General features: G+C 41.7%; 2 protein-coding genes across 2 annotated transcripts; one reads left to right on the top strand and one right to left on the bottom strand.

Annotated features, from left to right (window-relative positions):
• Positions 1–2,408: 2,408 nt before the first annotated feature.
• LOC133887072 (probable protein phosphatase 2C 74) lies at positions 2,409–5,534 on the top strand. The gene is made up of 3 exons (XM_062326982.1): positions 2,409–3,070; positions 4,151–4,366; positions 4,853–5,534. Exons 1-3 carry the CDS (start codon positions 2,531–2,533, stop codon positions 5,351–5,353), a joined length of 1,257 nt encoding a protein of 418 aa, XP_062182966.1. The 5' UTR covers positions 2,409–2,530; the 3' UTR covers positions 5,354–5,534.
• Positions 5,535–8,682: 3,148 nt separating this feature from the next.
• On the bottom strand, positions 8,683–12,302 carry LOC133887550 (uncharacterized). Its single transcript, XM_062327536.1, has 3 exons — positions 9,472–12,302; positions 9,275–9,395; positions 8,683–9,196 (listed from the first exon to the last, which is right to left on the bottom strand). The coding sequence occupies exon 1, from the start codon at positions 12,024–12,026 to the stop codon at positions 9,969–9,971; it is 2,058 nt and encodes a 685-aa protein (XP_062183520.1). The 5' UTR covers positions 12,027–12,302; the 3' UTR covers positions 8,683–9,196; positions 9,275–9,395; positions 9,472–9,968.
• Positions 12,303–60,948: the final 48,646 nt, after the last annotated feature.

The raw sequence follows: 60,948 nt of genomic DNA, 5'->3' as shown, positions 1-60,948 counted from the left end.
CGATTTTTCTAACACCTACAATACTGTTCACTTCGTCTCTCCTTCCAGTCTCCAACAAATTAATAGGAGGATCATGCAATGCTATGTATAGTTTTAAACACGATATTTTTTCCATACGACTTGTGAATTTGCAATGCTACTTAGTTGGAATCCTTGTTAGCTTTCGGAGTAATTGGAAAACACACTAAAAAACAGTGAAAGCAAACGTTGTGTTGCATATGGTTTCTTAGGACCCATTACAGACAAGGTACTCAGAGCTGGTTGCTAAAACAGACGTGTCTATAAAATAATCAGTCATCTCGATGTGCTAGAAGTCGCATACGGTTTTAGATATAAACTATCTATAATAAGACATAGATGAACATTAAGAAAAACTGTATGTGATGTGTCCTAAGACACAGACGGATATTAAGAAAATCCATCTTTGATGTGTCATAGAATACAAATGAACATTAAAAAACCGCATGTGATGTGAAGACATGGACAAATATTAAAAAAAATTATCTATGATGTGAAGATATAGATGGATATTAAGAAAACCATCTGTGATATGCAGACACATACAGACATGAAGAAAAACCTTCTCTGTCTACAGGATAAATATTTCATAAATTTTTAATTGCATCAAATAAAGAAAATTTATATAAAATTGTAGCTCTCAATGGGGATACAACTTTGTAGTTTATAATATTTTCATTTGAAGTCATTCAGATACCCAAATAATTGTGCAAATCTTTGGACAAAAAGGATCAAATGATAAAATATTCTATTGTTGTCATCAATGATGCAAAGGTGAGATAGTTAGAAAGCTACGCGTGAGACTAGAGGTTGTAGTTTCGATGCCCACAAATCACATTCATGCATATTTCTTGTGAAAAATCACATGACGTGTGTGATGGCATAGCATGGCATGGGTCACGTGATTAATGACGACTTGGCCTCTGCAATTTTTTTAATTTCTCATATGTCCAAAATCTTATTTTTTTCTAAAAATAGTATCATATATAGGCGGACATTAAGAAAAAATATCTGTGATGTGTCATAAGACATAGATGGATAAGTCACTCTTGTAATCGTAAGAAAGGAAAACCATTACAATAATTTAAAGGAGAAAATTTAATATTCTTAATTTCCAATATTGAAAGTAAATAGGGAAATGTGCTATTTTCATCTCCATATATAGGCAGTCTCAACATATATAACCTACACATTGCTTAAAACGCACTATATATATTTCTTCAGCTATTATATACCCTGGTGTTTCTAAAGTAATACATAATCATTTCAAAACAACTAGCAACAACACACGTATTTTATACATATAAAATCAATTTAGGATAAAAAAGTTTGAAGAAGTAAAAGGAATATAGCATAATAAAAGAAGGATTTGCATACACGATGATTGAATCCAAGTGGTTGTGCAACGTACAGATGGATGGTTTTGAGGAGATGATCATCATCAATCAACGAAGGTGGCTAACATTGATGAGGTGGGTGCGAGCCAATGAGTAGAGGTAGTCGATACCCATCTGCGAAGGTGGCTGACGTTTATGCTATAAAAAGAATATAGCATAAAAAAAGGGGTTGCATGCACGATGATTGAATTCTAAGTGGCCGTGCAATGTGCAGATAGATGGTTTTGAGGAGATGGTTGTCACCGATCAACGAAGGTGGCGGACGTTGATGAGGTGGGTGCGAGCCAATGAGCGAAGGTAGCCGACGCCCATCGCAGAGGTGATCAGCGCGTGACTAGAGTTTAGGTTGTTGCCTGTCGATTCGTGTTGGCAGTAGTAGGGACTAGAGATTGTCGCTGAATTTTGAAAATAGACTAAGAGATAGAAATAAAACACAATTATTGGAGATCTTCATCTTTCATTATATTATGATCATTTATCTTGATTTAACTTTTGAAAATAGAGTGATAGAGAAAGAGAGTATGTTGTAATCGAGGAAGGTGATCGAGGACGATATGCGGGGAATATGTTGATTGTTAATCTGCTAGTTGATTGGGATTTTCCATAGTATAGGAGATTGGGGACCAACTTAATTTAATTGTGGATTATGGGAATTGCTTAAATCTGTTTAGTCTAAAAAATTACACTTTTATAGGTTAATTAATACACTTTTATAAAATAGACGAGTTATGATTTATCAGACTAACCGAACCCAGAACAATACCGCAGGATGCGCCGTCCGGATTAAGTAAGTAAATTAAACCAGGATCCCATTCATTCACCATATCAAACACCCAGCCGTGACGATCTGGTCACTGCAATGACCTGTCAACATCACTGACCCAGCCCAGCTTCTTCCCTTCCATCTCTTCTCCCCGTTGTCACCTTCCTCTCCCACATATATATATATATATAAACCTTGCCCTCCTCGAGCTACCGCTACCGGCCCCGACCTCATCCTCTCTCCCCAGCATCAGCAAACCGATCGATCAGTTGACCAGCTAGCCTTGCTAGCTAGCAAGCTAGCTAGATAGCTGTCGTCTCGCTCGCTCTCTTGCCGGCGCCCGGCCGGCGATATGATGCTGCGCACCTTCCAGTTCCTCTGCTCCGTCGCCGCCGCCTTCGCGCGCCTGGTCCGCGAGCTCCGCAAGGCCGTCGTCATGGCTGCGTCGGCGCGCTCCCCGCTATTGTCCGTATCTCCTGCGGCGTTGGCGTCGACCGTTGGCCTCATCGCCGCCACGCCCCTCGCGCTGCGGAGGAAGGCGGCGGTGGCCATCCAGGAGCAGCTGCTGGTTGCACCGCCTCCCGCGGTTGTCCCGGCGAAGGCGTGCGATGCCGGCAGTAGCGATGTTGTAAACCAGCAGGCTGAGAACGACGTCATGAAAAAAAAGGCGGCGTGGGCGGCGAGGAGGAGGCCGTCGAGGCTCCTCATACCGGCGGCGGATGACGCTGGCGAGGTGGCTGCTAGCTGGGGCGCGGCTGCGGGGCCGGAGAAGCAGGCCGAGATGGAGGTGGAGGGGGAAGGGTTTTGGCTAGCGAGCAGGGCCGGACCGAGGCATGCAATGGAGGACGGCTACGCCGTGATCACTGACCAAAATGGTGGAGATTCCCAACTGGTAATTTTCTCTCAGCGAGAAAAAAAATGAAAAACTATGTTGTTTGATTTTCTTTCAGGAAAAATTCGATCAATTAAATTGATCATTTCCCGTCGTAATGGCATCTCGATTTGTGGGCTTTGATTTGGACTAAAATTTAAGGATGCCTTTTCTAATTTCTGTGTAAGATAAACTCATATATATATATATATATATATATATATATATATATATATATATATATATATATATATATACACACACTAGTCTGTAATACCTGAGTACATACTATCTACTATGATATATCATATAAAAAATTAGATATACTCCTTTATCACTATTAGTATACTTATATACTTATTCTAAGATACTTCGATATGAACTATATTAAAAAATTAAAAAAAAGTCTATCAATTTTAATAGATTTGAATAATATCTTTATATTTGTATATAAAATGTAATATACTAAAAACATTTGTGCAAACCACTTAAAAAAAGTATACATACTATTTGGATGATCTTATATACTCATATGCTCCATATACATACTATTTATCACATGAGATACTGTCTATGTTATGAGGTACGTATATAGTAGTACATACTCCCGAGAGTACCAAACATGCTTCCTATATATACATGCATACATATATATATATATATATATATATATATATATATATATATTAAAGAGAATCATTTTCCCTTGGAATACATGATAAGGTTTTAACTCAAAAGCCATATGTAGTACTACACATTTTTTTGAGCTAAATATGTAAGTGGAACATATTTAAGTATATTACAGCTAGTTTGTAAAATAACAATCAAAATATGGAGTTGTTTGAACTAATATCACGAATAGGGGAAACTACGTGTATTTATCCCACAATGTAAATAAATCAGATACCAGACGCTTTTTGACAAAAGAAAATCACGATGAAGAAATGCACGAGATTACTTAATTACTGAGCCACTGACTGAAACAAGCGACGTAAATAATTTATTAATTTCGATGTTGTTTGACTTTGACAAAGTAAGACGTCCGCCCAACGCCGAAGCAACGCAACGACGTCTTCTTAATCTCTCGACGTCTTTTGGCAGGCATTCTACGGTGTGTACGACGGACACGGCGGCCGGGCGGCCGTGGACTTCGTCTCCGAGGGCCTCGGCCGGAACGTCGTCTCCGCGGTGCTCGCCGCTGCGGGAGCTGAGACGACGCGGGTAGAGGAGGAAGCATCGCCGGAGGACGACGCCGTGTCGGCGGCGATCAGAGGCGCCTACTTGAAGACCGACACCGAGCTCCTCACCCAACAGCAGGTGCGTGTGTGCTATATATGAAAATGACACTACGTACGCACGTACCTTCCTTCGTTTGTTTACCGGGTCTACGCACTTTCCGATTGAACTTGTCAAAAGCTTCTTTTGTTGTTGCGATAAATTTTGGTTGTCGATGATGGCGATGTGATGGCGATTAGGGCTTGTTCGTCGTTACGATTGCGATAGCGAAAGGCGATAACGTACACTGCCGTGTCCCTGGCGTCTACGACGGGAAAAAATTGGTGATTTGAAATGCATTTGAATCCACGTACGGTTGTGTTGAGTATGCACGGCATGATTAATTCGTTTGAAACTGCCGCTGAAATGGCAATAATCAAACTTAAAACTTTGGTCGTATGATTAACAATCTGTATTCTCGCTTCCGATCGATTAGTGGCGTTCATGGAAAAAAAAAAGAAAACGAGAATTTATATATGTGAGAATGATGTCCCATTTAATTTTTCCACTACATGAACACTACTGCAGGGTGCAAGCGGCGGTGCATGCGCCGCGACGGCGTTGGTGAAGGGTGGCGACCTCTACGTGGCGCACCTGGGCGACTGCCGCGCGGTGCTGAGCCGCGGCGGCGCCGCGGCCGCGCTGACCGCGGACCACACCTGCGCGAGGGAGGACGAGAGGGCCCGCATCGAGCGGGAGGGCGGCTACGTGAGCCGCAGCAGCAGCGGCGTGTGGCGGGTGCATGGCAGCCTCGCCGTGTCGCGCGCGTTCGGCGACGGGGAGCTCAAGCGGTGGGTCGTTGCTGAGCCCGGGATCACCAGGTTGCCCCTGAGGGCCGGCTGCGAGTTCCTCGTCATCGCGTCCGACGGGCTCTGGGACAAGGTGAGCAACCAGGAGGCCGTGGATGCCGTCGCCAGGAGCAGGAGCAGGGCGGCGTCGTGCAGGGAGCTGGTGGACATGGCGCGGCGCAGGGGGAGCAGGGACGACGTCACCGTCATGGTCGTCGACCTCGAGAGGTTCGTACGGTAGAAGTGACGAAGATGGAGCTGAGGTACTGACTGAGCACTGACAGTAAGAGATCGAGCTTTAAGCTTGGAGCAGAAAGTTAACTTGAATTTTGATTGGAGAGAGGTGGAAGTGGAAAAGCAGAAGATGAACAGAAGACAGCTCACTACCAGAAATGTGGATTTCTCCGTGTGTCAGCACCAAACGGGAAAAATTTAAATGCACACGGAGAAACTGTTCCCCGGGTGTTAATCCTCCCAACACACGAAAATGAGTACACGAGGGCCTTTACACGGGGAAGGAGGAAATCCCCGTGTGCAAAAAACAATACACACGGGGAATTTTACATTCCCTTGTGCTAATTCAAAACACACGGGGTTAATAACACTTGGGAAAGCTCACCATGGAGCAGTTTTTTACAACGGTAACGTCAAACTTCCCCATGTGCCATAAGAAAACTAACACACGGTAAAATCTATCACGTGAATGAAACCAACATCATCTTTAGGAAAAGTTTCCCGTGTGCAATTGAGTACAGACGCATAGGGTTTTTTTGTCAACATAATTTTTTTTACACCATTTCATGCAAAATAGCTAATTTCATTCCAATACAAATATCTGTTGCAATCACACATATATACACAGATTCAATAGACAAAACCCATGATGGTCATAGATGCAAATATTCAGTAGGCAAAGCAACATCTATTATGATCATAGATACGAATATTCATGGAACAATTAGCATGCAACATCCAGTTTGCACAAAAATTATAAGATCATCAGGTTTCAGCATACATCCAGCAAGTGCATTTTGTAAATGCTAAATAGGGTCAAACTAAGTTATGGTTCCTGAATATGTGCTTGTTCACAAAATGATCAGTTTCACCAAAACGAATATGGGACTGATGCAAACTCTTCTCTCACGAGCAGCCAAAAGGATTATCATGAATCTGGGATTCATGATATCACAGGACTGGTCTCGCCAATCTGATCTTCACTTGGACTACCATGGCTCTGCAGAACATCATTGGCAGAATCATTTTGATTATGAGCCGCCTCAGACTCGAACGTTTCCTAAATTGCCAAAAGGGAACAAGTAAATGGTTCTAATAAGTTGACATGTAACCAAATTGTTAAAATACAAGCAGTTCAGGTAGTGCTAACCAAATGTGGTGCAGGCACCAAATTACGATAAGCATTGAACTTAGCTCGGAGTGACTAGAATTGCCAAAAAAATCATGTTAGATACATCTGTACTAAGACAATGCAATAATATGGCTGTAATACAATCACCCAAGCTGATTCAAACCTGAATCTCTGAATTGTAGAACTCCCAATCCTCTTGTCTCCCTTGACGTACTTCCTGTAGCTTCTGCCTGAGCTGCTGAACTATAGAACTTTCAGGAGCAGTCCATGGTTGTCTTATAGGGCATTCAGCATCCGTCGAGTCGTTGCATGATGAGCGCACCTCAGAGAGGACCAGCTCCGTGTTGATAAAGCCATCACCAAACCATGTTTCTTACCCCCACCAGCTTTGTGGACAACAACTCCATCTATGGGCTCTTCGATCCATTTAAACTCAGGGCCATGCCTCTCTAAGGCAGCAATGCTATACGCCTCCTGTGCAAGTATTTTTCATTACTACACATCTAAATATGCAGCAGCAGAATTACGACAAGGGATGCACAAAGAGCGAAAAAACTTACAAGCTTTTCCTTTGTTTTTGGGTTGCAATTACTGCCCCTTTTGTCAACCCTCTTCCCAATCGAGTAAGCTTCAATATTAGATATTGGCCTCTTCTCTTGCTTTTTCTGCATCAAACAATTGACAATGCTATATTTTTTCCTTGTAGACTCCTTTTCAGGTACTAAGAAACTAATGGATCTAAAAAGACATTTTCCATTTTAATGCAACTCACTCACCAATTTTCTCTTATAATGAGGCATTGAAGCACTGCCCTGGTAGTGGGTAGGTGCTGGCATCTGCTCCTTTCTCTTTCTACCCGCACAAGACAAAGCTTTCCACTCATTTTTACACCACTTCAATTCTGCAATTTTCCTCCATGCCTGTGGGCACTTCATTGCCCACCAAGCTTTTGCCTACATGCAGAAGAAAGCATTGTAAATAGCATAAAACTGGAATATAGATAACTGCATGTCATAACTATATTGGAACATGACAACTTACCTGCATATATTGTTCCACTATAAGATATGTCCTACATGCCTCTGACCTGCCTATTTTTTGTTTCAATATATTTTTGTGGTAGGTGATCACAGACTGGATGCGCCCTTCGTAGAACATTCGTGGGATGAGGTCCTGTGTCACATTGTGAACATTTCTTCTAGCATGATGCTCTTTATTTTCTGCCCATCTAAAGTAGAGCTACAAATAGGAAAACACTTCGAATAATGAGTTAGTGCACAAAAATGATTACTCATTTGCAGGTTTGTATATATTTTACTTACCCAGAAATCCTCCTCTACTCGCTCAAGAAGGTTGTTTAATTGTCTCTCTGGATCAGTGATGGGGTCAGGCACCAGCAAGTAGTGCTTCCATGAAAATGCAGGCTCCTCCTTGCCTTCATATGTGACTAGTCCAGCGAACTTATCTCGAACAATCAAGCCAAGTATACCATTTGGAAGCCTTCCTTCCGTGGTTTCTTCAATCCAGTGCCTGTGTACATGTCAAGTGAACCTCAATAGAAGCTTAACACATAAACAATTACAGTGCAAAGTTATTCTCTAAATTTTGTGTCAAATATACATACGTATCTCCTTGCGGAGTGATGACAGGCTTTTCCTCTTCCCTTGCAGGGGCCTATGGGAGTCGTGAGGGACCCCGTGAGAACAATTCCTCCTCAACTTCCTCATCCTCCATCTCTACCTTCTCTGATTGATTGTTATCAGCAACAGGTTGTGCAACTATCTGCATCATAGATGAACTTGATCCAGCCCTGGATCCAGTTCTTCCTTGGCTGGAGGAAGAAGACCCCTTAGATCCTGTGCTTAAGCGCATCATCCTGAAATAAAGAGTTATATCAGTTATAACAATTAGAAAAAATAAAACAGCTATGAAACAGTACAAAACAAATCGAAAGGCATAGCCAACAAAATGTCAAAACACACACTTAGAAGTACTCATCAAAGTTAGCCCCCTCATCAGCTGTGACTTCAATCAAGTTAACATCATCTTCAACTTCTTCAAGAGGTTGTGCATCAAAGGCATTAGTATCAGCACCATTAACACCTGCATTTGAAACCTCCTCAACTTCCCTTTCTTCATTATCCCTACTATGCAACCCTTCAGAAAGATTAATAACAAAAGTGCCCTGAAGACCATCTTCTTAATATCATAGTCCTGCTCAGAAGGGGAGGGTAGTTTACCCGGTGCATTAACCTTATATACCACCCACCAGTTCGCAAGAATTGGTATAGATTTGCATGGGTAAGGGATGTAGTACACCTGGGTGGCTTGTTGAGCTACAACAAATGGCTCAAAACCTGGATTTATAGTCCCATGTGCAACCTCTACCAACCCATACTGCGACATTCGTATAACTCCATTTCTTGGATGGAACCAATGACAATCGAACAAGACAAGAGACAAGGATATACGGCCTTCAAAACTGAGTTCAATGATATCTTTGATAAATCCATAGTACTCAATTGTTGTACCATCGTTGTCTTGACCAATAGTCACCAAGCCACTATTTATGGTAGTTGCATTAGGCCTTTCCTTCTCATGTTTGTCTGTTCGAAACCGGTAACCATTTACATCATAGGTACTATATGTTTTCACCCATTGGTGGTATCCTTTTGCTACTTGCTTCAAGTCAGCACTCATGGACATGTCCCTCAAGCTCTACAAAGTTAATTGGTGTTAGACTCACATTTCACAGGGAAATAATGTCAAGGGGAGAGAATAGGACAATGATCTTACTAGCTGATAGAACCAAGAAACAAAATTAGGACGGCCACGCCCAGCACCATTCCTTAGTAAATTCTCAAGTTGTCTCCTAGTTGGATCACCATGTCTCTTCCATTGTTCATCCTTGAATTGCCTACAAGTGATAAAATCACAAGGCTAATTCAGGAAAGTCAATAACTTGTAACTTCAACCAAAATAAAATTGCTTACCCAACATAGTCATCAACCTCATGAAGATTGGTGAGGACATATAGCATAGCAGTCTGCCACTCTTTCTCTGTCAATTCCCGTCTTCCTGCCTTACAAGTGGTGTCACCCCTTGATTTGAAGAGGCTGAGTTCACAATCAGACTCGACATCCACATTGTATCTTGGGATTAGATTATGAACCGTGGGGACATGGTCAGTGAAGTAGATGGATGAGAAGTTTGAGATTTCTTCAAGAGTTTCTGCCTCTACAATACCCGCTTCAACATGAGATTTGTTTTTTACTTTGCTTCTAAGGTCTTTTTGACAATTCTCAATTCGATACATCCAACGATATTGTACTGGTCCACCCATCCTTGCTTCATATGGGAGATGAAGAATTAGGTGCTGCATTGGATTAAAGAACCCTGGAGGAAAGATCTTCTCTAACTTACAAAGTAAAATAGGTGCTTCACGCTCCATGCTTTCCAACACAATGGGGTCTAGCTCTTTCGCACATAGCTAACGATAGAAGAGGCTCAACTCTGCCATCACTTCCCAAACATTATCCGTAACATACCCTCGAAACATGACAGGTAATAGGCATTCCATCATTGTGTGATAGTCATGACTCTTTAACCCATTGATGCGCATGGTACTCAGGTTCACTCCTCTCCTCAAATTTGCTGCATACCCATCAGGAAACTTTAGGGTCTGAAACCACTCTAGTATTTCCTTCCGTTGGGGTCTACTCAAGCAAAAATCTGCTTGTGGCTTCTCCCATTTTCCGGTAGAGGGTTTGTAAATCATGTTGAGATGTGGTCTATTGCAAAGTTCAGCTTGATCAATATGAGCCTTAACATTGTCCTTGGTCTTGTCAGGAAGGTCAAAGAATGTGTTAAATATGGCCTCCATGACATTCTTCTCATTGTGCATTACATCTATGTTGTGCGGAAGAAGAAGCTTATCAAAGTATGATAACTGCCATAGGCCTACAATGTGGGTCCAATTGTGTTGATCGCCATATTCCTTGAACCCATTACCATCAGCAAGGGGGTCAAGGGCTTCAAATTGTGCACGTTTTTCCTCTCCTGTTAGGCGAGGAGATGCTTCGTTGTGGACAGAAACATTTGCCCGAAAGCCCTCCGTATCAGACCTAAACTCATGATCCAATGGAAGAAACTGTCGATGGGAATCAAAGAAGGACCACTTGTGACCAGACTTCAACCATATGCATTTTACACTATCCATGAAAACTGGACAGGGCATTTCTCCATGCACGCACCACCCACAAAAAATGCCATAGCCGGGAAAATCATGGAGGGAGTATAGATATGTTGCACGCATTGTGAAATTTTGCTTTGATGCCCGATCATATGTAAGTACGCCTTGCTCGGAAGCTACATTCAAGTCATTTACTAGGGGCTGCATAAATACATTAATGTTCTTTCCAGGGTATTTGGGTCCAGGGATTACTAAACTGAGGAAAATGTTGTGCTTTTGCATGATAACACCAGGTGGGAGGTTGAGTGGGATTACAAACACAAGCCAGCAAGAGTAAGGTGATGCACCCATACCAAATGGGTTGAATCCATCTGTTGCAATTGCAAGCTGAACATTTCTAGGGTCAGCAGCAAACTCTGGAAAATGCCGGTCATATTTCTTCCATGCTTCACCGTCAGATGGGTGGACTAGCTTATCTGGATGGTAGCGATGGCCATACTTGTGCCATGTCATTTGTTTGGCTAAACCTTCTGACATGTACAGACGTTGAAGCCGTGATATGACTGGTAGATAGCGCAGCACTTTCCTGGCCACAGTGAGCTGCCTCTTTAGACCATCACTTCCTTGAACTTCAATATACCTAGACTCACCACATTTATCACAATAATTCTTGTTCTCATTCTCCTTCCTAAACAGCATACAGTTATTGGGGCAAGCATCTATCTTCTCAGATGGCATACTAAGGGCACTTAGTAATTTCTTTGCCTCATATAAGTTACGGGGAAGTCTATGGCCATGTGGGAGAAGGGTGAAGATAACACTCAAGAAAGCATCAAAGCATGCAATGCTTGTGCTGAATTGAGACTTGACTGCAAGTAGACGGGTGATAGCATCAAGTAGGTAGACTTGTGTGTGTTCATGGAGAGGCTGGCTTGCTGCAGATAACATTTGAAAGAAATCACGGGCTACAGGCTCAGGTTCTTCCTCTATAGATGGTCCATGTGCATCACGGACATCGTTGACCATGTCATCTATTCGATCATTATCAAACTCATGATCATCGATGCGCTGCCTCAGCACCTCAGATCTAGTTGGGTGCTCTTCACCATGGTAGACCCACACTGTATAGTCTAGTCTAAATCCAAACTTGCACAAGTGTTTAATCATTGTCATCCTTATTTGTGGCCGTGTGTTACCACAAAAATTGCATGGGCATGGGACATCCTCACCACTTGCTCTACCAAACACATAATCTACAAACTGTTCAGTTTTCTCTATCCATTCAGTAGTATAATCTCCTCGCCCTCTATGCCCCGTGTACATCCAACTATGATCTTCCATTATCCTAGTGGTCATAAAATTACAAAATAATTCAGATACACTATATCAACATTTTATCTACCATAAATTATATGCAACCACACATATTCATGTTTGTATATGAAGTGTAAATTAGAATCTCACATGTGGACATGTTAATATATTCTCTTGAAAGATCAAATGATAGACTCCCCATAAAATTAACATGATTTATTCTCACCCCTCAAATCCAGCACGATATCATTCACCAAATCAAACATGCCATCACAATCACATAAACAGGCTTAGAAAAGATAAGAAGGTAGATGAGTGTGCCTTACCTGCCTACCACCGTTCTGAGGCGTGCAACAGCTAGTAGCCTAGATGTGTTCTCGAATACGTCTATCCTAAAAGCAGCAAGATTGTTGTAATCTGCAAGCAATTGGCCCCCCAGACAGACACAGCTTCGGGCCAATGCAAGTTGAACTCTTATTAGCATGGATTAAATTATATTATTCCAAGAACAAACACAAAGTGAAGTTAAAAAGAGTATTGCATACACCACAATACGTTGGCTTTACTATTGAATTAATTAATTTTGGCTATTGCAAGAACAGGACACATCTATCCAACTTTACAATATTTAGACTCACATTTGTGCATCAAAGGGATAAGAAATACAAAGTGCATATGAGCAGCCATCACTATGGTACATACAATGTTCTATTTTTTATTAAAGCATTTTGCTCTTATTAGACTACATGCATTGGAAATTCAGAGAAGATAGAGACTAATGAAAAGTGCAGAGTGGCACCAACTAACTAAATGAAACCATCTTGTGAAACATTCCTCCACATAATATATTTCAGATTCACAAATCTACACCAAGAAAAAAACACAAAAAAGGATAGGGCTAATCTGGGTTGCAAATTTCAGGCAATCACTACACATGCAGCTGTCCCTCAAGCTACTACCAGATTTTTCTTTCTAAAAGAATAAAGAAAGCTGTTCTCAGCTCCCAGAAAATAAAACTGCACACACGAGGGCAACCTACCATTAGAAAATAGGGCTAATCCCTTGAGCAAAATTTGGTTAATCAAGTGGGGAAGCCAACACAACCACCATCATCAATAGGATTTAATGTAGTAGAGGGAGGGTGCAGCTCCTTGAAGATTCTGAAGTGGTAGCAGCCAGGGAGGTGAGGGAGAAGGAGCAGAGATCAGCAGCAGCCGTCAGCAGGGAGGTCCAGTGGGGGTGCCATGGTGAAGCAAGCTCGCTAGGGTGGGAAGCAGCAAGAGGAAAGGTGGAGTGGAAATTTTGTTGGATGAGTGAGAGCAGCAGGCGTGAAGGGTCAAGAGACAGGAAAGGGGAAATTTTTGGTGGAGGGAAAGGAGCCCGCCCGTGTCTTTGATGGAGGGAAAAGAAGACGTCAGAACAGATCGGCAATTTTCTCTGTTACTCGGCACGGCTTCTATAGCTTTCGGTGGACGTCCCCGTGCGCCAACGAATCACCCGTGTGCAGTACCGTGACACAAGGAAAAATTTCATGTTTCCCTTGTGCTTTAGAAACCTCCCGAGTGTCACTCGTGGCACAGGGGAAGAGCTTGGATTTCCCCGTGTGCAGACCGAAAAACATGGGGAACACATTTAGCACACGAGGAAATTGACAATTTTGGTAGTGGCTCTTTGATTGATTTCCTGTAGAAATGTAGATATACACAGCATCCAGTTTGTTCCACTGCTGCTGGGAGGAGCAATTTTAACCCTCAAATTATTGTCTGTTCCTCGCTGTATGTAGAAGCCACATATGCAGTAGCACTAATGACCAGCAACATTTCTGTCCTTCTAAGCCCCCTGTTGTCTATTTACATCAACCGGTCAATCTTATCTATGTGCTAAGCCCAGAAATCAATATTAATATATAGTAATTTTATAGATGATAATCTTTACAATATCTAAGTTAATTATATTTAAATATCTTATAAAAGTGACGAAAAGGGTTAAGATCTAAATAAACTACAATAGAACTACGTAGACTCTATCCTTCGTGATGATTCCGTAGGCAAACCAACATAGAAAACATCTTAAAACGATTCATTCTCCGTGAACTTTCTAATGTCTTCTCCAATTGAGGTTATTTGGTGATAGCATTTGTGAGCACGGATCGTACTCAACAAGTTGTGAGAAAATAATATGCATATGAAGGCTTAAACAATAATATGGCAATATTGACACTTTTGCATAAACAACATTTACATTAAAACATTTTAAAAGTAAGTAAATGATTACGTGAATAACAATAAATAAACTATCACCTTAAGATTTCAACCATCTTGACTTAACCAACCTTCCAATACCTCCACTATGGTTCCCACCACAAAGGTTAAACAACATCTCAATCACAATACCACCACCATGATTGACCAAACCATTCAAACTGGTAAGTTCTGATCATGTGAGGTTTTCTTGACACTCATAACCGTGAGTACGGCTGATTAATCAGTTTTACACTCTGCAGATGTTGTACACTTCACCCATAAGTCATGATAAATTATTTTAGCAATACCTATTAGTACCCTACACACTTCTAAGGTATGCATCAAGAGACCACTGTAAAGCCTTTACAAGACCACTCTCAACATGTGCAAACCCACTAAGGTTTCACTGCCGTATGAATACACCTCAACAACTGAGCCCCCTCTTACGCCTTATGAAAACCCTAGAAGTACACCTTTCTATTTCATACAACCAAATGATCTACACAATGCTAAAAGTAAAATAAATTAATCAGCTAGGTCCGTCTCATATCAGGCTTGTGGTTGTAGTGTTAACTTGAAAATATCACTCCACAAACCAGTTCTTAGATTTGAACAAGACTACTATAAACCCAACCGTACAACCTATACCGGTCTCATTCAACCACTTACTCAAATTCTAATTCCATGTTGTTATAAAAATTAGATCATCATCTTTTATCATAGTTATATAGGACCATTATCATATTTCATAGAGCCATTATTATGATCAATATCTCAAAGCAAGGCTAAGAATCATCTACCCATCCATAACCAAAACCATGGCAACAAGGTTGATAAAGGAAAACTAGAGTAAAGCCTAACTTTTGAGATTCCCGGTAATATTATTTGCATGCATGCTTGTAAAACAAAATATTTTAAAAACTGAGATCAATACGGTCAAGAACACAACTTGCCTTCACAATACTCAGTTAGTTTTCGAAGTCTTGGTCCTGAAGTCCTTCTAGCTTATATGGAACGTTGGCGTCTACTCACAAGCATAAGCGAAAATGGCAACAAATAAATACCAAGATTTAAAAATAATGAAATATCACACAAAAAACATCATCACATGCAAGATTACATTTTTTTTGACAATTTTGGTGAAAGAATGGATCAAATTAGAGCTACGATTAACAAGTTACAACTTCAAAAGATTAAAACAGGATAAAAAGATTAACTACATGTGAAACTATGTGAATAGGGATTTTTCTAGGATTTTCCAAAGTAATCTATGATTTTTTAGTTTTTTAGTATTTATTTGAATTATTAAACTATATAAAACATTAAACAATTAAATAACATTATTAAAACTATTGCCCAAATTAATTCTATTTTTCAAAATTATTTTTTATACTAGAAAAGTATTTATTGCACATTATATAAGATTTATGAATTATGATGCCATCATAGAATTAAAACAATTAAAACAAAATTAATTGCTGAATAGGGCTACTGACTCAGCACCCTATGCTGACGTGGTCCAACACGGCAGCGATTTGGTTGATGTGGCCCATCGATGTGGCACTAAAGATGTTAGATGCTATTAGACGATGGTGTTAAGTCTCCTAAAATCCAGCACGTCCAAATGAGATCTAACGGCTACGATCTATCCTATCAAACCGGTGTGTTACCATTTAACCGCTATCGTATACGATAGATCCGATGGCACACCTTGTTCTGTGGCAGCGACTCATTGAAAGATGGTTGAAACCTCATTGCGGTGGTCAAAGAAATTTGACAAGCGGCGGAATAGCACTAGGAGCTCACGACGATTCTGTTTTGGTCACACATTGGTGTCAGGGAGCGGCGCAGAGAGCCGGCGATGGTGAGGTGCAACTACAGTTCTCGGAGCTCAGCAAGAAGGCTTCCTAGTGGCGAATTCGCTCGGCTTCTATGGGGAAAAAGCGGCGGATGCTCTAGGAGAGGTCTAGGTGTCAACATTTATTTATACCCAGGCTGAGAGGGAAGAGGTCTCGTATTTTATTAGGCTATGGTTTCAGTGAAGTTCATCTTGTGCACGTCTCGGTCTCCCTCTTTTCAGCTCCAACCGAATAGAGATAGGGTTTAATTCAGCCGCAATTTTGATCCTCCTTCCAGATGGTTTCCTTCACGCGTATGTGTCATATTTGCCAAGGATTTCATTGGAGTTTCGGATTAGGAGCGGATTGGAGCGAGGTAGGAGACAACGACGTGGGTTGGCTTCGGTGTTGTGTGGTCGAGCGAAGTAGGGAAAACGGTTGACACGCGTGGCCCAACAGGAAAGAGAGAGCATGAGGGAGGAGGAAGTTGGGCTGGGTTGAGATCGTCAGTCGGAGAGGTTTTATCTTTATCCTTTTCCCTTTCCATTTTCCTATTCTATTTCCTTTTATACTTGTAGATGCACATAAATGTATATGATACATTCTCACATACATTATGCACACTTATATGTAAATACATAGATATATTCATCCAACTACAACAATTATATATGCATATTCAAACAATTCAAACAAGACTATATATTTATATATATTCATATCAATAGCATATAAATCTAAAAGAGTTAAACCCATTGCTTATGTATATCCATATATACATACCTATTTATATATATATACATACATACAACACTCTTTAATTTTATTTACTTTGATATTTATTTTCTTTATATAAAAATAAATTTATTCATGTTTAGAAATTTGGGATGTTACAAAACCTACTCATTAAGTGGGTCTCATCCTCGAGATTCAGACTAATGTCCAAATAGATGAGAAAACTCTTGCTTCAATTCTTCTTCTTGTTCCCATGTCGCTTCATCCTCTATGTGGTGACTCCACTATATTTTACACATTCGAATAACCTTCCTTTGAGTCACACATTATACAATTTCCAAAATTTTGAATGGATATTCTGAATAAGTGAAGTTTTCTTATGGATCCACTTCTTTCAATGGTAATTGTTCCTCTAGCACCTGTAAGCACCTTTTCAACTGTGATATGTGAAAAACATCATGCACATCTACAAGCTTAGGTGGTAATTCAAACTGATAGGCACTTTTCCACGTCTAGCAACCACTTTAAAATGTCCAATGTACCAGATTGATATTTTACCTCTAACTTTGAAATGACGAAGTTTTCTCAAAGGCAAAACCTTGAGATACACATAATCTCCTATTTCAAAGGTTAACCGTCGACAATGATTATATGCGTAACTCTTCTATTGGGATTGAGCTATCTTTATCTTCTCTCATATTGCTCGTACTTATTCTTCCTCTTCTTTAAGAATCTTAGGTCCAAACACTTGGTCTTTTCTAATTTCACTCAAGTGCAAAGGCGTCCTACACTTTCTTCCATACAATGTCTCAAATAGAGTCATTTACAAATTGGACTGGTAACTGTTGTTATATGAGAATTATGCATATGGTAGATTCTTATCCTATACAATTGTGTAGAGCACATGCTCTCAACATATCCTCAAGTATCTAATCCACTTTTTCTGTTTGATCATCTGTTTGTGGGTGATATGTCGAGCTAAAATTCAGCTTTGTATGGAGAGACTCATGTAAATTCTACAAAAATGTTGATGTAAATTGGGTACCTCCATCTGACACTATCATCTATGGAACTCCATGTAGACACACAATCCTTGACATGTATAGTTCTACCAACTTAGCTCCACTATAGGTAGTCTTTGTTACCTTGACTGAAATTATGGAGATAAGAGCATGTCCTTCCAATAGATTTGATGACAATATATAGAGCCGATCCTTATGGCCAGAACTAGTCCTCATGGGCTAGAATAATATGTTACCATATATACTTAAACCTCCCCCCCTCAAACTCAAGGTGATATAGGAGGCTAAGAAACACTGAGTTTGAGTAAATGAAGCCGATGATGTGCTTGAGTTTGTGTTTTGGTGAAAAAGTCTACAACTTGCAACTCTAATGGCACATACTAAAGAGTGATAGTTTTCTGATGATAATGAGACCGAGTAAAAGAAGCATCAATACCAATATGCTTTGTGAGTTCATGCTTCAAATGATCATTTGCAATTTGTATAGCACTAGTATTATCACATAGAAGAGGTGTGGGTGCTTCACAAGAGACACAAAAATAAGCCAACAACCAACGAAGCCACACAATCTCTGAAGTGGTAGTGGAAGGAGCTCGAAGTTCTACCTCTATACTGGATCGTTATGCAGCAACCTATTTCTTATACTTCCATGTAAGAGGAGAAGTATGAAGAAAAATACAATAACTAGTGACAAAACATCAATCCATCAGATCACTCTCTCAAGTGGAGTCCGAGTAAGCATAAAGCTGAAGCACACTAGAACAGGCTTAGAACAAGCAATGTGATGATGTCCCGTTCAAGTAAACTAATACCCGAAGCAAATGACCAAAATACACAGAATTAGGAGCCCTCACAAATTGACTCAAAATACGAAATGTGTGCGCATCAAGTCTGTTAACAGTGAGATAAACAAGACCACCCACAATACGATGATATCGAAAGGGATCCTCAAGGGGTGTACCACCAGTAGGATAAAGTTGCAAATGAAGCTCCATAGGTGTAGCAACTCTCCGAGTATTAGTAGTGCTAGAGTTAGCCATGAGATCCTAAATGTATATATATTGAGAAAGATAGAAACCTTTTTTATAAGTCATAACTTCAATCCCCAAGAAGTAGCTAATAGGGCCTAAATCAGATATTTGAAACTGCTCACTAAGTTGCTTCTTCACATGAGCAACATGATCAATATCATCTCTTGTAATCAACATATAAAGGAGAAGCAAATTACATCCTTTTGGAGATAGATGAATAAATAAGGTGGGAAAAAACCAGCAGCCTGTATAATAGAAACAAAATACTCACACCAAGCATGATGAGCTTGTTTGATGCCATATAAAGCTTGACGAAGATGACTAACATATCTTGTAGGAGCATCAACACCTAGCTACATATAAACTTCCTCATGCAAATCATCATGAAGAAAAACATTCTTAACATCCATTTGAGAAATAGTCCATGAACAAGTAGCTGCTGCTGCAATAAAGGTGCAAACTATGGTCATGTGAGCAACATGAGCAAATATCTCATCATAATCATGACCCTTTGTCTGCTGAAAACCTCTGGCAATAATGAGCTTTGTATCTCTCGATAGAACCATCTGACATTATCTTAATCTTAAACACCCACTTACATGTGATAAGAGTAGCATGAGATGGCAAGGGAACAGGATCCCAAGTACCTGTAAGATCAAGTGCAACAGGCTCCTCAAACATAGAAGACTGCCACTCAGGAATACCAGATACCTCCTGATAAGTAGATGGCTCTATAGCTACAACTGCACTCACATGAGGAAAAACCCAACCCGTCAAGAGCCATAATAGTAGCACAATCACATAAATTATAATGAGTACTAGTAGGCAACTCATCAATAATAGCAGAATCAGTAAAGATAGGAACATCAGGATTGGCCAAAGAGGCGGGATTGGACAGATGATCAGAAGCGACTGTGGCCTGATGAATATAGACATGGATGATAGGCAGAACATATGGTGGAGGAGCTGAATCCGAAGTAGGGATGGGTGGAGTAGAGGAGACCGAATCAGAGGTGGGTGGAGATGGAATAGGGGCATGATCATCAGATGAAGGAGAAGGAAGATATAGGAAAGAAGTGGACTCTGTGGGAGAGGATGTGGGATAAGTGGAAGAATTATGGAAGAAGGGATGGTTCTCAACAAAAGTCACATTACAAGAAATACACATGTGACGAGAGGAAGGATCATAGCAATGATAGCCCTTATGCTCAGGACTATATCCATGAAAGACACTCAATCGACTGGGCAAACAACTTAGTCCACTCACGCGGTGCAAGCATGATATAGAAAGTACAACCAAAAATCCGAAGATGATCATAGTTAGGAGGAGTACCAAAAAGAACCTCACCCGGGTATTTGCTGGCCAGCTTCGAAGACTAGTGTTGATTGATAAGATATACAACTGCTGTAGTGAAAATGACACTATTAGGCTGTGATTATGATTTTGGTGATTAATGACAATATAGTCAATGGGACTAACATGTTTGTCAAGAGGAAGAAACACCACGAGTATATTGATGGTAGGAAAAATGGATCGATCTAGGGGGAGAATCACAGGTTTGCTGTGATGTGTGTTCTATGTCTGTCACCAACGTTTTTGTTCGTCTTCTCCCTTTTTTTCTCTCCCCAGATGACCATGGACCCCTATTTATAGGGTCATGTGTAGCTTGTGGTACAAGTTATCATAATGTACGAATATTTGGGACCCGACCGAGTTACTGGACCTTATCCCGGATAACTACTTTCTATCCTATCGGGGAGATAAATATCCACCATGGTAACTATCGTGGTGCCTGCCCCTGGAGTGCGGCGAGCCTGTCTCAAATTGTGGCCCGGTGCTGCACTGTCAGGGGTGTCAGGATAGCCTCCATTACGCTAGGGTGTCAGAGTAGCACCCATCAGCCTAGGCCTTTAATGCCGGTCACTTCTTAGTAGGTAAAGCACGACTGGTGCTCCCCTTTTGGTAGATCTTCCCAGGGACTGCTGACTCACCTTGCTGCCTTCGGGAAGGTGGCCCGATCATCTCTAGGCGGGGGCCTCGGGAGGCATGGATCCGGGAGGTGAACACTTTGGGAGCAGGACTTCGGAAGACCAGGGCTTCGGGAGGCTGAAGCTTCGGGAGACCGAGGCTTCGGGAGACTGAGCCTTCGGGAGGCCAAGCCGGCTAAGCCAAGGGAAGGCTTCACAGGTACGAAGAGGTACCGTGAAGGGACCTGATGACTTTGGAGGTCGAGCCTTTAGCTGAGGATCCAGAGATCAAGGCTCCAAGGGACCCGGATAGTAATCTTTAACTATTATCCTCAGGATTGCTTATTTTCCCCCCAAATATATGTTAGTATGTCTCATGGATACAATATATCAAGAAGCCACCACGGTCGGGACAAGGTTTGATTGAATTGGAGAAGTCCATGGGAAATTGACCTCACTGGATAGTCTGGTGATAGCATAAGAATACACACCAGAGTATTTTCCAGGGAGATGGAAAAATGAGATTACACTCACCGGAAGGTTCATTGCTCAGAATCAGTGTACACCAGAGTATGTTCCTCAGAAGAAGAAAATGAAGACCTCAAAGTGCATCTAGGTCCCCTAAGTGGGTTATGGCTTATTGATGACAAAACAATTAAGGATCTAATATGTTTATCTAAGTTATGAACAGGTCTAAGTCTAAATTGAGAAGACATATGACGTTTGACGCCCATCGAAAAGAAAGGAGAAGCAACTAGGAGTACTCAATAGGATTTAAATTCTTTTATTTTTCAAATTGAGTCTAGGATAGTCGCTCTATTAAGAGGGTTGCATTTGATTACTTGATTAGTGTCTCAATGCTCAAGATATCCTTTAGAACCAATAAGTTGAGAGACACACTCAGCCATGGACACCGGGTTAGTTTTGCAAAGTTCACTGAGTTTCGAGTCTCCGGTGTTCACCGGATACTCCGGTACTCAGTATTTAGTCCGGAGTCTCCGAGGTAGACTCCGGCAGAGGGTGCTCAGTTCCGATTTATTTTTGTTGAAAAAGACCGGAGTCTACGGTGTTCACCGGATACTCCAGTAGTTTGTGAGTTTTAAGGCCGGAGTCTCCGAGGGAGACTCCGCTAGAGGTCAATCGGTTAAGTCTTTATTTTTATTGAAAAAGACCGGAGTCTCCGGTGTTCACCGGATACTCTGGTAGGAGAAATTGTTTTAACCGGAGTTTCCGAGGGAGACTCCGGCAGGGGTGTCTCAGTTAACATTTATTCTTTTTGATAAAAAGACCGGAGTCTCCAGTGTTCACCGGATACTCAGGTACTTGGAGAGGCCAGAGGGTCCAGTAAGTCTCCGGACTTAGTATATTCGATAGCCCTGTCAGGACCGGAGACTCCGGTGTTCATCGGAGACTCCGGTAACTTAACAGAATTTGTAACGGCTAGTTCTTACACATTCTGTGACCGTTCTGATGCCATTTTTGGATTTGGGACCGGATACTCTGGTCAGGTTTGACAGAACAGTAACGGCTAGTTTTTGAGGGAGGGCTATATATACTCCCACACCCCTTGGCATTAAATTCTTGCTGTTGTTGGTGAACTCTAACTCCTTGAGCTTTCTAAGAGCATTCAAAGTCCCTCTAACCACCTCTAGTGCTAAGGTTTGCAAAATTTAGTGAGTTTGGGTTTGGAGTGAGATTAAGCCACTTGAGCATTGAGTTCTTCCTCGAGCATTCGCTGTGATCTTTACTCTTGACGCTTTGTGCTTCTAGACGGCAAGGCGTCGCCCGTAGAGCACCCAATCTTTGTGGAGTGTCACGGGAAGTTTGTAATCGACTTCAAATTGAGTAAGGAAATTCTAGCTTGATCTTTGTGGTCGCTAGAAGAGGATAGGGTTGGAAAAGACCCGGCTCTTTGTGAGCTCCTCAACGGAGACGTAGGTACTTCTTTGTGAGGTGGCCGAACTCTGAGATAATCTTTCGCGTTCTTATTTGTGCAATTTACTTAATCGTGAGAATTTGTGAATTTACATATAAGTTGCCTTAGTGATCATCTTGCTAGTATTAACTGTTGTTTTAGCTCTGTGATAACTAGTAGACATAGCTACACCTTTAGATTCTAGCTGCTCGTTTTAATTCATAGTTGTTCTTGATTTCCTGTATAGACCGGAGACTCCGGACTAGACCGGAGTATCCGACCTTCACCGGAGTATCCGGCAGTTTTAATCCGCTGTTTTAGTTTTAATTTTCAGAGAAGCCTATTCACCTCCCCTCTAGGTACTTTCAATTAGTATCAGAGCCTAACCTCCTACAAAGCTTCACCGCTTGGAGGGAATTATTATGTCGACATCCGGAAGTCCGAGGGGTTTTAAAGATGATCCATCGAAGAATGATGACGGTAATGGTAAAGGAAAGGGAAGTGAAATTCCTTTCAATTATGATCATTTAAATTCTTCAAACAACTATATCTCCGTGCCTTCCGGGGGCGTGCACCATTTTTCGATGGTACACATTATACCGCTTGGAGGCACAAAATAAAAATGCATTTAATCTCTCTTCATCCTAGTATTTGGAAGATTGTTTGCACAGGATTTGAGTTGCCAGAGGAAGGTCAAGAGCTCACCTCAAGTGAAGAACAAAATATGCACCGCAATGCTCAAGCCACAAGTGTATTGCTTAGTGCCTTGAGTCCGGAAGAATTCAATAAAGTGGATGGACTTGAAGAAGCCAAGCAAATTTGGGATACTCTTCAAGTTGCTCATGAAGGGACAAGTGTAAGAGAATCTAAGGTAGAGCTACTTGAGGGCAAGCTAGGAAGATTTGTGATGGAAGATCATGAAACTCCTCAAGCCATGTATGATCGGATGATGGTGCTTGTGAACAAGCTAAGAGGGCTCGGGAGTGAGGACATTGATGATCACAAAGTGTTAAAGAGATTGCTTAGAGCATTTGCTCCTAGAAACCCCACTTTGGTGACACTCCTCCGAGAGAGAAGAGATTACAAGAGGCTTACACCAAGCGATGTGCTTAGAAGGATCCTTGCTCATGAGCTCATGGAAGAAGAAGCAAATGAAGTGAAGATTCATGCCAAACAAAGCTCAACCTCCAAGAACAAGGAGGTTGCATTCAAGGCAAGCAAAAGCAAGCAAGCTCAAGAATCAAGTACAAGTGAAGAGGAAAGCTCCGAAGATGAAGAAATGGCCTTCTTTGTGAAAAGATTCAAGAAGTTCATGAGAAAGGGAGGCTACTCAAAATACAAGCGAGACATGCCCAAGAAGAGAACATCAAGAAGGGCATGCTATGAATGTGGCGAAGTTGGTCACTTCATAGTCAATTGTCCAAACAAGAACAAAAGAAAGGACAAAGAAGACAATAAGATCAAGCCATACAAGAAGGACAAGAACAAGATATACAAGAAGAAATATTCGGGCCAAGCACACATTGGAGAAGAGTGGGATTCAAACTCCGACTCTGACTCCGATGATGAAGGAGTCGCCACCATTGCCATCCATGAGCCAACACCAAGAAAATCACTCTTAATGAGTGATGATGATGACGACTCCCCAAAGTGCTTCATGGCTAAAAGCCGCAAGGTAAAATCTCAATCCATGCTTTTAGATAGCGATAGTGAATATGATAGTGATCGTGATAGCTTGTTTAAAGGTTTGAATAAAAATGTTATGGCTAAAATAAAGGAGCTAATGGATACAATAGATAGTCATGAGGAGACCCTCGAGAGACAAGAGGACTTGCTCATCCTTGAAAAGGAGAGAAACCTTGAACTCGAGGAGCTCTTTGCTAAAGAGAAGGAGAAAGTTGAGAAATTATCAAATGATTATGATTTGGCCAATTCCTCAATTGCCGACCTTAAGAGTAACAATTTCTTGCTTCAAGAGAAATTATCTTGTTTGGATAAAAATTATAAAACTCTTGAAACACAAATTGATATCCTTAAGAAAGGCTCATCCAACTCTAATGAAGCTAATTTACTATCTAGTGCATCTACTAGCAATGGATGCTCTCGTTGTTTCAACTATGATATAAATGCTTATACCACTAATGTTGAATCCTTGCAAGCATTACAAAAGGAGAATGAGAGGCTAAATGCCTTGGTCAAATATGGATGCATCAAAACTATAAATCAAAAGATGCACTTTACAAGACCATCCAAGCCAAGGATAACAAGCTAAAGAGAGGTCTTGAATTTGATCAATACACGAGCAAACCAAATGGTCATGTGCTATTGAATGGAGTGGAATGCCTCAAGTTTGTCAAAGGAGGCAAGCAAGTTGATCACACGGCTCAAACAAGGCAACCAAAGGCTCATGCTCCTCAATGCTCATTCTATGCCTCATATATGCTCAAGAGAGACCACCGTGGTAAAGTGGTTGCTCTCTATGTTGGTCCTCACACAAGAGATAGAATTGTTAAAAGGAATGTGTGGGTGCCAAAAGTGCTTGTGATTAACGCTAAAGGACCCAAACAAATTTGGGTATCTAAAATAAAGGCATAACTTTGTTTTGTAGGCATACTCCTCCGGTGGATCAAGTTGGGTCATTGATAGTGGATGTACAAATCACATGACTGGAGAAAAGAGTATGCTTTCATCCTTTGAAGAAAATGGAGGATCTCATGAAAACATCATTTTTGGTGATAATGGAAAAGGAGAGGTAATAGGCCTAGGTAAAATTTCCATCTCAAATGATCATTCTATTTCAAATGTCTTGTTAGTCAAATCTCTTAATTACAATTTGTTATCCATGTCTCAATTATGTGAGATAGGTTATAATTGTCTTTTTACCAATGAGAGTGTGATTGTCTCTAGAAGGGAAGACGTCTTAATAGCTTTCACCGTTAAGTTAAAGGATAAACTTTATCTTGTTAATTTTTCAACGGATGAAGTGAAGCCTAAAACTTGCTTGATGGCTAAGTCTAGCATGGGTTGGCTTTGGCACCGCCGACTAGCTCATGTTGGCATGAGGAATTTGTCTAAACTTCAAAAAGGCGAACACATCCTAGGACTAATAAATGTTTCTTTTGAGAAAAATAGAATTTGTAGTGCTTGCCAAGTGGGAAAGCAAGTTGGAGCATCTCATCCCGTTAAAAATGTGATGACAACTACAAGACCATTGGAACTCCTCCACATGGACTTATTTGGGTTGATTGCCTACATAAGTATTGGAGGTAACAAATATGGTTTAGTTATTGTTGATAACTTTTCACATTTCACTTGGGTATTCTTCTTGCATGACAAAAGCGAAACACAAGCTATTTTCAAGAAGTTTGTAAGAAGAGCCCAAAATGAGTTCGAAGTGAAGATCAAGAGAGTGAGAAGTGACAACGGAAGTGAGTTCAAGAATATACAAGTTGAAGAGTTTCTTGATGAAGAGGGAATCAAGCATGAATTCTCGGTTCCTTACTCCCCTCAACAAAATGGAGTGGTCGAGAGGAAAAATAGGACTCTAATTGAGTCCGCAAGAACAATGCTTGATGAATACAAGGTATCGGATCAATTTTGGGCAGAAGCAATCAACACCGTATGCCATGCCATCAACCGGTTGTATCTACACAAGATATTGAACAAGACCGCATATGAGCTTCTAACCGGTAACAAATCAAATGTTTCCTACTTTAAAGTTTTTGGTAGAAAATGCTTTATTTTAAATAAGAAGGCAAGAAGTTCTAAATTTGCTCCAAAAGTAGATGAAGGTTTTATGCTTGGTTATGGATCAAATGCCTACGCCTACCGTATTTTCAACAAAACCACCGGTTGCGTTGAAATTGCGAGAGACGTGACATTTAATGAATCTAATGGCTCCCAAGTGGAGCAAGTTGATCCTAATGTGCTAGGTGACAAAGAAATACCAAGCGAAGCAATCAAGAAGATGGCAATTGGTGAAATCAAGCCTTTAGAGCAACAAAAGCTACAAGAGACTCAAAATGATCAAGATTAACCATCTTCATCAATGCAAGTGGAACCATCAACATCAACTCATGATCAAGGCGACAAACGACCACAAGATCAAAATAAAGACTATGAAGACCCAAATAACTTTTTGGATGATGAAGTGGGAGATATTCAACATCAATCTCAAGTACCATACCCTCGCGTTCATAAAAGCATCCAAAGAGATCACCCTGTGAATAACATACTTGGTAATATACAAAAGGGGGTAACTACTCGTTTAAGAATTGCAAATTTTTGGTGAATTTTACTCTTTTGTTTCCTCTTTGGAGCCTTTGAAGGTAGAAGAAGCTCTTGATGATCCGGATTGGGTGATCGCCATGCAAGAAGAATTGAACAACTTCAAAAGAAATGAAGTTTGGTCCTTGGTGGAAAGGCCAAAGCAAAATGTGATTGGCACAAAATGGGTCTTTCGCAACAAACAAGATGAAAATGGGATAGTAACAAGGAACAAAGCACGATTGGTTGCTCAAGGGTTCACTCAAATCGAAGGTTTGGATTTTGGTGAGACTTATGCTCCCGTAGCTAGAGTTGAGTCAATTCGTATATTATTAGCCTATGCTACTCACCATGATTTCAAGCTATATCAAATGGATGTGAAGAGTGCATTTCTCAATGGACCAATCTCCGAATGGGTATATGTGGAGCAACCGCCCGGCTTTGAAGATCCCAAGCATTCCGCACATGTTTACAAACTCCATAAGGCGCTCTATGGGCTAAAGCAAGCTCCTAGAGTATGGTATGAATGCCTTAGGAATTTTCTTGTCAAAAAGGGCTTTGAAATAGGCAAAGCCGACTCTACTCTCTTTACCAGGAATGTTGATAATGATTTATTTGTTTGCCAAATATATGTCGATGATATTATATTTGGTTCTACTAATCAACAATTTTGTGAAGATTTTAGTAGGATCATGACAAAGAGTTTTGAGATGTCTATGATGGGGGAATTGAAGTTCTTTCTCGGATTTCAAATCAAACAACTCAAGGAAGGAACCTTCATTTGCCAAACAAAGTATATCAAAGACATGCTCAAGAAGTTTGACATGGAGAATGCCAAACCGATCAAGACACCTATGCAAACTAATGGACATCTTGATCTCAATAGAGAAAGAAAAAGTGTGGATCAAAAGGTATATCGCTCCATTATAGGTTCTTTGCTTTATCTTTGTGCATCTAGGCCCGATATCATGCTTAGTGTGTGCATGTGTGTAAGATTTCAAGCCGCTCCAAAAGAGTGTCATTTAATGGCCGTTAAGAGGATTCTTCGATATTTAGTTCATACACCTTACCTTAGCTTATGGTATCCTAAAGGGTCATCCTTCGACCTCATCGGCTATTCGGATTCCGACTATGCCGGTTGCAAAGTAGATAGAAAAAGCACTTCGGGGACTTGCTAATTCTTAGGTAGGTCCTTAGTGTCTTGGTCGTCTAAGAAACAAAACTCCGTAGCCCTATCCACCGCCGAAGCCGAATATGTTGCCGCGGGAGCTTGTTGTGCTCAACTCCTATGGATGAGGCAAACACTAAGAGATTATGGCCACAAAACATCCAAAATTCCACTTTTGTGTGATAATGAGAGTGCCATCAAAATAGCCAACAATCTCGTACAACACTCAAGAACCAAGCACATAGACATTAGACATCACTTCTTGAGAGACCATGCAACAAAAGGGGATATCGATATTTGCCATGTGAGAATAGAAAGACAACTAGCCGATATCCTCACTAAGCCACTAGACGAGCAAAGGTTTTGCGAGTTGAGAAGTGAATTAAATATCCTAGATTCTCGAAACGTGGCTTGAACTGTTGCATACATTTGCTTGTTATAGATTTGTAGTTTTCTTAGCTAGGAGTTTGCGAAAACTGCATTTTTGAGTGAATTTCTCAAAATTATTTGGTTCTTTGATCTCTCGATCATAATTTGCAATTTGTGATCATAGTTATGTAATGATGCTTGTTGGCTGATCACATTTAGCAAATTAGTCCTTTATGTCCAATGGCCTTCTTCTGAAAAATTCCTCCCCAAATTTCAGCCTTCAATCTATTCTGTAACAGTTCCAGGTGCTAGAATGTCCAGTGTTCACCGGAGTATCCGGACCTGACACTGTTCACTTTTCCAGCTGATTCCTGTCCAGGTTCCAGTTACCGGATAGTCCGATCTTCATCGGACTCTCCGGTAAAGTATCAGGACTGGAGTCTCCGGTCTTCACCAGAGTCTCCGGGATCTCCAGATTTCTTATATAACCCCCTGCCCGAACAGTTCCTCAAACTCATCTATTCTCAACTCCTCTCTCCCAAACTTAGTCTCTCCGGCGATTTTTGAGGAACAACCAAGGAGCTTCAAGATTTTCATAGTTCCTCACTTGGATTCAAGGCCGGAATCTCCGAAAAACTCTATTCATCAAAATCTCCAGAGTATTTTTGCTTCAAAAGGTACTTTTTCCCAAATCTTCCCGATCTATCAATGCCCTTATCTAGGATCGATTTCCCTTGGTAGAATAGCTCCATATACTTCCTAGAACTTATCCCTAAACCAGATTCAACTCTTGTCGGCCAAATCTTCCAAAACCTAGGTTTTGGGGGATTTCTCGGGCTGACTGGAGTATCCGGTGTCTGCCTGTTTTTCAGTAACATTCTATTCATTAGTGTTCTTCATATCCTCCTTATTCCTTCTATCTCTCTCAGGTAATTTGCTATGGCCGAAGATCGCTTTGTGAAGGGTCACATATTTGAGAGGAAGAAGAAACAAAAGAATGATCCTCGTGCTTAAGAGGCAAGAGCACCGGCCCATTCAGAGGATAGCGGGAGTGGGCATGCAAGCGGTGAGAGAGTCCGCAAAGTGGCCACAGGAAGAGGAATTCACATAGAAGAAGGGACATTTGCTGAAGATCCGCAAAAAGACGTGGTCACTCTGTGTCGAACCAAGAGTCAATCAATGAGGGGCCACGAAAGTGGTCGTGGAAAGGGTGTAGCCCGGGTGACAGCAGGAAGGGGAAGAGGTGGGATGCCTTCTCGAGAAGAGAGAGGCAAAGGCATCGCCATAGAAATCAGTTCTGGGTCCGATGAAGCTGAGGGAGAGGTTGAGGAAGAAGAGGAAGCTGATGATGTGATTGGACCTTTGAAACTCCATAGACCACTAAGGACTGCAACTATCTTTGACACTCCGAAGCAAACAATGAACTACATGAGGCATGCATCCAGGGTGGTGAATGAGAGATTGAACAACCCGTATGACTATGAGAAGAATGTCGCAGATCATCGCTTTTGGAATGACTTCCAAGCAGATTTTTATGAACAGTGATCCTATCAAAGAAGAAGCCAATTACACATATGCAGTGGATTGGTTGGAATTACATGGCTCAGAAAAATGATCCCATGTTCAATGAAGTGATCGCTGCATGTGAGAGCAAGAAATTCAAGAACATAATGGCATTCAAGAATGATTGGTGCAAGGAAGTCATCGCACAATTTTATGCCACCGTTTGGTTCGAGGGATCGGAGAATCCCTTTATGCATTGGATGACCGAGGGAGTCCAGTACAAAATAAGCTTCAGAGGATTTGCTCATCATTTTCATTTTAATACTCGAGACACATCCAAGGATCAAATCCATAATGAGAATCAACTCGTCCATGGTTAAGATACTTTGGAAGAGCTTGGGTTCATGTATCTTAACCATGGACGAGTCGAATTTGGAAAACTTACAGGAATGAGACCATTCTACCGTTGCTTAAACTCCTTGTTTCGACTCACTTTAGCACCAAAGAGCGGGGATGCGACAACTATGCAGAGCATCTCTAGGAATCTCCTGCCGCCATGTCCAATGATCATGCTCCCAGTGTGGTGTATTTTCTTTGGGAAGAAATTGTGTTCACATCCAAATCGCCCATCAAGAGTTGTGGATACGCTCCCTATATCATGTTTATCATTGAGAGAGTATCCAAGAAAACCTTTGTGAAGGAGATAAAACATGAACCCTATCGGATGAGACCCCTTAACATCCGAGCTCCATCTCCCTTGCCATCACCTCCTCATGCTCCACCAAGCTCAAGGAAGTTTGCCTCGAGATGTGCTCCTCCTCGAGGGTCATCTTTTATCAAAAGTGCTCTCAAAGCAATTTTCAGAGTGTGCATTCATAATGCTACTCAGATCAAGGAGAAAAGTGTTCGTTTGAAGAAAATGGAGAAGCGTCAGAAAGCTATGTATGCCTCCATGAACCTTCAGCCACCTTGCTCACCCATCGCTTCGGATGAAGCATAAAGTGCACCGGTTGAATTTGAAAATCCATGGGCATGGTATGATGAAGCCCAAGCAGCTGCCGAGAGCTCTCAAACTCAAGTTCAAGATGACTCCTCCGACGCCGTTCCTGTAGCAAGCTCATCTCCTGGCAACGACAATGATGGAAGTGATGATGATGATGACACCGACAACGATGAAGAAGCCAGAAGCGATTAGGTTCTCTCTCTTTTTGGTGCTTGATGCCAAAGGGGGAGAGAGAGTTATCCGATTCTTAGTTTCCTTAGTTTCTTTCTTTTCTAGCTTTAGACTCTATTTCATCGTTGTTGGACATTTGGACTCTATTGTTTGTGTGATGAACTATGTGCTCTATTTGAATTTGTAAGACTTTTTATGTTAGTGTGATTCTTATCATATTTCTTAAATTAAGTGTGATTCATATCTTGCCATATGCATCTTGTTTACTTAATATTGCATCCCACGGATCCTAGGATATAGGGGGAGCTCTTACAAATTTAAATCTTGAATATGTGCATTTGAATGTAACTCAATCTTAAACCAATGCACACATTTAGGAGGAGCTCACCATATCTTCTAGAATTCAAAATCCTGTTTCAAATATCTTTTTGTAAGCTTTAATTGTGTTGTCATCAATCACCAAAAAGGGGGAGATTGAAAGTGCATCTAGGACCCCTAAGTGGGTTTTAGCTTCTTAACGACAAAACGATTAAGGATCTAATATGTTTATCTAAGTCATGAACAGGTCTAAGTCTAAATTGAGAAGACATATGATGTTTGACGCCCGTCGAAAAGAAAGGAGAAGGAACTAGGAGTACTCAATAGGATTTAAATTCTTTTAATTTTGAAATTGAGTCTAGGATAGCCGCTCTATTAAGAGGGTTGCATTTGATTGCTTGATTAGTGTCTCAATGCTCAAGATATCCTTTAGAACCAATAAGTTGAGAGACACACTCACCCACGGACACCGGGTTAGTTTTGCAAAGTTCACAGAGTCCGGAGTCTCCGGTGTTCACCGGATACTCCGGTACTCAGTATTTAGTCTGGAGTCTCCGAGGTAGACTCCGGCAGAGGGTGCTCGGTTCCGATTTATTTTTGTTGAAAAAAATCGGAGTCTCCGGTGTTCACCGGATACTTCGGTAGTATGTGAGTTTTAAGGCCGGAGTCTCCGAGGGAGACTCCACCAGAGGTCAATCGGTTAAGTCTTTATTTTTATTGAAAAAGACCGGAGTCTCCGGTGTTCACCGGATACTCCGGTAGGAGAAATTGTTTTAACCGGAGTTTTCGAGGGAGACAACGGTAGGGGTGTCTCAGTTAACATTTATTCTTTTTGATAAAAAAGACTGGAGTCTCCGGTGTTCACCGGATACTCCGGTACCTGGAGAGGCCGGAGGTTCCGGCAAGTCTCCGAACTTAGTCTAATTGATAGCCCTGTCAGGACCGGAGACTCCGGTAACTTAACAGAATCGTAACGGCTAGTTCTGACACGTTCTGTGACCGTTCTAACACCATTTTTGGATAGCCCTGTCAGGACCGGAGACTCCGGTGTTCACCGGAGACTCCGGTAACTTAACAGAATTTGTAATGGCTAGTTCTGACACGTTTTGTGACCGTTCTGACGCCGTTTTTGGATTTGGTACTGGATACTTTGGTGTTCACCGGATACTCCGGTCAGGTCTGACAGAACAGTAATTGCTAATTTTTGAGAGAGGGCTATATATACTCCCACACCCCTTAGCATTAAATGCTTGCTGTTGCTGGTGAACTCTAGACTCCTTGAGCATTCTAAGAGCATTCAAAGTCCCTCCAACCACCTCTAGTGCTAAGTTTTGCAAAATTTAGTGAGTTTGGGTTTGGAGTGAGATTAAGCCACTTGAGCATTGAGTTCTTCCTCGAGCATTCGCTGTGATCTTTACTCTTGAAGCTTTGTACTTCTAGACGGCAAGGCGTTGCCCGTAGAGTACCCAATCTTTGTGGAGTGCCACAGGAAGTTTGTAATCGACTTCAAATTAAGTAAGGAAATTCTAGCTTGATCTTTGTGGTCGGTAGAAGAGGATAGGGTTGGAAAAGACCCGGCTCTTTGTGCTCCTCAACGGAGATGTAGGCACTTCTTTGTGAGGTGGCCAAATTCCGGGATAATCTCTCGCGTTCTTATTTGTGCAATTTATTTAATTGTGAGAATTTGTGAATTTACATATAAGTTGCCTTAGTGATCATCTTGCTAATATTAACTGTTGTTTTAGCTCTGTGATAACTAGTAGACATAGCTACACCTTTAGATTCTAGCTGCTCGTTTTAATTCATAGTTGTTCTTGATTTCCGGACTAGACCGGATACTCCAGACCAGACTGGAGTATCCGACCTTTACAGGAGTATCCGGCAGTTTTAATCCGTTGTTTTAGTTTTAATTTTCAGAAAAACCTATTCACCCCCCTCTAGGCACTTTCAAGACCTCAACAGATAGTTCGGTGTTCAAGGAAAAAGCACACTGAAGCATTTTGTTGCAGAGAGGCTTTTCAACCAAGGAAGATTGAAGATCAACTCACAGGATGGTTCGGTGATGAAAATATTTAACGGAGGGTTCACTGGAGCATTTAATAGAGTGTGTAAAAAATCCACAGAAGACGAAGTACTACACACAGGATGATCCAGTGATCAGAAGATCAAAGCACCGGACAATTGAACAGTGAAGAACATGGCTCAGTCAGGTTAAGGTATACACACCGGATAGTTTGGTGATGGAGATGAAGTATACATTGGATAACCCAGTGATCAGAAGAAGTGTAAGTGGAGTTCCAACAGCTAGTTTCCTCATATGTACACACCAGATGGTCCGGTGCTTGTATTATTGTTGTCACCGGACCATCCGGTGTTCATAGTAAAGTTGAGCCATTGGGATAAAGGCTAGTCCACGGGGTAGAGATTATATATACCCCTTATCATTTGGAGCTGCTGGAGTTCAAAGAAACCCTTGTACACCCAAGAAGACATCCAAGCCATCCAAGAGCAAAAAGTGTTCATCCAAGGAGACTAAGCACAACATTAGAAGAGTGATTAGTGCTTATAGGCCTAGAGAGAAATGTTGCTAGGTGCTGGAACCTAGAGAGTGGATCAAGGAGTGATCCAACAGTGTACTGAGAGGTACACCAACGCCTTGGATTCTTTGTGGCTCGCTAGTAACTTGTTGACCATTTGACTTGGTGTGGAGCGGCGGTAAGAAGATTGTACGGGGACGCGGGGGCCCTTGTCTTTGTGACTAAAGCTTCGAAGTGAAGACGACGTACAAGTGACCAGAAAAGAGGTTAGTGGTGAGATCTCGCCTTGGTGGCTTGGTGGCTCATCGTGCTTGAGGCCTTTTCTTGGTGAATTGGTAGCTCAAGAGCCATGACCGAAAGAAACTTGACGACCTGTAGCATATCTTTTGTAGAGCTCCAACATGGACTAGGGGTGGCTTGTGTACCACCGATACCACGGGATAAAAATCTCTTGTGCCGAGTTTGTCTCTCTAGCTCTTTTATATTTCCTCATTTACATACTTGCAATTTACCTTGCTAGAGTAGGTTGCAATTATTTTGAGCGATAGAGTTGACACACTAGATAAACTGAGAGCATATTTTGATAGAAATTGATATTAGTTTATCTTGTGAAGTTTTTTTGGAGCCATTAGTTTTTAAGTGTCCTAATTCACTCCCCCCTCTTAGGATGTTACCGTTCCTCACCACTGTAGAAACAACTTCTCCCAAGAAATAAGAAGGAACAAAAGATGCAACGAGAAGTGTGCGTGCAGTCTTTATAAGATGGCGATGTTTGTGCTCAGCAACACCATTTTGAGCATGAGCCCTAGGGTATGAGAGATGAGCAAGAGTGCCTTTAGAAGTGAGGAACTGATGAAAGATAGAGGAGATATATTCTTCTACAAAGTTAGAGTGAAAGACTTTAATGGCAATAAAGAACTGAGTATGAACCATACGAGTAAAAGATTAATATATAGAACACAACTGGAGCGATGTTTCATGAAATAAATCCAAGTATATCAAGAATGATCATCAATAAAAATGACATAATAACTATGACCACCTTTTGAATCAAAAGGTGAAGGACCTCATACATCAGAATGAGTAAGATCAAAAGGTTTTTCAGAACAAGAAAGACTACTAGAATATGAGAGTTGGAGCTGTTTACCAAGCTTTCAGCACTTACATTAACATTCCAAGAAATATTTCATTTGCTGGCTATCAGGTAAAAATAAAGAAGCAAAGGTAGTAACGTACAACATTTGTTGTGAAGGAAAGAAATCACCATGATCAAAGTACATGTCGAACTATTCTAAAAGGGTATCAGATATCACATAGGAGTATGTTTATTTAGACATGGCATTGTCCCAACTCTGACAATTCCAAATTTTCCAAGGTACAACCAAACAATGAGCATTAGTAATGCCAAATTTTTCAATGAACTAGATTTCGTTTCCTGAGAAACAGTTGGTAATTCACAACTTAGGTGCTCACTGTCCTCATCCATTATTTCCTCCATTAAGCCACGACAAAGGTGACCATTATCTAGTTCATCATCACATTCATCGGTATCATCCTTCTTTTCTAAATCCTTAACATCTTGATTTACTTTTCTTGGTTTTAAAGGTATCATGTCTTCCTCTATTGATGTAGTTAACTCTACAGAAATAGTAGTATTGATGCCCATAAAGATTCCTAGATTTTTATTTTTGATAAGATATTGTATTCGGAAACAAAAGCACGGAATTCATGAAGCACGTACCATATAGGTATATTTGGTAGAGCTTTTTCTGATCAAAATTCTCTGTAAAAAGTGATTATGTAGCTGAATGTGATTTTTTATAGATTTCAAATTTTATAGAAGAAATGATTCTACAGGGAAAGTGAATCAGGAGAATCAAATTTTTTGATTGTAAGTATCTAGTTTATTTCAGAAAATCACTCTATAAACTAAAAACTATAAACTACAAACTATAAACTACAGTTTGACACCCTTGTTTCACTCTTAAAGCTGATTTAGGAGCTTTACCAAATATAGCCGTAATGCATCTAGATTACGCCATGCCGCTATCATTTCAGCACCCGTCATAGTATCCTCGTCCGTATCATGTGCCCTTCTCTTTCTCTGTTGAGTTTGGTGTTGGGCATATCGAAGATGTCTGATCGAATGCCTTGTTTGCTGATTCGCTATGGTGTTGTGGCCTGCCCCGCAATTGGAGCAGCTCATGTCCCCGCTGCCGTCAAGGTCTATTTAGCAGGCATTGGTGGGCTGGAGATGCATCATAGTATCCAAACGCCACGCCGGCCGCCGCACCGCTTTCCGATCCCCACACAAGAGGAGGAACAAGCATATGTGGATTTGTACACAAGAGGAGGAAGAAGCATATGTGGATTTGTGTTGGAACATTCGATTTTTTCATTTGGAACAATTTTTTCTCTCTGAGTGGAATATATTTTATTTTCTGTTGGAAAATTTCAATCTCATCTCTAGGACAATCTTACTAATCTAAATGCCATCGCATTTCAGCCTAGTCAGTGCATCCACATCGACAAATGGACTTGGAACCGCCGAACAATCGCTGATAATAGCTGTCCGATCTGGAGTCCCGTCACTCGGCGTTCGGCACTTTCTAGAAATCGCCTGCTAAGTTGCTCGGCGCCCCCGCCCCCGCCCCCCCCCATCACGATTTGCCATTTGCCGATTCCCACCCTCTGCCTCCGCTACCATCGCAGGCGTCTCTGCCATTCACCTTCCTCCTCCGGCCACCGTCTAGTCTCTCAGCCTCGGTCTCCCCTTGAAACCACCAGCCGGAGCTGTTGTGGAGAGAAGGATTTGCCATGAAGCTCGCTATTACCTCACCAGTAACCTCGGGGCCCCGCCCTCCGACCGGCTCCCCGAGTCCTCAACATCATCGCTATCGCCTCCACCGTCGTTGCGCTCCGTGCTCCGCACATCGTCACCGCCACTGATGCACCTGCTCCGCACTATGCGCCCTCATCGCCATCCCCACTACCGTTGCTATTTTAAGGTTCTTTCTCCACCCTCCAACATCGAGCTTCCCTGCACGTGCCAGTTCATTTGTTATGAGTGATGGCAGGCATCGACCCTGGGCAGACATGAGCTGTAGTGCCATCATGGGCACGGGTCGAGCAGCGGTGGCCGGTGATGGGTGCCATAGCTGATGAGGCTTTAGGCCATCTGATTTTGCGGTGGTGCCAATGGTACATTGACATGGTCGGTTGCATCTACCTTAGCTTAGTGCTGCTGCCTTCATTTATTGGACCAAAGTCACCGGCTTCATGCTATACTTCAGTGGCGCTGCCAGAGCCATGGAACGGAGGTAGAAATGTTAGAGAATGTGGCGGAAAAAGAGACGGTGCTCCGTGAGGAAGGGTTGGTGCCCCCACCTCCCAGCTGTATCATGTAAGTGCATGACCATCGATTGAGCATGCTAATCGCAAGTGAGTATTTGCTTCATGCAATGTCTAAACTTCCAATTGTGAACACCATGCATGCTCTTATGTCCAGCATTAGCTTGTGTGTGCTACTTCAAATTTACCATAATGTCAGCAATCTAAGGCACCCACTTGATATTTGCTTCACTTTCATAAGAAAGTAATCTCACTGAATTTACATGATTAAGGCTGCTTCATTTGTAGATGACTCTTGATTTCTTCGTGAGCAAGTGAGTTCAATACATCTTCCATCTTTATTGGGATTCCTTTGAAAGGAACATTCCAATCCAATAATTTTTCCCTTGTAGTAATTGCCTAATTTTCAGTTCAGTATTAGGTTCGGTATTTACTGGGAAATCAAACCCAATGTGTGTTTTGTATAAAAGCCTTCAATATGAACACATTTAGAATAAGAATGCGATATTCGAAAGTGGATTCTTCTCTGTTTTTCTTTTTTTTTCTGCCTGAAACAATGGGTAATTAGGAAAATACCATAGGTGACCTAAGTACATAACTACTACATTGAGAAGCAACAATCAAAAAGTTCAGACCTTTGGTTGTTCTGCCTCTTAGTCATCAGCCAATTGGTGAAACTAGAAACTGATACCAGTCACGAATTATAATGTTATATGTTGGTTGGAAGGATATTGACTTTGAATGATAGCAAAAGCTTCATCAGATTACTCTCTCTCTATGATGTTTGTTCACCTTATACTTTGTTGTTTCTATGCCACAACATATATGCTCCTGGATTTTACCATGAAATTAATCAAGAAATATATGTGAACAATATGCTGATGTGTATCTTCCTTTTGAGGATCAAACATTGATACTTCAACATCACGACAAGAATTGGAAAGTCAGATGTTGAGTTAGGAAGAAATATAAATACAAAAGGCTTTTTAAAGGGTGGAAAGAATTTGCACATGACAACAATTTGCAGCTAGGTGATCTATGCATTTTTAAGCTACTAAACACCAAGAAGTACATCATCAATGTAGTATGTATATATCATTCATGCAGGTCTATATTGAATTATAAACCCTTATTATATGAATCTTTTATTAACAGGGAGCTGCCAACGATAGCATTAATGAGGATGATGACCTACATGTAAGCATTGTTCTTCCTTTATCATTTACTTGATCAAAATAATCTAACAAAAATATTAACATATATGTTTCTCAGGATGAAAATGATGATGCCACGCATGTTGACCAAAATTGATTGGAACGAAACCAGGATTGATTGGAACGAAAGGAGGAGAACAAGTCACAAGCGCCAAAGTGAGGCTTTGTATGTTGACACTTACCATGGGAATATTATGTAGAAAAGTACTCTCTCCCTGGAAGACATAACGTAATAAGCATAACGTTTCTCACATGATTTGAACATTCTGCTCTGATGGCCAAGTCAAGTGTTACTTTGAGAGAAGGTAGCTCTCAATTAGCCAGCTGCTACATTGAACCCAACATTTCAAGTGACCACAATTAGAAAGCGGCTTGCCAAAAGCAAGGACCACGATATGAACAACACGCTCCAAAATTAATATGTCATGTCTTAGCACGCTTCTCAGTGATAAAACTCATTCATTATCAAGTTTTTTATACAAAACATTGCATTTATACCGGATCATACAACAAACCAAGCAGACTAGTGAGAACACCCAGAGCCATCAACCCCGTTACACAGACCGGAGTGCAAACAACTGCAAAATAAATCACAAAATACGCAACGCAAAATAGATATTCTAACTATAAACTAAAATTTTCCATCATATCTCACCTCATAAATAGCAAAAATAAATTGACAACATCCTAAACAATTGGTTTTGGTCTGACATAATTGTATAATTCACTTTATAACTGACGTTAGGACCAAACCTTAACATTCCAACAAAATAGCCTTATTTTCCTCTCAATTTTACACTCTTGTTCGTATTTAACAATATTGTGACTATTACATTTATAACATCTGCCATCATTCCATTTCTGTATCTAAATAATAGCGAACTATCTTAGTTTTGAAAGATTTCTACATATTTAACACATTGTTCAAGATCCTTCAGAGCAAAACAGCTCTCTCAACTTTTGAGGAAGTAGATGAGCACATGCCCTTGTAGAGGATGTTGTTAACGTGGTATGTACAATACATCTTTCCACATTTGATTAAAAGTAGCATGTCCTAAATACTAGGTTTTGGCAGGGAAGAATTGAAAATGGCAAGCCTAAAGTACCAAAGAACTCTACATTCTAGTTTGTATAATCACTTTACTGTGTAATTGACGTAAGGAGGAATTCTTAATGTTCCAATAAAATTACCTTCTTTTTTTTCTCAACTCACTACTCTTGTTTGCACATCTCTAAATAATAGTTAAGTACCCAGATACCACTAGTAAACTATATTCTTATCAAAAGATTTCTATATATTTCACAGATTGTTCAAGAGCCTTCTGGGAAATATTTTTTTAGCTTTTGAGGAACTAGTTAAATGCATACCCTTGTAGAGGATATTGTTAATGTGGCATGGTACATTCATCTTTTCTCAATAGATAAAAACTAATATGTTCTAAATATTTGGTTTTGGCATGTCGAAATTGAAAACAATAGGCATAAAGTACAAAAAAGAACTCTACACCCTTGTTTGTATAATCACTTTACTGTATAATTGACGTACAGAGGAAACCTTAATGTTTCAAAAAAAATGCCTTCTTTTATTCTCAACTCTACACTCTTGTTTGTATTTAACACTATTGCTAATGTAAGAATTTCTGACAATTGGGGTCATTCCATTCCATCTCCAATGAATAGTTGAAGTAGTACTCTGGTACCACTAGCAAATTGTCTTCATTATTGGAACATATCTATATATTAACAATTTGTTCAAGAGCCTTATGAGGATAATATTTCTTCAACTTTCGAGGAACTAGCTAAGTGCAGGCCCTTATAGAATATATTGTTAACGTGGTATTGGACAATTTATCTGTTCACAATTGATTAAAATAATATGTTTTATTGTAAAAAAAAGGCTCCTTTAGTGCAGCAAAACACATTAAACGCATTGTCAACATATAGCTTAAATTTAATTATTTGCTTTGTGTGTGCACACGCAAGTACATACGTCCCTACAAATTAATTAGAGTGGCTAGCATATTTGAACGTATTGCATGCGACAAGCACATGGGAAGAAGTTATACTCAGACATGTAGGGAAGTGTTCTTCGCCACTTAAGGATGTATTGCCCATTGTCCTACTAATATGTGGTCTTTGGATCCACATGTTAGTGAGACATTAATTGAAATGGGTTCGATTATGCACGTGATAGGTAGAAAGAAATGAGCCCAGCCTAGACTAGTATTGCATGCTCCTAATCATGCACAATACTTTGTTTTTTAGGGAAATCTTGTGTGTTATCATTTGCTCAGCTAAAACATCAATGTCCAGACTGGTCTAAGAAAGAAATCAATCTCATCGATGTACTAAACCAATCTATTCCAATACATAGTGACACCATTGATGATAATCATTACAATATCCATTCCTTAATTGAATAAACTGTCTTAAATGAATGACCTTCAAGGGTTGAAGAACCAAAAAAACTTTGCAATGGATCTTAAGCGTAGTCTTCATCTTCACCAATAACTCCACAGTGAAAATTGATATAGAACACCTCCTTAGAATACATCCTCCATGAAGTCTTCCAATTCTTGCCCAACTGAGTATTTGATGATAGCAAGTGTGAGCACATGTCATACTCAGCAAGTTGTGAAGGAATAGTATGCATATGAAGGCTTTAACAAAGATAAGGTTAAATGACTCTTTCTCATAAAATAGCATTTAAGTAAAATAATTTGAAAAAGGATAATAATTAAGTGAATAGAAAACCATCTTAAGATTCCATCCATCTTGATCTAACCAACTGACCACCTCAAACAAGATTCTAACCATCAAGATTGAACAACAAACACCTCAATCATGGATTCTACCGCCAAAATTGAACTATAGACAAACTACCTCAGCCATGCTTCCCCACCATCATAACTGACCAGACCTCAACTATGGTTCCCACCGCCACAATTGACCACACTAACTAAACCATCAAGTTATAATCATGGTAGGTCTTCTATATCGCTCATGACCGTAAGCACGGTTGAATATTCAGTTTTAACTTTACAAAGGTTGTACATTACCCACATATCATGATTTCATCACTCGCAAGCGGGTTACTAAGTCTCCATTTTACCCATGCTGATTAGACACACTGCACACTACTAAGGTGTGTGGCCAGGATATCATTATAAAGCCTTTACAATACTCCTCTCAGCACATGTCTACCCAGTAAGGTTTCACTACCCCATGATTCCACCTCAACAACGGAAACCCCCTCTTGTTCCTTTCGGATTCCAAGACATCATCCATTCACCGCTCTTCTATATGATCTACACTATGCTGAGAGTAAGCAAATTACTTAGCTAGGCCTGTTCCATACCAGGCTTGTGGTTGTGCTGTAAACACAGAAAGGTCATCCCACAAACCGGTCCTTAAATTCGAGCAAGACTACCACTTACCCAACCATACATCTTATCATACCACCTACTCAAATCCTTATACCATGTTGCTAAAAAAATTATTTCATCATATTTTATGATTGTTGCATAGGACCATTATCAAGTTCGTGGAACAATTATCATGATTACCATCCCAAAGAAAGGATAAGCATCATCTACCCTTCCATAACCCAAAAACATACTAAGGTGATAAGGATGATAAGGAAAAACTAGAGTAACACTTAACACTTAGGATTCCTAACATATGATTAGCATGCATGTTTATAAAATAAAATATTTGTAAAACTGGGATAAATATGAGCAAGAACACACTTGCCTTTAGTCAACTTAGTTGGGTCTTTAAGGTCTCGATCTTGAAGTCCTCGTAGCTCATTCGGAATGTTGGCGTCTACTCACGAAAATAAGCAAAAAGGAAACACACCAATAAACACCAAGATGAAAAAAAAAATCAAAAATCACACAACAAACATCATCACATATAGGATCATACTTTTCCAGACAATCCAATGAAAGGAGCTACAGTTAACAAGTTACAATTTTCTAATGATCAAAACCGAACTAAAAAGATTACCTACATATAAAATTATGTTACTAAGAACTTTCTAGAATTAGAATTTACTCTAATTATTAATCCACGTAAAACATTAAACAGAACTAAATAAAATTATCAAACCTTATTAGAACTATTTCCAATTTTATACATTTTATGAAATTATTTTTATTCTAGAAAATATTATTTAAACCATAGGAAAAACTTTATACAGAATTAACAAACATTTAACATTAAAAAATACCATAAACATTGTGAAAGACATTTTTCTAATATTTATCCTAATTTTAGAATTATTTTTATTGTAGAAAATATTTTTTTGGGAATTATTCTACAAAGGAAACACTACATAGAATTATAAAACTACAGAATTAAATATTTCTGTAAAATATTATTAAATATTTTTAGAAATCGATTCCCTATTTATTATTATTATTTAGAATTATTTTTATACTGGAAATCTATTTATTGCGCAATATATATCAATTATGATGTCATCACATCAATGAAAGAAAAAGAAAGCTGACTGGGCTGTATGGCTGATGTGGCAGGGTGAGGTGGTGTGATGACATGGCTTAGGAGCTGACTCAGATTATGTTGGTCATGTTGCGGTCTTTGATTGGTGAACGAAGGGGTATGAAATCCTTTTAATCTAGACCGTTTAGATTGAATCCAATGGATGAGGACAGATATCGCTAGTGATAGTGAAGAGATGGTAATGGCTGAGGTTCCTCGGCGGTGATCTTACTGGGGATTGGTGCAAACCTTGTCGCCGGCGTCGGTACATGATGGTGAGCAGTGGAGGAGCACAAGATGGGGTCGGCGAACTCACCTCGGGCTTCGATGACGCCAGTGAAGTGGTGAGATGAGCTGGCGATGGTGTACAGTGGCAACGGAGCTCGGGCATCGACAGGGAGGGCTCTCTGACACACGATCGATGATGGTGAGGCTTAGGAAGCCTCAACGACCTCGCGTGATGCTTCTAGGCGAGTCAGCAACGGTAATGGCGCACAGGAACGGTGTGTCAGTGAGCTCGACCGAAAAGCGGTAATGACTGCTTCTGTGTCAGGACAGGACGTTACGGAGTCACCCTAGTGTTGGCGAGTTGGATAAAAATTTTGGGATGCTCTGGTGATGGTGTAGGTTCACACATATATAAGCGGGCGGGGCTAGAGAGGCCAGATCGAGTACGGCTGGGACTATGGCGGTGGCGGCACAAACCAGGACTCATCTCTCGCTTAAACGTACAGGGCTTAGAGATAGGGCCGACTAAAAGTTGTGGGACTCATAGGGATTCAAAATAGAGGCTTTTAGATGATCTCCACTGTGGGTTGGACTCGGATTTGACAGCCAACACACGGGCTCGTGCTAGAGGTAGACTCTGGACTAAGGTAGGGGATGGGCATGACATGTGGGATCGGCTAGTCAGCGGCTTGGAGCGGAGGCGGGTTGGCGCAGGTGTGCGTTTGGGAGGCAGAAGTGGCAGGCAGGCCAGCTGGGCTGAGCGCGCGCCAAATGAGAGAAAAGCGAGCGGCATTGGCTTGGGCTAGTTGGCCGTGCAGCCCAGGTAGAAGAGAAGGAAGGGAGGGAAAGAAAGAAAGGGCCAGCGGTCTGAGCTGGCTGTGGGAAGGGGAGAAAGGAGAGGGGGAAAAGGCCAGCTCGGCCTGGGCTAGATCAGAGAGAAAAAGAAGGAAGGAGAGATGGATTTAGCCTTTTAACTCTAAAAGCTCTTCTTTTTATCTTTCCTATTTTCTCTCATGTATATACACGTGTATATTTATAAATATAGCGTATATACCACACACATACACATACACATATATATACACTACATTAGCTCCCATAACAATCAATCAAGCAATCAATCAAATATATACATATATATATATATATATCTATAAATATTCTTTTATAGGAAAATAGCCCTCAATGTATATATGTTTTTATACATACAACACACATACTCACATACATGTGTATATGCATAAAGGCACATATACACTTAGGATTTTATTTAGTTTTTGCAAACCCTTTTATTTTCTTTGAATTTTTTTTAATTTTTTTTTTTGGTTTTAAGAATTTGCGCTGTTACAATCAAGCTAAAAGAACCTTCAGCTGAAATCTTCTAGGCAAAGCCCATGATCAACTTATGGGCCTCGGGACCAAGTTGGATCTATAAGTGGCATGCAAGGCTCACACCTTGTCCGAGTAGATGAAAGATCAATAACCATAGTATTGGTCAATGTGATTTTCATGATTAATGCCAACATAGTTAATATGATTTACATTGTCTGCTAGAATACAAGGTTTAGTCTCATGGGTGCTATGTTATAAATTTGGGGTTCTAAACACATTAAAGAGATAATCATCAAGGTCAAAGAAGAGTTTTATGAAGTTATAATAACCTATTATTTAGAGAAGTGATTATAGCATCGAGAGCATCACTTGAGTAGATAGGTTTCTTTTCTTTGGTCATTCTATGAAGAAGGGTTTCAATTTAGTAGCTTTATCTATTGTCTTTAGGTTAGTTACATAGTAGGTAATGCATACTATGTTTGACTAGTTATAATATACTAGTAAAGACCAAAGACATAAAGAAAGAGAAGCCACGAAGACCGAGACTTAAGAAAAATTGAATTGGACAAGTCCCCCTAAAAACCTAGTCATCACATGATGAGGTCAGTACATCGTATGATGGTGACTATGGGAAGATATCACGGAAGGTTTTCTATGCCTCGGAGATGAACTCACTGCATGTGGTGACACCACACTACTACAGAAATAGGCCTATTTGCCGGCCCATCACTGTCGGTTCCTTACGAGCCAGTAATGATGGAGTATCACTGCCGATTTGTATCAAGGACGGACACTAAAAAGCTATTCGAAAAGAACCGGCAGTGAAACTTGATTATCACTGCCGGCTCTAGCCACAAACCGGCATTGATACTATCACATTCGAAAAGAACTGGCAGTAAAACTTGATTATCACTGCCGGCTCTAGCCATGAACCGATAGTGAAATCTTGACTATCACTGCCGGTTGGTGGCTAGAGCGGCAGTGATAGTCAAAGTTTCACTGCCAGCTCTAGCCACGAGTCGGCAGTGATAGTAGATGACAGCTTATTTTAAAAAATTTATAACTTTTTCATACGAAATGGGATGGGAACAAACTTTATATCAAAATTGTAGCCCTCGATGAGATCTATAACTTTATAGTTGAAAACTTTTTCATTTGATGTCATTTAGATGTCCAAATAATTATTTGAATTTTTAGGAAGAAGATATCAAAAGGATTGCATATGCTAATGGTATCACTAGTACTTCTATAGTGGGATGGTAAGGACATATCGCGTGAGCTTAGAAGTTCCGGATTCGAGTGTCACAAACCGCACACGCGCACATTTCGCGCAAAAAATCGTGTGACTTGCGATGGTGTGGGCGTGGGGTTCCTCAAGTGCAAATTTTTTTTCAATTTTTCTGGCCCCAAAAATATTAATTTGGCGCCCAACTATCACTGCCGGCTGAACCCTTTAGCCGACAGTGATAACCCCTTCACTGCCGGTCCCCGGGCCAGCAATGATAGTCGGTGACTATCACTGCCTGTTGCCCACTGCTGGCTCTAAAACCGGTAGTGAAACCCTTTTATGGGCCATATGATGCGATGGGCCATAGGACGGTGCACCGTATGTAATTGCAGAGATGTTCCAAGTGAAGATAATACAAGGTTAAGTCACCACTTGATGTGGTGGCTATGGGATGGTGAAGCATACTTCATCTTTAGAATGTGTCCAGCTTTGGAGAAGAAGGTCACAACATGATGTGGTGATGTCGACGCATGATGGTGTGAATGTCTGACAAGTTTCTATTGAAGATTTGTTCCTGATAATGTGTCTATATTTAGAGTAGGGTGCCTTCAAGATCAGGGATCGAGCACAAAACAAGACACACGATGTAGACATGTTCAGGCCCTTGGCTGAAGTAATACCCTACATATTTTATGAAGGTTGACGTATATGTATTCTCTCGAATACAAGGAAGGTGGTTAGACCTATTACAAGGAGTAAATCAGATCTAAACTAAACTAAAGTTGAAGTCGCTGAATATCTCCTGTGGTCTTGGTGCTTGCATTGAGTTGAGTTGTGTTGAACTGCTCTAGGTTGTCGAAGTTGTGGGGTTTTCTAGAAGTTGCCCTTTCAATGGTTAAAAAGAGCATCTCCAAATTTTGAAATGTTGGGTAGCCATTCTTCACCCTTGCAACGCTGGTTCTTTCACTCAAGACTTCTCCTTTCTTCGCCCAAATGCATGCCGCCATACAGAAATCTCCACCCCATGGCCTCCAGTCCTTCCGGGAACGCCACCTCTCCTTCCTTTCTGGAGAAAAACTCCAACTCAAATGCTGCCGATGCATCGCCCAAGAAATTAGACGAGATGAGATTGCTAACGGAGGCCCGATCGATCTTGTCGATGCAAGAATCAAGGCTCAAGGAACTTGAAGATGAAGGCATCATTCCTCCTCGCGATTTGGCCAACTAGAAGCCAGCATCGAGTAAGGAATTCCTGTCCTGCCAATTCGACCATGAGATTGTGGTTTTTGAGTACTTTTTTGTTGCAGTTTCAATGCTCCCCCTTCTTAGTTTCTTCTCAACGTACTCGATTGGTACCAAATTGAGCTTCACCATGTAAACCCAAACTCAATCACCATACTTAGTGTTTTAGTTCATCTTTGTGAAGTCTTCCCGCCATCGGGCCGAATTTGAATCTTTTTAGTATTTCTACCATTTGAAGAAGAATACTGAAAATAAATGTGTCGGGGGTTGTGGTTTCCAACTGTGGAATAGAATGAAGAATTCCTTTATCCCAGTTTTTCTGATCTCCTCCTGGCAGAAAGATTGGAAAAAAACTTTGGTTTTATGTCTCCAATCCAGACTCCGTCGCCTCTCCCTTGGTCTATAGAGATCTTCAACCCAGCCCAAATTTGTCCTGGTCGAAGAAGCATCGCAAGCTCGACCATACTGCAAATTGTGTCAAGAAGGTTGGCAAACTTAAGCACAGTGTCATTAAGTGATCCTGCGCTTTCAAGGGGCTAAAGACTTTATTAGTCGAAGGCTAAGCCCCTTGAAAGCGCAGGATCACTTCACTTGGGAATATGCTGGAGACAGCGATAGCTCCTAGGATGCGGCTAGATGTAAGACTTAGTTACCCCTTAATGCTCTTTGCAGCCGTAATTGATCTCTGTCGAGTGACCTTTTCCTTTCTTTAGCTATGTCTTTACAAGACACCACTGCTCAATTAAACAAGCTGTTTTGCTGAGGAGGGACAACATTACTCTATCCAGCCCTACTCTCTCAAGAATCCTCGTCCACCCGCAAGAATTTGCTTGCATTAGGAGAGAAGCACTAATTATTGCTTATTCGACTTGACTTGTCTTTTTTATTTTAGATTCCAGACTTCCACCAAGAAGACACTTCCTCTCGTGCCGACAACAAGGGGAATTCAACGACTGGTCAAGAGGCCGAAGGGTCTCTTCGATCCAATAGATCTTCGCCATCCAACCAACCTCCCCCCAAACGCACGCAGGAAAAAATCCATTGGTATTGAGATCGAGTCTTTCAATGACTACTTGTTCATTTACCTTCCTGGTTATCGAGCAAATAATTATTAACGTATTGTCTGCATGGGTGGCCTTCTTTCAAGGAACAACAAGTGCAACCCCTCAATCACCTCCTTGAGAGACCACTAGGCCTAATGACTCGATCAAAGAGGTAACTCGCCTCGAGTTATCACCCTTTTATTGGTCATTATTTTTCAGTATTCACTCGATAAGTCTACGATGTTGAATTACTAGTGGCTGATTTCTAGCAAGTGATTGCTCCCTTGACTTTGTCTGATTCCCAGGCCATCCCTTCAACATAGCCAGTCCCAATTGTGGGGGTGAAGTGGAGGAAAATAATCGTTAAGAAACAGAAATCGAATATCATCTCGTGACTTCTGATTATCAAGAGGTTTGGTTTGAATCTTCATCTTGACTAGTAGCTTTCCTTTCCCTTCCTCATCTTGTTGATTATAGGCCATCACTTCCAGAGAAAGCAAAAGAACAAACAAAAGGTGAGTTGGTCAGCCAACTGATGTCAACCTCTCCTGTTACATCGCCTCCAGCTCATCTAGTGGAAGATCCTGCCTCGGACGCACCTGAAGCATACCTGCAACCTAAGGAAGCCAAGACCTTGATATCGATCCCAACTGATGACCCTTGGGGAGCGATATAATTTCTCCTCAAGGCCACAGGTGCTCAAGCTATTGTTGCCAAGGCCTGATATTCGAAGATTGACCACACTGATTGCCAGAAGAAGCTTAATGGCAGCCAAGAAAGAATCAAATGTAAGTCAACTCCTAGATCACAAATATATGATTTGATCATTGGGCAACTAATGATAATCAATTTCTATTTGCTTCTCCAGTTCTTGAGTCCTCCTTGAATAGCAAAGAGGCCCTCATCAATGACGTAATGAAAATTATCGACGGTAATTCCCAATATCAGAAAAAGCTCAAGACTGATGTGAAGATAGTGAGAGTTGAACGGAAGGCCATGGCTGCCGAACGAAATACTGTTGTTGCCGAGCAAAATGTTGTTGCTGCCAAGCGAGATGCTACGGTCTCAGCACTCTAGACACTAAAGGAGCAGATCCTCGATCGCATGAACCAATCTGCCTTCGTTAGTGCTGCAGTTGTACATGGTATCCTCAAGAGCTATGTTCATACACTTAACACATCAATATTGACAAAGTGGTTTGAGTGCCACATGAAGGAAGTAGCAAAATTTATTCTCAACATCTAGTTCCTGCCTCTATTGAGTCATTAGGGCTCAGCCTGCCTAACGATGACAGTGAGGGAAGTCCCTTAAGCTGATGGTCCATTTGACTCAAAACATTCATAACTTGTTCGTGGTTTGGGAATTTTTGTAACAGTACTGCTATTTTATATGTCTATTATGCTATTGTCTGCTATTCCTTTGTAAATGAAATAGAATTAGCATAAGTAGATGCAAAAACTGATGAGTACATGCTATAACCATCCTTGAGACTTTCTAACTGAATATCTGTTGATGCTTGAAAACTCAACTAGACAAATCATTAGATGCATTCGTCCTCGAGTATACACTCGAAACAACCGAAAGAACCAGATAAGAGACTAGTACACAACTAGAAAAAGAAATAGCATGATGACATTTTTTTTGCAAACTTTCACCGACTTGTGTATTTGACCAACGACTTATGTATTGACCAACATATGAACATGAACTCGATAGGAAACATATATGGGATCAACTAGAACTTCAGAACCTTATGAGTCATTAGACGTGAGATGTCTGATAATATCTTAGGCCGTTATGCCTTATGAGGTGTAGTTATTCGTTACCAACCCAACACATGCTTCTGTTGGCTCTATCCAAAGCAATCGACACAAAACAAGATAAACTTTTGCAAAAAAACATGTATTTATAGAATATGATAGTACTATGTAGCCCTTGACTCTCTGGTCGAGGAAGAAAATGCTCAATCAGGGAGTAAGAAAGAACATTCATGTACCATTAAAAATATATGATGTAGCCCCTGACTCTCTACTCGATGACTGAATCGAGCAGAGAGTAAAGCCATAGCATCAAAAGTATGCGGTGTAATCCCCAACTCTGTGTTTGATGTGATAATCAAGACAACGAGTAGAGCTGTAGGATCAAAAGATACCCGACATGGTCCCTAACTCTTCACTCAATAGTTAAGTTTGACTAGAAATTATAGAATAACACTAGCATTAAACAATGTAATTCCCTGCTCTCTGGTTAACATGACAGTTAAATAGAGAGTGAAGTATAAGCATAAAAATATATGATGTATCCCTCGACTCTCTGCTCAATGACTGAATCAAGTGGAGAGTAGAGCATAAGCATCGACTCTTTCTTCTCAACCACACGCTCAAAGGCGTTAACCCCCGAGCACATGGCTGCAATTCTATCACAGTCATCAAATGAATCCAATCAATCGGGTAAGTGAATATTAAAAACCCACTCCCGCTTGTGCTCGTTTTCACTGCAACCTTTGATTTGATGCATCATAATGACACCACACTCCTCTTTGAAGAGATTAGACAAGTCATAATGTCTTAGCGACGCCTCGATTTCTGCCAAACACGTCATGCAACCGAGGCGACCTCGTCATCACGCTTGACGCTAAAAGATCTTGAATGCACCATTTCCACAGTATGACCTATTTCCATAGCTATAAATAAGGAAAACTGAGGCCATCCATTCTCACCCCATTTCCTTCCTTTCTCCCTGCACACTACCTAGTAGAAACTTGTAGAGCTTGAAACCATGGCCTCCACTCCACCGTCATCTCCCGAGCCATGTCTAGAAATCAAAAGAGTAGGACCTCTCGCCCCAAGGCCTCTCGCCATGGTTTCACTCAACATCATCATCATTTCCTCTGACAAGGAGGAATCGAGTGAAAGCCCTAGGAGGAGAGGGAAAAAAGTGTATGTTGGAGGTCATTGACCTTTCACCTGTCACCTCTAGCATTTCCTTGATGTCAACGCCGCGGAACAAGCGGCATAGGAATCGATGATGGGAGCTGCGTAGGAGAGAGATGAAAAGAGTGGTGATCATGATGAGATCATTGACCAGTTAACAAGGATGTCTTCGGCGATGAAGCCCCTGAGCCTCCGACGGTGAAGAAAGCACAGTTGTCTTCTTTGTTGACAACCACCAGATCGTCTACACACCCCGCAAAGGACCACTCGACATCACTAACACCGGTCAGTAGCTCCATTAGAGCCTTCGCCTTGGCTACTCTCTCTGGCCCTTATGCTAGCCAGCGACTGATCCCTGGGGCAATCAATTGCTGCCCCAAAGAGGAGCAAAAAAGATTTCTCAACTCGTTCAAGGGCAAGTAGGGGTCCACATACTTCTGAACTCTTGCAAGTGGTGGATCTTCATTATTTGCAAGCGCTAGGCAAATCCATTCTGTTAACTTTGTGCTAGCCACGCAGGTTAGAAAGAGAAAAATATGTAATAGGGTAGTCAGTCTAATCAAAATCTAATCGACCTACCATCGAGTTACCTTAACTATGAATGAAACTGTCAGAGTTGGTTGATGTTAGACGAGTGTTCGAGCATCTCGCCGTTTGGAGTAGATAATTGTACTGCTCCAGGTCGAGTAACTTCGACTGCTATGTAGGTTCCTTCCCACTTAGGTGATAACTTATGACGCCTAGCCTATTTCTGCACTTTTCATAGAACAAGGTCCCTAGCAATGAGTTTCCTAGGCTGGATTTTCTAACTATGATATCTACGCAATGCTTGTTGATATTTGGCCGCTCAAATGATGCTTGATCACGGTACTCCTCGAGTAGATTGATATCATCTGCTTGTAACTGCTCTTGCCCTTCTTTTGAGTAACTTTTCACTCACCGTGATCCAAACTGTAATTCAGTTAGAAGCACTGCCTCTGCTCCATAGACTAAAAAGAAAGGAGTTTCACTAGTGGCCCTGTTAATCGAGGTACGAATGGCCCATAGCACCGAGGGAAGCTCTTTCACCCAGCGTTTCGAGTAAGCTTTAAGCCTGTCAAAAACCTATGTTTTGATACCCTGCAAGACTATACCATGGCGTGCTCAACTTGACCGTTACTTTGAGGGTGAGCTACTGAAGCGAAACAAGTTTTTATGCCAAATTCTTCACAGAACATAGTAAATGTCCCACTTCTGAACTGGCTACCATTGGCTGTAATTATTCAATGCGGAATACTATACGAGTAATTATGCTCCTCATGAATTTCTTGGCTGCTTTTGCAGTTATCTTTCCCACAAGTTCGGTCTCAATCCACTTAGTGAATATGTCGATAGCCATAAATACGAATTTGAAACCACCTTGGGCCCTTGTGAACGGTACTAGGATATCCAAGCCCTAGATAGAGAAAAGTCAAGAAAGAGGGTTGTCTGTAGAGCTTGGGCTGGTCGAGTGTTCTGTCGTTCGAAAAATTGGCAGGATCATTGGCGAAAAACCTTTCTGACCAAGGTGTGATAAGACGCGTGATCCCTTGTCATCCTTATCAAGAAATATCTTCCTGAGTGATACACTTCATCAAGATTTCGTTACTCCCCTTTCAGTAGAGCTTGCCATCTACCAAAGCATATAGCTTGGACTTACGAGAATTTTTCTCCGTAGATGCATCATCATGAGCTTGCCATCACCGTCACTTAACACAAGGAAGCCGAGAAGCTTGTTGGACGGAACGCCAAACATGCACTTCTCGAGGTTAAGCATCATACGGTATTTCCTAAGGTTGTCAAATGTTTCCTTAAGGTCAACAATCAATGTGTCTTTGGTTCTAGACTTGACTACAATATCTTCAATATAAGCTTCAATTTTGCACCTAATTTAGGGTTGTAAGCAATTCAAAATACACTGTTGATAAGTAGAACTGGTACTATTTAAACCATAAGGCATCTTTACATAGCAAAATACACCAAAAGGAGTAATAAAAGTAGTTTTCTCTTCATCCTCTATCCCCATGCTAATTTGGTGATACCCCGAATAACCATCTAGAAAGCATATCAATTCACAACCCATCATAGAGTTGACAATCTGGTCGATGTGATCGAGAGGAAAAGGATCCTTAGGACAAGCTTTGTTGAGGTCGGTGAAATCGATGCACATTCTCCACTTGTCATTGGCTTTCTTTATAAGGACAAGGTCTGCGAGCCACGTATGATGATGAACCTCTCGAATGAAGCCCGCTTTTAGTAGTTTGCCGACCTCCTCCTAGATGGTTTGCTTTCTGTCTTTCCCAAATCTTTGCTACTTCTGCACCACAGGTTTGGCATCGGGTTTCACAGCTAGTTAATGCTTGATTACCTCCCTAGGGACTCCGAGCATATCAGAATGTTGCCACGCAATCACATCTTGGTTTGCCTGGAGGAAAGTGATGAGCTTGAGTTCCTATTTGGGATCAAGGTCGACCCCTATCTTGACTATCTTCGTTGGTTTAGATGGGTCGAGGGGAACTACCTTAACGCTATCACCTGCCTTCTTGTCCTTAGCACCATCGGTGTTCTCTCTTTTGGCGGTGTCATCAAACTGAGAGGGCTCGGTGAGGCTCACTAGCTTGGTGTCCTTGATCTTGGTGGTGACTTGATGCTTCTAGCGCTTGGAATCCACGCCTTTTGAAGTGGTTGATGCTCGGCAGAAATGTTTGAATATGTTCAGGCTCTGCTTGTCACATTTGGCTGATGCGTGTTAGTGTCTCTTGATGGTTGTGACCCCTTTGGGGCCTAGGATCTTGAGCATATGGTATGCATAGTGTATTACGACCATGAACCTATCGAGCATTGGGCGGCTAGGATCACATTGTAAGTTGTCTTGAAGTTTGTGAGATTGAAAGTTAACTTTTCTATGTGGAAGTTGAAGGGCTCGCCAAACATGACTGCCAGCTTGATCTGGCCAAGGGGCATGGTCGATGAGTTTGGAGTTATACCATGGAAGGGTTCAGCTCCTTTCTTGAGCTCCGACCTTTCAATCCCCATCTTATATAAGGTCTTAGAGAAGATGAGGTTAAGAGAACTATCCCCGTCGACCAAGGTCTCAGAAACTTTGATGTTGAGGATAGTCAGCTGGACCACAACCGGATACCGACCTAGGTGTGGAACTGTGGCTGGATGGTCAGCTTGGTTGAAGGTGATCTTGACTTCCAACCACTTGAGGTACCAAGGAGGCTCAGTCGATGCTAGATTGACCTCCCTTTCAACCTCCTTGTACTGTCTTTTAGACTCATACAAGGCAAATCCTCTGAAGATGTGCACCAAGCTCTGATCAGTCTTGTGGAATTTGGGTTCGTCATCTTTAGCGTCTGGCTTGGCCTATTTGCTGTGATACTCAGCAACGGTAGCCTTGAGTTTATCATCGACCTTCTTTTTAATGACATGGCATTCGTCACAATCGTGCTGGTTGGTTCGATGGATGGGACGCCACTTCTCGCCACCTCAGCTCAGGCCTTTGTTATCTTCATTGTTGCGTGACTTTGTCCTATTGACCACGGCTATAGTCATGTTTGGACCCTTACGCTTGTTACCAGGTTTATTCTTCTTCCCCTCATTCTTAGAGGATTCAGACTTGTCCTTGACAGACTAAGGATTCTTGATGTGTACCTCGGCTTCAGCACGCTTTGTGGACTTGTCAGCGAACTCGAATAGCTCCTTAACTGTATGAATCTTCTGGGTAGCCAACTTCCTGATCAGATCTGTGTCCTTAACAACTCTCTTGAAGGTGATGATGACTGACTTGTCAAAGATGTCCGAGATCATATTACGCCTGTCATTGAACCTGCGAATAAATCTTGAAGGGATTTATCCTTACCTTGATTCAGCTGATGAAGATTGTCTTCCGTCCTCGGGTGCTCGAACGTACCCTGGAAGTTTGCAATGAACCGATGGATCCAACTTGAGGAAGGATCTTAGAATCATGTGGGTGCCTTGGACATTGTCCTCTGAGGTACTGAAAATAACGCTGCCTAGATTTATCTGTGGTCAGGCTGATGTTGCTCCATGATTGCTATTGAGGGAGTTCGTTCCATGATCATTGGGGCGTTGCTGGTGGAGGCGTATCCACAGCAAGTCATCGTTAAAGACCAGGATGAACTTGACCTCCTTTGATCCGTCAATGAAGAGTTTTATTAGGTACAACGCCCGGTGGTAGTGCCCTTGTGGTGCCAGTTCCTGCAGCAGTGGCTGCCGCCGCTAGGTCTTTAGGGATTTCCTCATCATCGCTGATCATAGCATCTGAGTCTCCAGCGTTCTACTCGATAGGTGCTTCGCTGGTTCCGATCATAAACATTAATCAATCTGTTCGACTGCTCTATCCATCAATGGAGCCATCATTGTCACTTTCCTAACTTTCACTATCGCTATCAGTATCCATGAAGTGGAGAATGTTAGGTGTAAGGACACCAAACCCGGGTTCTCCTGTGCCTCCAGTATTAGTCCCTGGATTAAGAAGCTGATACGCACAGTATAATAGTTGTAATATCACAGTCAAACTTCGTACATAATTATAAAATTTACATAGTACAAAAGGTTACAACCCAAACTTTATATTACAAACCTAGCCGAAAGGCCAACAACACATAGTGGAAAGCAAAAGCCCAAGACACAAGCAACTTAGGGTGTGGGCGCAACTTCTAAGACTATTCTTCATCCATGCCTTCACCTCCGGCGAAGTCAGCATCAGTTTCCTCATTTGAATGACAGCAAAAATGAGTACGGAAGGTACTCAGCAAGCCCTATACTACTTCAAGGTGAAAAATTGTTAGAAGTATTACACCGGATAGCCCGGTGATAGTGTGGTGAGAGCACGGGTCTATTTTCAGCAGAAGGGGGATTGCCATGAAAAATTGAAGTTCAACTCACTCGATTATTCGATGATGCAATGATGAATGCATCAGACTAATTATTCCAGAGGCGATTCCAAGGCAAGAATTCTAAAGGTCAGTTCACTGGATGATCCGGTGAAGGTGGTGTTTACACCGAACCAATTCTTGCAGAGAACAATTTTCGGTGGCAGAACAAACTTCAATCACCGAATGGTCCAGTGAAGGCACGAATGGATCACCGGAGTAATATTTTTAGAGAGGGCTGTTTTGGTTGGATGGAAGCAGTTCTACTCACCGGATAGTTCGGTGATAGACACATATGCACACCAAAGCTTTTCTACCAGAGAAGATTTTGAAGACAAAAGAAGTTTAACCCACCGGATAGTCTGGTGATGGCAATGAAATCATCACTAGATCATATTTTCTAGAGAGGGTTGCAACGGGAAAATTTGGCTAGTTTGTACGCACAGGATGGTCCGGTGTTGGGTCGATGTTCACCGGATGATGTCACTGGACTATTTCTCAGCGGTAAGGGCTAATGATAGCTAACATAGTGAAAATGAAAGTTTGTACTCACTTGATTGTCCGATGTGAGTAAGGAGATACTCACCGGATCATCCGGTGTTAACAGAAAAAGTGGGTGGTTAGGCAACGGCTATAATTTGGATCTCTGGTCTATAAATACCCTTCCACTTGGTTTCATTTCTCTCTCTTGCGTCCTAGAGGAATTCATACACTGTGTGTGTCATCAAGAGGCAAGAGAGAGCACTTGAGTTGATTTCTAGGTCCCTAATTGAAGATTAAGGACATCATTAGTGCATAGAGAGTAGCAAGTATGATTCTAGCTATAGTCTAGGCTACACAATGCTAGGATGCATAGTGCTAGCTTAGCGGGCTGTAGAGCTGGGTTGGTCCACTGGGGCATGGCCTTCAGCGGCTGGGCCGGCCTAGCTAGCTAGTGGCATGCTGGGCTAAGCCATGGCCCACTCGGCTACGTTGAGCCATGGCCCACTGTCGTTTTCATGCGCGTTTGCTGGCATTGAGCGAGGTTACGCTGGGAAAAAATAGGCCAGCGACGAGTGATCCCGGCAGAGCCATGCCAGAAGGCTCGTTGGAGACACGCTCCCGCCAGAGTTCCTCGACTAGAACCTCATGCCAGGGACCTGGGCACTATGGGGAACACAGCTGGGGGCTCATCGACAGCCGGTGGTGCCCAGAGCAGTGCCAGGTTGTGGCTGCAGAGGGCGACGGTGGCAAAGAAAGCTTGGGCAGCACCTCCCCACTACAACGAGCTACCTCCCTTCAAAGAAAAGGGGCAAAGGCACCCTAAAAATCAGGGCATGAAGGTCGGCCTCACACATAATGCATACGAATGCCAGCGATGAGCGATTGCACGGTGGTAGAAACAAGAGGGAGGCTCATGGCTACATGCTAAGAGGGAGAGCTTGGGCAGTTATACGCTACCTAGGCAGACACGCGAGGGGAATGGGAGGCTCATCGAGCGCAAGAATGGCGACGGGTGGGGCGACGGCCGGTGACTTGTCGTCGAGGCGATGATGGTGTTGCTGGGCTACTGGCTCGGGTAGGCTCCCGTCGGGCTTCCGACGAACGGACGGCAGCACAGGGACGGCGGCAAGGGCCTGAGGCTCCTTGGTGTTGAGGTGGTGGACATCACCTACCATGCGCGTGCACGGTTGCCGTCCATGCGCTTGCGCGATCACAAAAGTCATGGGTGCCAGGGGCTTGGGTTGCAGGAGAGAGAGCTGAGAGAGGGGGAAGGGAGTGAGAGCGCGTGATGGGACAGGTGAGAGAGGCAAGTGGCTCGCCGGCCATCGCGGTGGTGAGAAACAGTGAGGCGCGGCGTGGGCTCGCACTGGAGGAGAGGAAGGAAAGGCGCGGGCGCGCTCATCAGATCGCCGACACGTGGATGGCCATGGGACATGTGACGCGAGAGCGCGAGGGAGCAAGCCAACACAACACGGTGCGAGTTGGTGTGAGGACCCATCCAAACAGTATTTGAATTAATCATTAAGTCAATCATTTACATAATCACGACTTCAACGATTAACCCGAATACCGCTCCGGTAGTCCCGGCATGTGTTTTGTGCCCAAGATCGGAACACATGCCTTCCAACGTAATACATCACAATATAGCTTAATAAAGAGCGAGTAATTAACATTATATTACAAGTTCTTTAAACATGCAACGGTTTCCAACAATTTATACCAAAAGGGAAACAACAACTACGCAGTGGAAGAAACCTATACAACAAAAGAGAGAGAGGTGCCACATGCCCTTAGGCACCGCCCTAAAAGCACGACCTCCTGGAGTAGGATGAACTACTCTTGCCCTCCACCCTGATCAATAGGCACGAAATAGCCAAAGACAGCCTCTTCCTCGGCAGCAGCAATACCTGCATCAACTTAAGGGTAGCACCCTGAGTACGAAGGTACTCGCAAGACTTACACAATATGGATATATAATATTCCGACTCCAAGGATTATGCATTGAGCTATTAGCAAGGACAGGCCACAAGGTTAAGTAAAACATATGCGGTAAGCAACCTAGACATATATGTGTGAGCACCTATACTTAACCAAACATGCCATTCTACCCTGCAATAACCAACTGAACAAAATGAAACTGTAACATAATGTAACATAAGTACTTGAACATATAAGTAAACTGAACGAACTTATCCATCACCATAATAACCGATCCATCATCCACATATCCGAACCATCACCCACAAACGAGAACTCTACGACCGGGTGCAAATAAAACAATAGCATGCTTATGACCGAGAGCTCGAAGTTCAAACTGTTTATACACCCTGCAAGGGGATACTCCTGAACCCACACGACACGAGGACCATACGGCTTGTGCCATCCGCTAAAGTGCACACAAGGGGGTACTCGTGACAACCTTTCCCAACCAGCCCCAATTGTGTGGATAGTGCATCGCTCAGCGCGGCGGTACTAAAACTACTCCTGGAGTAAACTAGTACCACTTACAAGCCCGCCCACTCATACCGTCGATGTTCAGACCCACAAAGCCACAGCTGCGAAGGTATTCGGCTTGCCTTACCATTAGATCGGCATGTGGTGAGTAAGGTAAGTGCTAAAGCCAACTACCCCGACGATCAACCTTAAACGATGCAAGCGGTCTACGGTGCACGGGTTCCTCTCCCGGACTGCCCCCAAGACTTTCCTTCGAGGCAGACGTCACCCCTAACACTGTTCACATCTTGTCTCATACTCACCACTCATCCAACCGACATCCACATAACCATATACGTGAACAAGTAGTAAGCCCTAAGCTCGTGAACAACAGTCGAACCATTGCTCGTCTTCTATCGAGGACCTATGCATTGCTAAGCATTTCGATCAACTCTTAGACATTTACCACATTTCAAGGCTACAAGGATAAGTTAGGGATTATACAACCAACATAAGTTCTATCCATAAAAACCCGACATCGACTCCCTACATATGCAAACCTACACATAAGCATAGTTTATCAATATTTAGATTTCATTCAATTCGACAAAAATGCAATATGATATATGTTTTCCTTGATGCACTGGCTCAAATAGGTGGGACGCATTGGGATCGTCCAGGGCCTTCGGGATCGACGGATCGGCGCTCTGTAAAAAGGATCAACACGTGCAATGCTATGAGTATGAATGAAGTGCAAATATATGCCATAATATGCATATAATGGCTGAAAAAAAAATTCCTAGATAGAACAAGTCATAAGGAAACTAGCAAAATTGGATTCATCAATTTTGGACTCGCAAATAACCAACGGTGAATTAATGAAGACTTAACATAATTAATTTATCTCCAAAATTTAATTAACTCTTTCATAGCTGGGGACATTTTTAATAGGTAGATTAGGTTATTATGAAACCAACAAAATTGTTTTCATAATTTTTGGAGCTACGGAGAATTTATTATGAATTTTACAACTTTTGGACCGTTTGATGAATAGTAACTGCGGAAGTTCCGCAGATTTCTACGGAATTTCCGGACTTTTGTGGAAGATCCACGAATTTCTCCGGAAGTTCCGGACTGCGGAACCCCCAAAAAATTGTTTGGAACTTCTGGACTGTCCAGAAAAGCTCCATTTTGGGGATAACTTCACCAAATCGATTTGCAATCCTCTCTAATCTAAAGGGGAACATGTTTGAGATGGTTTATAGAGTCTAGAATTCACTCATCAACCTAGCAACTCGATTCCTAACTCAAATCTCATCTAAATCCTAATTTTGGTCCAAAACTTTAAAACTCATGAACTTTGCTCCAATTCAAAATCGACCACGCAAATCACAAATTCATGCCATGAGAAGCCTAAGGGACTTACCCAAGATGCTTGTGGAGTTGGGTGACCCCCGGGGAATGGAGGAAACACTCGAGAAATGAAGAATTCTGGTGTTCTTCACGTTTCAACCCTAATCACCAAAACTCATCAAAATCGGCTTGAATCTTTCAGAAAAACGAAGATGAATTGGATAGATGAGCAGCTCACGAGCTAGAGAATGCAATGACACCACATGCATACCTTGGCCGTGCTCCTAGAAAGAGAAATCCAAGAGAGAGTGAGAGAGCTAGAGAGGGGAGTGAGAGGGAGGGGGTGAGCTGCAGCTGCAGCTGCAAGATGGATGCGTGAGGAGTGAGGGAGGAGAGATAGAGCAGGTGGGGGGTGCCCACTTGAGTGGTTGGGTGGTTGGCCCACATGTGGAGCCCACGTTATAAAGAAAAGGATCCATTTTGATTGTGAATTTCATTCTTTCCCCTCCCGGATTTCTTTTCTCTCATCCAATTGACTTTTAACGAAGTGCATTAGTATTCCCAATTGCAATTACGCAAAATTAAACATAATGCTTAAAAAGCATAATTATGCTT

This window comes from Phragmites australis, chromosome 12, assembly GCF_958298935.1.
Source record: "Phragmites australis chromosome 12, lpPhrAust1.1, whole genome shotgun sequence".
NCBI lineage: Eukaryota > Viridiplantae > Streptophyta > Magnoliopsida > Poales > Poaceae > Phragmites > Phragmites australis.
This window is presented reverse-complemented; position numbering and strand designations above follow the sequence as displayed.

Coding starts and splice junctions, on each gene's coding strand:
- LOC133887072 (XM_062326982.1), top strand. CDS start 2,531: ATGATGCTGCGCACCTTCCAGTTCCTCTGCTCCGTCGCCGCCGCCTTC. Junction 3,071..4,150: donor ATGGTGGAGATTCCCAACTG/GTAATTTTCTCT, acceptor GTCTTTTGGCAG/GCATTCTACGGTGTGTACGA. Junction 4,367..4,852: donor AGCTCCTCACCCAACAGCAG/GTGCGTGTGTGC, acceptor ACACTACTGCAG/GGTGCAAGCGGCGGTGCATG.
- LOC133887550 (XM_062327536.1), bottom strand. CDS start 12,026: ATGACCACTAGGATAATGGAAGATCATAGTTGGATGTACACGGGGCAT.